Below are 72089 nucleotides of genomic sequence, written 5' to 3' on the forward strand. Positions count from 1 at the left end.
CTTAGCCTTCAAAGCTTGAGGGGGAGAAAAAAAACTAACCTGAATGTGAGTTTCTGGAGTTTTCCATGTATGCTTTTAAGGACCAGAGATTTGGTATACTCTAACCCTGGCTCCCAGTATTCCCAGACCAGCTCAGCCCAGGTTTTCTACGCCAAAGAAGCAGTTCTGGGGTCTCTTTTGAAGGAACCCTGACCTGAGGTTTGAGACCCTCTGAAAAATAAAACAAGTGACTATTGGATTTTTCACCAGCAGAGGGCACTGTATTTCAACAAACTATTTAAGCAGACTAATAATTAAAAAACACTTGCTGCAAACAACAGCAGAAAAGAAGCATGATTAAGTCTGCAAAAAATAATAATAATAAGCAATAAATTGAAATTATTAGTAAATCAAGGAAATTTTATTGTGGTAAATTATAATGACTTTACATATTCCTTGCCTTTCTGTGTGGGTTGTTTGGGACTCCAAAGGGAGTTCGCGAGCTCAGAGGATTCACTGGATGACCTGTCAACATTGCAACTAAAACCAACACCAAAATTAACGTAGGTCAAATAATGCATTTATAGGCTTCAAATATATCATATAGCTTTTATATTAAATTAGACATGGTTGCAGTACTTTAAGTATTTGGCCATTTATCAGAGATGAACCAACTGTAAATGTCATCTGACCGATAAAATAAACATATAGCGTCTATATTGCATAAGTCAAACAGCTGCGTGCTGCGGACTGAAGCCATACATTTATATTTATTACAAAAGCAGTATATGTTATGTCTGCCTGAGGTTAACTGAGGCTGGTGTAAATTTATGACCATGTCACTCATTTCTTTACCTTTCTATTAGCTTAAGTGATCTGCCTTAAGAAAATCGCTGACAGGTGATTGCCTCGGAGAATCATCAAATGAAATGTTACTGATAACAGTGATTTCTTTCCAGTTTATATTTATAAAGTTCACAAGGTGTTATTAATTGCATTCGTTTAGTAATTCTATTAAAATCAATCATAAATTCGTTTTATAAACTTAAAAATAGCTTATGTCAAGTATTACAGACACTCTTTTTATATCAGCTATCAAAACTCGCGTTATCTTTACGCCATGCCTACTGAAAGAACAACTTACCACAGCAGTTTTAATGCAGTTGTATTTTAAATAAAAAGAGAAAACAGAATACAAACGTGTTAAATAATTGGCTTCGCCATGGTGAAACTTTCCCCCCCTCTCAGTTCAGTTGTGTATTCGAGCTCCATGACAACATCGACGGAAACGGTCAAGGGACATTTTACACACACAAAGCAAGCTTGTTTTAAAGGGATAGTTCACCCAAAAAAATGAAAATTCTGTCACCATTTACACACCTTTCGCTTGCTCCAAACCTAAGTTCATTCTTGTTTTGAATACACATAAATATATTTTGAAGGAAGCTGTAGCTGTAACCTTTGACTTCCATAGCATTTATTTTACTTACTGTCAGCGGTAACAGGTTAGGCTAACTTATACGTTCAGAATATCTTCATAATAAAGTAATAAATAAAGATAATATAATATCTAATTAATATTGTAAACCCCTTACGACACAAATTATCTTCAAAGTTTCAGAAAAATGTAAAATTATACTCCCATAAGCTCCTATAAATGAAAATATAAAAATTCAACACCCTTTAAGTATATATACTGTATATATATATATATATATATATATATATATATATATATATATATATATATATATATATATATATATATATATATATGTATATGTATATGTATATATATATATATATATATATATATATATATATACAGTATATATACTTAAAGGGTGTTGAATTTTTATATTTTTATTTATAGGAGCTTATGGGAGTATATTTTTACATTTTTCTGAAACTTTGAAGATAATTTGGGTCGTAAGGGGTTTACAATATTAATTAGATATTATATTATCTTTATTTATTACTTTATTATGAAGATATTCTGAATGTATAAGTTAGCCTAACCTGTTACCGCTGACAGTAAGTAAAATAAATGCTATGGAAGTCAAAGGTTACAGCTACAGCTTCCTTCAAAATATTTTTTTTTTTTTTTTTTTTTTTTTTGTGGACACCAGGTCAGTTGTACAGTTGTACTTCCCGAGCATTATGCATATAATGCAAAAAAACATAGATGATTGCTGGTTTTCCCAGTGTTGGGTTGCGGCTGGAAGGGCATCCTCTGCGTAAAACATGTGCTGGATAAGTTGGCGGTTCATTCCGCTGTGGCGACCCCTGATTAATAAAGGGATTAAGATGAAAAGAAAATGAATAAATGAATAGCTGGTATAATCTTGAAACTTTTTTTCTAAATCACAAACATTAATTTTGAGGTTATTGTTCAATACATTGCACCTTGTTCATAACTTGTTTATCTTCATCTTCCTCCACATAATTTCCACATTTGAGATATTTCCATCTGCTATATGCTCAAGTACTTAAAGATCTGTATATTCTGCATATGTATGTTTAAGCAATGAATTAGTACATCAATATAGTTATTTTAATATTAAAAAGTTCGGCATTACTGGAGATTTAATTTCAGTAACAGATCTTGAACCCATTGTCCATCCACAGACATTTCAGTAACAGATTTGAGCATTGTCCATCCTAATGGACAGACATATTTGAAAAAATCCTTTAAAGCTTGCAATGTTACAAAAGATTTTAAACTTTAATTAATAAGTCATCCCTCTTTTTTACCATACAATCTATGAAATATTGGCAAACACTTCAATAAATCTGAATAAAAACATTGTTAATGTGGCTTATGTCTGTGTCTGGATCGTGATGCCATGCTGTTTTCAGTGTAGTGGATTTTTTTCAAATTACAACATGTCGAGCTTTACTGCCATTTGATTGGATAACAATCGCCCACTCTCATGGACTGCAGGCTTTAAATTAGATGAAATGCTCAGGAACCACAAAAACATAGACTGACCATTGTAATGTACACAGGGTCCAAAGAGGTTAACCACTCGAGGTTAAGTAAGTAGTTCATTTTTGGATTAACAAATCCCTTAACATGTTGACATTAACAGTACATTTAGCACTTAGGTGCGAGCAAGATGCAGATGCAATTTTTCAAATGCATGATAAATGTTAAAAGTTTGCCTCATTGAGTGCTCGAGTTTCCTTCGGGTTGGCAGGGTATTTATTTCCATCACCACAATGCATTTAATCAACATAAATATGTCCTATTCTAGCTTGGCTGAGAAAACGGCACTTGCTTTAATATTTAATTGTTGGCCTTACACCACACCCCTGTTAAAATGCTCTTTTGGTCGCTGAGGTAATTCATCCTTTCAAATTAAATGGCCCAATGACATCAGCATAAGGAGTAGATTATTTTCCTTTTCCTTCATTAACTTAATTATTTGCCTATCAGTAAACCCCCTTGAGTAATTCATATTTGAGAGGCTGTGGCCATAAATATCAGGCCCTGCGATTGTTTATAATGCGCTGTAGATTCATCCACGCTTTAATCACCATCTGCGTCAGCTAGGGGTTAAACAGGAGAGGAGAGAGAGAGAGAGAGAGAGAGACGATGAATATGTAGGATGGGGGTGATTTTCATTTAGAGTTTTTAAACCTTTCACTCATGAGTCAGACACAAACTGTTTGTTATGTAGCATTTTCTCATATCTAGCATTTTATCAACAAAGCAAAGAGTTCAATGGCAGTGTTGAAGGAATGGCTGAAACTCATTTTCAATTGTTTATTTCCTTATGCATCAAGTACATGTCTTTGAAGGCCACACGATCCTTCAAACAGAGTCCTGATATCAGTTGAATAAATTAGATATAATCTATAACAGTTAAATAACATTAAATACACTAACAGCAACAATATGACATAAACTAGCCTAATGGACTAACTAATGCGCCTTTCACAGTTTGCCCTTGTTTAATATTTGCAGAGGATTTACTAGTTCCTCAGGGTTTCTCAGTCAATGCTTACAGGGAGAAAGCTGACACACCGGTGACCTCCGGACAATTCTCTGTTAATTAGCATCCACTCTTGTCAACATACTATTAAACAAAATGTCTTCAAGAGACCAACGAGCACAAGTGTCAGTCGGTGACTTGAAGTGCAAAGGCCTCCTCATTTGGTTCAACAGCTTCTTTTTTTAAAAAACCAAAATGTCAATGTTAGAATATATAGCATGGCAATGCTATAAACAGCCAAACTGTCCTTCTTTCAGTATTTAATATTGATGCTGCTCTGCTTGAAGTTAGGAAATGGCTGAAGGTACATTTACAAGGCAATAAAACAGAAAAATATTTCCTTTACATTTTTGAAAACGTTCGCATACAGCCAGCAACATTGTCAAAATTGCTGCATTATGTACGCCAGGCCAGTAGTTGGCGATGTAACTAAGAAATTGTTGTTGCACGTATGAATGGGCTATATGCACAGCAAGTGTTCTTCAGCCAATGATGAACTTCCGGGGAAAGCTTAATGTGACTATTTTCAATTTCACAAGGTTCCTTTTACAGCATCGATGTTGTAATGTAATTAAAATAAATTCAATTAAATAGACTTAAGCATTCATTAAGTTGTTCAAAAGCGTAAAAAGAGACAAAGGACTGTTTAAACACAGGGGTCGTCATTATTAGCATGTTACCACAGAAATGGCATTAAAAATACTGGAGTAAAATAAATTTCAATATGTTAAAGATATGGCAGGGGAAATATAATGTAATGCGGTGCTTCTTGTTTGGTCTGAATCCCACTTTATATCATATCTCAGCCAGCCATCGCTGTTTTTTTAAAGAAATCTGATCTAAAACGCGGCAATATTGTATGTGCACATATAGCTGTGCATATAGCCCATTAACCGGAAGCACTGGGGCTGGCCGACCGAAATTAAAAGCCCATGTGCATATACCCTATTAAACATTTTAAAAATTCCAGCATGATATTTCAGTTTTTACTAGGGTTTATATAGAGTGAGGTAAAATGTAGTAGCTAAATATTTGACAACTGTTTTGTGAAAAAAAATGTAACAAAAAAATAATAAATCCTGGAATCATTGGAATTATACAAAAAAGTTAGTTTGAAATAGTGTACATTTGCAGTTTACAAGCAGCCTTCAAAAAATATTAAGTGCAAATAAACTCGAAGACCATTTTCATGAACTAAGACTTTTTTGACTATAAATGTCCTGTTAACATTCATAGACAACAGACAGTATCAATCAGCTGTACAGCCCCATTCGCACCAAGTGTAACAGTGATAATGGTATCTTTCTTAAAGGGATAGTTCACACAAAAATGAAAATTCAGTCATAATTTACTCAGCCTTTACTTGTTCCAATCCTTAATGAGTTTCTTTCTTCGATTGAACACAAAAGAAAATATTTTGAAGAAAGCTTAAAACATGTAACCATTGACTTCCATAGTATTTGTTTTCCCTTTATGGAAATCAATGTTTACAGGGTTTCAGCTTTCTTCCAAATATCTCCTTTTGTGTTCAACAGAAGAAAGAAACTCATAAAGGTTTAGAAGGAGAGTTCACTTTTGGGTGAACTATCATTTAATATCGGTCTAAATATACAATATAGTTGCAATTACAGATATGATAAACCAATAACAGGCAGTGAATATTCACATATGCTTTGAGAATGTTATTGTGTGTACTGAAGGTGTAGACACACATGTAGTTATCATTACAGCTATCATTCTTGGTTTGAACGAGTCCTAATAGGTCAGATTTGACATCAACAGATTTCAGTCTTGAGGTATTGGACTTTAAAGGATAGTTGCTGTCCAATTCATCAGTGGACACGCAGACTAAAGTTGCCTTTAATTCCTCATAACCCTAGCCTGATCTTTCGGTCTGCTCCGATTTCTTCCAGGTCATCGTCAGAGTAAGAGCCATGAGAGCTGTAGCTCAGTGCCGAGCTGTGCTGCAGGAAGTCTGAATTGCGAGGTAGACTCACACCTACATTAATAGATTGTCTGAACTCTTCCTCGTCTTCTTCGTCTTCCTCTTCTGGGTCCAGATCCTCATCTTCGTCATGTGCACTGCACCGGCTCAGGTCTTTGGGCTTGTTCCCTCTCTTGCCGGATTTACAGCCATCTGTTTCCAGTTGTGCAGCCTGCTCTTTAGCTTATTACGGCTGCGCTTCCACTTCATTCGCCGGTTCTGGAACCAAATCTTCACCTAGAAAATAATGTTTTGTTTTGTTTCACTGGTGTTCAAAATATTTCCCTTCATACTAGATTTCTGTATAATTTTCTTATTCTGTTTTTCACCCAAACTAATTTAATGAGAAAACAAATGGTTTAAGGTACTGCTTTAGTAGAAATTCATATCATTTAATTAGTATAGAAATGCATTATATTTAGAAAATGTATGAATGCAATTGGTCAAATGAATACTTTAGTTGTAATCAATTTATCTAACACATACAAATTCTTTTGAGAATATGTTGCTTTCTCCTTCTGTAAGCATTAGAGAATTTACATGATGTGATTAATATACATACCCCTGAATTATTAAACACATTTCTAAACATAATAGTTTTTATAACTCATTTCTAATAACAGATTTTTTTTTCTTGCTATGATGACAGTAAATAATATTTTACTAGATATTTTTCAAGACACTTCTATACAGCTTAAAGTGACATTTAATGGCTTAACTAGGTTAATTAGGTTATGTAGGCAGGTTAGGGTAATTGGGCAAGTTATTGTATAATGATGGCTTAGTCTGTAGACTATCGAAAACTTATATAGTTTAAAGGGGCTAATCATTTTGACCTTAAAATGGTTTTATAAAATCAAAAACTGTTTTTATTCTAGCTGAAATAAAACAAATAAGACTTTCTCCAGAAGAAAACATATGATCAGACATACTGTGAAAATGTCCTTGCTCTGTTAAAACATCTTTTGGGAAATATAAAAAAAAAAAAAAATTCATGGGGGCTAATAATTCTGACTTCACCTGTAGCTGTTTTTAATTTTTTTTATATAATAGTTTACATATTTTAAATATTATTATTAACCACTGTTGTCTAATGACTTGCCTATAATTAACCTAACTTACCTAGTTAGTCTAATTAACCTACACTGTAAAGTCTTAAAACCAATACTTAAATCTATATTTGCTCATTTGTGGTGTCATTAATAAGACACGGCTTTTACATTCTTTTAACATGTACATAAATGTACACTCTTTATGTTTCAAATCCACTCCTGGCTGTATCAGTAACAAATTTGGACAATTGAATAAATCTGGCATGTTCTTGGTCTGTGGATTCTCCTTTTTGTCAGTGGGTGTATTTAGGGGAATGTTCCAATGTTTTAATGACCAGTAATTTAATTATTTGCTTGGGCATATTAATAAACATTGTGCATTATAATACCCTTTTCTTTTTATTATTTTTTTCTTCTGTATTTGGTGCCACTTAAAATTTAATTTTGTGTATTTACACATGGGCAGGTATTTTTAATAGATAATTAGAAAAATGCATTACTACTATTTAATTTAGAACACAGTATTATACTGTGGGATTACGGTTCACTGCAGGAACCCTGCTGCCACTATTTTACTGTTAAATTACAGAAAAGCCGTAATTTGCAAAATGGTAATGAAACTGTAGGATTACGGTTCACTACTGGAAACCCTGCTGCCAGTAATTACTGTTAAATTACAGAAAAGTTGTAATTTGGAAAACAGGAATGGAATTGTAGGATTACGGTTCACTGCTGGAAAACGCTGTTGCCAGTATTTTACTGTTAAATTACAGAAAGCCGTAATTTGTAAAAACGGTATTGAAACTATTAGGATTATGTTTCACTGCTGAAACCCTGCTGCCAGTATTTTACTGTTAAATTACAGAAAAGTCGTAATTGGAAAACGGTAATGAAACTGTAGGATTACGGGTTCACTGCTGAAAACGCTGCTGCCAGTATTTTACTGTTAAATTACAGATAAGCTGTAATTTGGAAAACAGGAATGGAATTGTAGGATTACGGTTCACTGCTGGAAACGCTGTTGCCAGTATTTTACTGTTAAATTACAGAAAAGCCGTAATTTGTAAAACGGTATTGAAACTTTAGGATTATGTTTCACTGCTGGAAACCCTGCTGCCAGTATTTACCGTTAAATTACAGAAAAAGTCGTAATTTGAAAAACAGTAATGAAACTGTAGGATTGCGGTTCACTTCTGAAAACCTTGCTGCCAGTATTTTACTATTATATACAGAAAGCCATAATTTGGAATACGGTAATGAAACTGTAAGATTATGGTTCACTGCTGGAAACCCTGATGCCAGTATTTTACCATTAAATTACAGAAAAGCCATAACTTGGAAAATGGTAATGAAACTGTAGGATTACGGTTCACTGCTGGAAACCCTGCTGGCCAATATTTTACCATTAAATTACAGAAAAAGCCGTAATTTAGAAAAAAGTTATGAAACTGTAGGATTATGGTTCACTGTTGAAAACCCTGCTGCCAGTACTTTGCTGTTAAATTACGAGAACATTTTTACAGTCATTAAATTAAATTGGATACAAGTATCTTGCAGTATAACTAGTAAAACATCATGTACTGTCATCATGGCAAAGACAAAATAAATACGTTATTAGAAATTACTTATTAAAAATGTTATGTTTAAAAATAGGTTGAAATGTCTTAATGTGTTAATAAATGTCTTAAAATTCACAGAAGGGCTAATAAATTTGCCTTCAACCATACATAAAAATTTACAAAAGAGATACAAATTTAAACAAATTAGTTACTAATTTGTCAAATAGTTATTGTTATGAGAGTGCTGCTTTCTCCTGACCTGTGTCTCAGTCAGCATCAGAGATGTGGCCACTTCAAAGCGCTTGGGTCTTGATAGATACTTGTTGAGTTTGAATTGATTTCCAGCTCCAGGAGTTGCTGACTGGTGAAGGCTGTGCGTGGTCTCCGGCACTTTCCAATCAGTCCAGACTGAGGTGCCCCTGAAAAGACAGATAGATGATGAAGGAGCTGTGCCAAAAAACTCAAAGATATACGGTGATGACACCAAGCAGAGTAGCAAACAAGAACATAGTCACCTCTCCTTACAACCCCCCCCCCCCCCCCCCCCCCCCCCCTTCAATAGATAATGATAACGGCTTTACTTCAGTTTATTGTTGATGACAAGGCTGGGAGATATTGCTTTAGCGGGACAATAAAACACCAGAGAGCACTATTAACTTAATGAAAATTCAATAAATGCTACCAGATAACTTTATTGATGAAGCTTGGACCATTTTAAGTGTTTCTTTATAGTTTTTCCTTTGGATGAAGGCTGTTTTAATGGTGCTGTCATTTATGATGCTATGAAAAGATTGAAAATAAAAAAGCTTGCATTAAAGTTCCGTTAGCAGTAAATACTGATTCAATTATGCTGGATAATATTTATGGCATGTGAGTTCACTTTATTGTGCTTTTGCAAAAACAATTAAAAATATGTTACGTGCATAGGCCTGTTTATAATTTAAATGTGGCGAAATTCTGAACAACCAATATATTTGCAATAGCCTATGTAATATTTTAATTATGTTAAACTATTGGGTTTGTCCATATTTTAGCCAAATTTAAGTTGGAGCAACATTTGGGATTGTATAAAAGTTTATAATCTAAATATATTTGTAACGTTATAATAACTTCATATTGTGTTATACACGTGCAGCTAATGGTAATATTTTTTTATATCATAGCCTACCTAAATGTAATTTAAAAAGTATACATTAATTCAGCATATAAACAGTAGGCTAACATATATTTATAATATATTCGCAGGAGGGCCACATACCGCTGTAGTCTGCAAGGCGAGGGCATTAGAGTCGCCGCACGCATCCAGTGCTCAAGGCGGTAATGAACGGCCATGGCTGCCGCTTTCAGATGATCTGGGTACGACTGCGTGAAACGCGAGTACGCGAAGCTGGGATGCTGCGCTCCTAGTGCCGTGTGGAGTACATTGGCGATGGATACATTCCTGGCATAGACCCTTGAGAAAGTGAGGTAATCCTGGATGAGAAATATTTAACATGCCCGGTTTGGGTAGGACCCCTGTCTGGAGCTGAAACGTGCGAGGAGGAGAGGTTTTCTGTCCGTTTGCATATGTCGATATCAGCACCTTCATTGCACAGTCCCGGGGAATCACCGCGCACGATCCGCTGAGAGCTTTCCGACAGGAGAGCGTCTATCCGAAAGTTCTTCGACTTATCCATGGAGGCAAACTTTCAGAATCAAGTGCGTGTAGAAGTCAAATCTGTTTAAAATCTTTAATCGCTCAAATTTTCACTTAATTAGACCGATGACCTGACAGTCTGTATCGTCGTATTATTTAGGACAGTTATGGACTGTTGTATTACTCTGTGTATGTGCGTGCTTTCATTTCTACGTGCGTGATGCATCGATACGCTAGGAGCGCATGCAGACATCAGTTTTGACTGTCTCGCGCTTCAGCTCGCTCCTCCTAAACACTCCCTGATTGGTTGCATTGTCGCAATGCTTTCTAATTAATTCATTACACTCGCATATATTTAATCAAGCAATACCTTTCACACTTCTGACCATAATCGCTCGGTTTATAAACCATAACTATTTAAACAATTTAGCTACAAACTGGTTACACAAATGTGATTCTGTGCCACAAAACCATGCAGGCAAGGGTTAATTGTTTTAATTGAGATTCTTACACAATTTATAAGTTGAAAAAATAGGCTTCCATTGATGCATAGCTTATTAGAATATATGTGGCTGAGGTACAACCATTAAAAAAATGGGAATCTGATGGTTTAAAAAACTACACATAGTTTTTATTGGAAATTTACAAACAAAAATCTTTATGGAACATGATCTTTACTTAATATTCTAATGATTTTGGCGTAAAAGAAAAAAAGTCGAATATTTTTTACCCATACAATTTCAGTATACAAAAATGTAGGCTATATAAAGATTTGAGCCTATATATCAGGAATAAAATACGCAAAAATAATACACATTTCATATAGCATTTAAAAAAAAGTAATTAAGTAACACATTTGGTTACAGTGTATTAAGTGTTTTAAGATTGTAATACTAGCTTATTTTCCCCCAACACTTGCAAACAATGTTTTTTAGCTGTTGCTTTATCAAATTTTTTATCAAAAAATTTACAAAATAGTCTATTGACAATAATGATGTAATGCTAAAAAATAAATAAACAACATCTAACGATTATGTGGTAGATGGGCTACAAAATACGAATACAAAAAATATATTTGCATTAAATACTGGACAAATTTTGCAATAAACGTCTTTAAAAATCTATGATTGTTTTAAATTAATGGCTCACCTTCATTCAGGTTACAGATTTTTTTATTAAAAAACATATATTTTACTTGCCTAAATGTTATTTAATATTCTTCATAAGATACAGGTCTATGAGCCTACATTCAAAGAAGAGGAAAGTCATGTTTAAAATGTACAGTGTTATATAATAGACGAAAAATATTAAATACAATTTAAATACATTAATATATTTTTAATATAACAAAAATCTTTTTTTTTTCTAAGTGGTGCACTAGATACAGGTTTATTGCTAACTCACACTAACCTTGACAAAGGACACTGACAGACAGGTTGTCCTTTTCCACTGGTCGCGCTCGCAGGTGTGATGCCGCCGCGCGGTTCTCACACTCTGTTTCTTATCAGGTGCAAACATATATAGGCTATACTAATGCACACTAAAGGCAAATGCTGCAGTTGTAATAGGCTATTATGTTATTATTTTCTTTTGGGGGTATAACGACAGATTTCGAAATATCCGTTTATTTGCATGATGTACGCTAACAAAAGCGATTTTGAGAATAACAATATAAGCAATTGGACCGGCTAAGGAGAAACAAATTATAAGTGATCACTGGTTCAATACATAACTTTTAAAGTGATAGTTCACCCTAAAACGAAACTCACTGTTTACTCACCCTCAAGTGTTTTCAAACTATTATGACTTTCTTTTTTCTGTTGAACACTAAAGACGTTATTCTGAAAAATGCTAAAAGTTTTATAGGTTTCCAGCATTTTTTTCTAAATTTTTTCTTCCTCTTTAAACAGAAGAAAAAAAAGAAATAACTTTTGGGCGAATGCATTTGATAATGACAAACGTGTTTTCTTTTTATTTAATTAATTAAAAAATATATTTATTCAAATACGCTTTACAGGATTGAAAGAAACGTGGTTATTTAAAGAATTCTTTACTGAAAGGTGTTTGGTGAAAGAGGTCTCGTGACATTGCTGTGGAAGCAACCAAGAGCAATTTGTAAGTGTTACGACATGCTGACATCACAATTTATCAAATAAATAAAGCATTTTTTTAAAAATAAAACATTTAAAAATGATTAGAACACGACAAACGCGCTATAATAAAATAATAATAACGTGATTTTACGCAGTCGCTTGCAGAACGCAAACTTGATTGAGAATTAAGCCAGTATTCTTCAGCAGCTCAGAGTCATGCATTCACACCTGAGCTGCAGGATTGCTTTTTTGAAATGATCGACTTTTTTCTCTGAATGTTTTTTTCTCGTGGGAAGTGTGGGGATGCGCTCAGCACTGTCACTGTTCCCAGTCCAGACACGACCTTGACGTTATAATTAATCTCAGTTCATTAGAAAGATAAAGGTCAATTATTAGGCTTCTACCTGTCAATCATTAACTTTGTCTGGGTTTACAGACACAGCAGAGCAGATAATAAACAGATGTCTTTCTTTTCTTTCATTTCTGGAAGGAGAAATAAGCTGCATATATTTTGAATTAGTCAGATTTATTTTAGGAGAATACTAAATAAGAGGTATCAAATGATAATGTGTAATACACATTATTGTTACATATTATATAATTTTGTGTCAAATATCTACATTGTTAAATAATCTTAATTTTAAAGAATTATATAGAATTTTAATATAATTCTTCAGACTAAGAATTATTTACACATATTGTTGGGAAAATAGACAGGGTTTCTGTGGGGTCCTGAAAGTCTTAAATTTCAAAATCTAAATCTTAGGCCTTAAAAAGTCATAAATGTACCGAAATATTAAATAATTTTTTTAAACTTTTATTAAAAAAAAGATAATTTTTAACTCTATTTACCATAATGGCTTAAGTTCCTTACAATAACATTTGTTTAGAAGTGCTCCTTGTATTTACTCCTGAGGTCACCGACCTGGACAGATTGTTGTGCAAAGATTTAATTTATTATAGTTTTTAAGACATGTAAAACATTTGTTAATTTTTTTTTATTTTGAAGCAAGTTTATATTAAAAAAAATGTGTATAGATACAAGTTGAGCTTGCTTGTTTTTACACAATATTTTAAATATTTTGCTAAGAAATAATCTCTAAAATATATATATTTTTTATTATTCATTTATTATTGTAATATTAAATGTATTAAATTATATATATATATATATATATATATATATATATATATATATATATATATATATATATATATATTATTATTATTATTATTATTATTATTATTATTATATATTTTTTTTAAAGGGCAACAAAAAAATCTTTTCCAGCTGGTCAATTTGAAAAATTCTTTCGCATTTAGCCCTTCTAAAATTTAATTCATAATGGTCTTAAAAATGTCGTAAAAGGTCTTAAATTTAACTTGGTGAAACCTGCAGAAACCCTGATAAAGCTAAAGTGCACTTAATGGACCATTAATTAACATTACTTGTTATAGGACAAAAGTAGATTTATACATTTATTGATATTTAAATATAATAAAATATAATTTATTTAATTTTAATATCAGAAATGTACCACTAAAATGGGTCAAAAACAAACCATATCATTTTAGCGTTTGGATAAAATAAATTTAAGCTTTTAAAATTTAAATTTTATCTAGAAAGTATATTAAATGGAAGTATTGTGTCTACTTTAATGTTTCAAATAACAGACATATTTATGAATGGAAACATATCCTGACCTGTTGTTAATTACAGTTGAAATTAGAATTATTAGCCCCCCTGAATTGTTAGTCGCCGTTTATTTTTTCGCCCCAATTTCTGTTTAACGGATAGATTTTTTTCAACACATTTCTAAACATAATAGTTTTAATAACTCATCACTAATAACTGATTTATTTTATCTTTGCCATGATGACAGTAAATAATATTTGACTAGATATTTTTCAAGACACTTCTATACAGCTTAAAGTGACATTTAACGGCTTAACTAGGTTAATTAGGCAGGATAGGGTAATTAGGCAATTTATTGTATAACGATGGTTTGTTCTGCAGACAATTAAAAAATATAGCTTAACGGGGCTAATAATTTTGACCCTAAAATGGTGTTTAAAAAATCAAAAACTGCTTTTATTCTAGCCGAAATAAAACTTAGCCGAAATAAAGACTTTCTCCAGAAGAAAAAAATATTTCAGACATACTGTGAAAAATGTCCTTGCTCTGTTAAACATCATTTAAGAAATATTTTAAAAAATACTACAAAATGGGTAACACCTGGTTTAAGTGGCACAGTATAAAGATTTAAAATCAGACTATTAGTATTTTAATTCATTTATTTAGTATTTGGAGTTGCACTGTCATCAAATTATTCTTCTAAACATGCCTGAAGAAGTATTATTATTATATTATTATTATTATTATATATTTTTTATTATTATTATTTTTTTTGCATAGATGCAACTGTTACACGGAATGACATTTTAGTAAACAATATAGATACACATACAAACAGTCATGGTCAAAAGTATTGGTACCCTTGGTATAAAGTATATAAATAAGGAAATAACAAAATTACAAAAAAATCTAACATTTCATTAGAAAAAAAAACTGTTGAAAATATTGGAAATAAATATTTTGCTTCAACACAAACTGGCCAAAATTATCAGCATTCTTTAATTCTGTGGAACATTAAGAAGATTTTTTTAAATGCTGAAAACCTGTAACCATTGACTTCCAATGAGTCAGTGGTAACAAGTTTCCAGCTTTCTTGAAAATATCTTGTTGTGTTCAACAAAAAAAGTAACTCAAACAAAGTTTGAAACAAGCCAAGGGAGAGTAAATATTGAGAGCTTTTTCAGGTTTGAGTGATCTATCTCTAAAATAATAGCCTTAAAAGTTTGGAAAAACCTTAAATATCATAAAGTATATCTCGTAATAACTTAGTAAAATAACAGAAGTGACTAAATTGGTAATACAGATCTAGAAATAGAAGCCCTCTTTCTTAAAAAAAAAAAGGGAAAAAAGCAGCACAGATGCCTAACAAGCCTGTCAAAGGTGCAAAGTGCTCTCAGCATTCTGACTGTCCAGAAGGGAGCAACACTTGTATTCAAGAGACAGTAAAGAGCCAATGAATGGACAGCTATTCATACACAAATGCAACATGGTGGCCTTTGCGTAACTGTCTGACCTCTTGCTCTAGGTCAGACATACTATAAGTGCATGGCAGTCAGAGGCAATGCTAAGGAAATAACCTCTAATTTCCAATTCCGATGCTGCAAATTGAACTCTTTGTCCAGACTGAACCAAAACTTAAAGTTACATTGGTGGAATCCACTGAATAGTCAGTTTGTTGTTTTAATTTCCATTCTCAACCATCCTATTGTTGGCTCTTGGTGATTGACCAGAGGGAATTGAAAACTTCCTCAGTAACCAGTGCTGGGCGGTGTGGGTTAACCAGTTCAGGCCTGCCTTGAATTACTTGATTAATGACGGCTGTGTCACAGAGACATCAAGACAATGGCAAAGGCAAGAGGGGTGTGTTTCTGGATAATTACTGCTAAATCCTGCCATTGCGGAGTTAAAGCGTAACAGAAAGTTCAGCTCACACACACGTGTACGTACTGCACAAAGAGTAGGGCTGGATGGGTAATTAGTCCTGCAGAGCTTCTACAAACATCTGTTGCTCTGGTGGGGGAATAGGTGGCTACATCAGGAGCTGGTGGTGCATCGTGGGTGGCTTTTTTACTGAGACGTGACACATGTAGAGAGAAAGATTATAAAACACGACTCACTGAAGTGATGCCAATGATGAGTTTACACATACATAAATATAAATAAGTACAAAATCAGTGACCATAAAATAAAACCTGCTATACCAATGTATTGCTTTCAGAAAACCAACATTTTACATTTAAAAAATAAATAAATGTTTGTATTGATCACTGTATGACAGCATGCATTTAATAAGTATATAAAACAACAAATGAATATAAGTGTACAATATCAATTACTAACAACAGTTTGGCATTATACAATAAATAAAACAAATACATAAATAAATTAATAAATACATCCATTCATACATGCATACTTGTAGATATAACTTAGTTTCTGTTCAGCATTATAAATAAACAAACAAACAAACAAACAAAAATGACCATATATGTGTGTGTGTGTGCGTGCGTGCGTGCGTGCGTGTGTGCGTGCGTGTGTGCCATTTTACAAACAAAAACTAACACATGAGGGAATAAATAAATGAGTAAATAAATAAATGTTCAGTTCTAATAACTGTATGACATTTTGATAAAAACAAACAAGTAAAAAAAAGTGGTTCCAAAAAACATTTCATAACAAAAACTAAAATAAACTTAAATAATCTAAAATAATAAATAAACAAACAAAGATTAAATAAATAACGAAATAAATAAATGTTCAGTACAAATTATTTATATATATCAAATTGTACATGCACATTATAAATAATTAAATAAATATAAATGTACAATCCCTATAATTATGAATAATATATTTGCATCAGTTAATCAATCAATAAATCAATATAAACAAACAAGCAAACAAACAAATAAATAAATATGTTCTAATAACTGTATGACATTTAAATAAAAACAAACAGACAAACTAGTAAAACAAAATGTGCAGTTCCAAAAACTGTAACATTTTGATAAAAAAATTAAATAAACTTAAATAGTCTAAAAATAAATAAATTAAATGTTCAGTACAAATTACTTCACTCATTATATATTGTATAAACAATTAAATAAATAGAAATGTACAATCCCTATTATAATTAATAAAATATTTGCATTATACAATTAATTAATAAATCAATATAAACAAACAAATAAATACATATGCAGTTCTAATAACTGCATGATATTTTGATAAAATAAACAAAGTAATAAATACTCAAGGGCAACAGTGGCGCAGCTAGTACTGTCGCCTCACAGCAATAAGGTCACTGGTTCGAGCCTCGGCTGGGTTAGTTGGCGTTTCTGTCCGGAGTTTGCGAGTTCTCCCCATGTTTGTGTGGGTTTCCTCCTGGTGCTCCGGTTTCCCCTACAGTCCAAAGACATGTGGTACAGGTGAATTGGGTAGGCTAAATTGTCTATAGTGTATGAGTGTGTATGAATGTTTCCCAGAGATGGGTTGCAGCTAAAAGGGCATCCGTTGCATAAAACATGTGCTGGATAAGTTGGCGGTTCATTCAGCTGTGGTGACCCCAGATTAATAAAAGGACTAAGCCAAAAGGAAAATGAATGAATGAATGAATAAATACTCAAATGACAATTATAACATTATACACTTTATTAAAAATACAGAAAAAAATGTATTAGATTAAAGACCATTTATGACATTATACAAAGTAAAAGTGCAACACACATGACTATTTGAATTTTACATGTAATACAAACACATAAATGCATGACTGCAGCGCATTGCAGTCTCCTTCCAGAGGAACGAGCTGATGTGCTTTAGACAAATATCAAAAAGTTTAATCAGACCGTTCCTTTTGCAGCCATTATTGCTCCCTGGCCACTACAATAATTTATGGCATATCACTCCAGATTTCTGAACCACAGTGTAATAACTCCCAAAGTATAGCCGTATTTTTATTTGTCAGTGTGGAATTTAATTAGCAAAGCCTAAAAGAAATCAAACAGCATGAACAGATGCCAAGACTGGATTGCTATGGCCTTTGTGCACAGGTACACGTGTGTATGTGTGTGTGTGTGTGTGTGTGTGTTTGGAGATATATAACAGGACAGGCATGATGATGTATAACTGCTACATCTAATCAGCCTCTGTGTTTATCTTCTCAGTCAACTCACAGAAAAAGAGAGAGACCATGAGTGAAAAATATTCGGTCTCATTTTGCGTTTACTAGGTAACCACTAGGTACTTACACCAAAAGAAAAACAGTACAATGTACTAATTGTGTTCATTATTTTATTGCACAAAACGTATGGTGCTATTGAGCTGGAATACATGTAAGGTTAGGGACAGGTTTGGTAGTATGGGTAGGTTTAAGGGTGTGTTAATGTTTAAGGGATGGGTCATATAACAGTGTAATTACAAATGTATAATAATTACACATCACAGTGTAATTATAAATGTAATTTCAGAAATTAATTACAAATGCAAATTGCATGCAGATCATTTAAAAAATATAAGTACAATATAAAAATATGTTTGTACAAAATAAGTGTATTCTACCAAATTATTAATTTAAATGTAAGTACATAGTAATTAAATCACTTAATTTAAAGGGTCGACCAAATATTCAATATGTTATGTCTAAAAATGCAGGATGGAGAGAGCATACAGTGGAGGGGTTGTGGATCTCAAAGTGCTTTTCAAGAAATTCTCCAACTGCCACACTGCCAAAGTCCAGCACCTTACAGCCCTCCTCCTGTCCCGTTGAGCTGATCTGGAGGTGCGGGTATTTGGCTGTCAAAAGGAATTGAAATGTGATCATCTGTTCAGTTCAATACAAGTTGCTAAAAATGACTAATAACAATAAGGACAAAAATATCTTTTTGAAAATGTATCTGCTTTTTAAATTATTTTTCAAAATAATTAAATTAAATAAAATAGAATAGATAACAACAGAACAGAAAACACTACTCTCAGTCACTTTGTTCATAAAAATACTAATTATTATGCAATTAAGATATTAAAAAGTAATACAAAAATAACTGTCAACAAGTTCCTGAGGTCTCTTACAGTAGATTTTGTAAAATGGTGCTTTACCAAGTATGTATTTGAAAGTCAAAATTACATTAAAAAAAAAAAAAAACTGCACCAATGTACAGTCAGTAGTGAAGAACTTTAGAATCGAAACCACTAAAATTGGCAAACACCTAATTTAGTGCATTTATTTCTGCAGACATTTATATATTTGGCAGATGCTTTTATCCAAAGAGGCATCAATTAGCTTTTTTTATTATATAGGTTTGGTAACACTTTACTTGAATGGGGTGTTCATAAGACTGTCATGACACTTTTACAATCATGACATGACACATGCCAAGAATAAGAATGGAATTTCATACTATTGACAACTGTCATTAAGTGTCATTCACTCAGCTGTCATTTCAAATTTAGATTACATTTTTTTGAGAAAGGTGACATGGTGGCTCATTGGTTAGCACTGTCGCTGTGTAAAACATATGCTGAATAAGTTGGCGGTTCAATCCGCTGTGGAGACACCTGATGAATAAAGGGAGAGAGACAACTTGACATTACCAAGACCACATAACTTGTTGTAAAACTGTCATAAATCATGAGGCCATTTATAATCGTGTCATGAATTTGTCGTTAGAATTTCTCATTAAATGTCAATAATCTGTCAAATAATTTATATATTTTGATAACAGTGTCATTAATATTTAATAGCATTTAATGTCACAAATTCAACATGTACCTCCGTAGTTGAAAAATATTAGTTCAAGAAAAATATTAATGATGCTGTTAGAAAAATTATGACAGATTTATAATGACCTCTTGACAATCATTTATGACAAGTTAAGTTGTAACGACAAAGACAAAGACAGGTTATGATGTATTTGTTTGTCAAATTGTCATCGCAAAGACATCTTAAACAATGTCACCTTCGCATTTAAAATAACTCAGCTAATGACACTTAATGACAGTTGTCAAAAGCATGCATAAAATATCATCCAAATTCATGACATGTGTCTCTCATGATTATAAAGGTTTCATGTCTTACAAACACTCACTTCAAGCACAGTGTTACCATTTTATAGCAATTGGTTACAAAAATAAAAGCACTAAAAACTATTTTCTTCACATTTATGCAAAGTAATCCTATGCAATTATATAAACAGTAATTGTAAGGAGATCGGATATTATTATTACAAAAACATAGAAAATCATTACAGTAGGTACTCACACAGCCCACACAGAAGTACAGCACATCTGCTCTCTCCATCAGTACCAAACGCACAGCTGGCCTCAGCCTTGTACACTAGAGCCTGCTGAGGTCTAAACTCTACCATAACCCTGCGCTCTTCTCCAGGCTTTAGCTGTCCAGTTTCAGGAGACAGCTGGAACGGAGGATCCACAAACCACCTGAATACTGTCTGTAGCTTACTAGTGGAAAAAACATGCATATAGTCTGATGTTTCAACATACATTTCTTTAGATGGCAGCTGTATGTTCAACCATTCAATACATCTTTACCTGGAATTCTGAAAGAGGAAGCTGGTTTGGGAGCAGTGTTGAACAGCACAGGGTGGAAGAATCACTGTGTCTGGAACATCCAGTGCATGGTGGGGAATCACAGATCGCAGACACACCTGGAATGTGCCTTCTTTACACTCAAACTCTATTGCGTCCACACATTCACACTGGAAAGAGGTATATCCGTTTATGTGTCAACTGAGATACATTTATGCATCAACTGATGTGGAGACTGAATTCAACTGATTATAGATTTTATGTAATATCATGTATCTTTCATTATTTGATTAGAATCTTGTTTAAAGAGACAGTTTATGCAAAAATAAAGGTTTGCTGTCAATTCAACTTTCTAATGCACAGACTAAGTGTCTCTCTTTTTTTAAAGGTATCAATGTATCACCATCAGTCAATTTTTATGTTCATATGTTTTTGTTTTTGAATCCTCAGAGTGCTGGTAGGATCCCAGTTCAGTTTAAAATCTTTTTAATATTCTACAGGAAAACTAATCTTGGATTGTCTTTGAAATCATATTTGAGTAAATTTTCCCCTTAAAAAATCCATTATCCATAATCCACTATAATAATATGATCATTGAATGCTTTAAAATATATAACGGATAAGAAACACTGAAGAACTTTACCTTCTCAAGAGGGTGAAAAGTAACCGGAAGAGAGAAAGATGTTCCTGGGCTCAGACGGATGGTCTGAGGAAATGGTGTGCTGAAGAACTTGGATGAAGGCGGTCTGAAATTGAGAATATGTATTGAATCTATCAGTATACTGTAAAGTTTATAGTTAAAAATGTTTTTTTAAGAAATAAAAATAATTATTCAGCAAGTAGATATTAAAATGATAAAATAGTGACAGTAGAAATGTATTTATTTAAATTATAACTAAATATTGCCAAAGTCCCTTTAAGGCAAGTCATTTCACTCAGCGGCCATCTTTGAAATGCCTCTCAGGCAGTATGCTCGGGCATTCTGTTTGAATGGAGAAACATCAAATTCTCCAAAACTACTTGCCAAGCTTATCATTAAATTTCATATTATGAAACAACAATTACATTAAGCAACAACTGTCTCTTTAGGTTCATTTCTAATTGTTTGAGTCAAACAAAATCTGCAGGCTTCATTTGCCATATTGACTTTTACACTTTTTCCCAATCAAAACTATACAAGTGACACCTCTTGTGTTAGACTATCCACCATTGTTTCAGACTCTCTTCCTCCATCTTGCAAACTATCTGCACTTGATACGAACAGTGCCACTGATACACTGCTCCACACTAGCATCATGTCTAGACAGACTATGTCCTCTTACATCCAGGCCAGCCTGTGCCAGTCCTCCTGCACCCTGGCTCTCTGATGTTCTCTGTGAGAATTTGGCGAAAAACAAAAAATCCTGAACAGCTCATAACATACCAAACTCTTCTGTCCTCTTTCTCGCCTGAGGTTACTTCTGCAAAGCAGACATACTTCCGTCAGAAAATCAACAGTGCCACCAATCCTCGCTTACGTTTTAAAAAATTTTCCTCACTCCTCTATCCTCTTCCACCTGCATACTCCACACTCACAACTGATGACTTTGCTACATTCTTTTGGACCAAAACTGCAAAAATCAGTGCTCAATTTGCTGCACCTACAACAAACACGCAAGATACACCACCAACACCACACACATTCACCTCTTTTTCTCAGCTCTCTGAGTCTGAGGTGTCCAATCTCGTGCTATCTAGCCATGCAACCACCTGTCCGCTTGATCCCATTCCCTCTCATCTCTTGCAAGCTATCTCTCCTGCAGTCATACCAACACTGACTCACATAATTAACTCATCTCTTGACTCTGTTTTATTCCCCACTTCATTTAAGCAGGCTAGGGTAACCCTACTTCTAAAGAAACCCAACCTGGATCAAACGCTACTTGAAAACTACCGACCGGTATCCCTGCTTCCATTCATGGCCAAGATTCTGGAGAAAGTAGTGTTCAATCAAGTCCTGGACTTTCTTACTCAAAACAACCTCATAGACAACAAGCAATCTGGCTTTAAGAAAGGCCACTCAACTGAGACTGCCCTGCTCACGGTCGTGGAGGAATTCAGACTGGCTAAAGCAGACTCTAAATCATCTGTCCTCATCTTGCTGCATTTATCAGCTGCTTTTGACACTGTAAACCACCAGATCCTGCTATCTACGCTTGAGTCACTCGGCATTGCAGGCACTGTTATTCAATGGTTCAGATCTTACCTCTCAGACAGGTCATTCAGGGTGTCTTGGAGGGGAGAGGTGTCCAACCTACAGCATCTAAACACTGGGGTACCTCAGGGCTCTGTTCTTGGGCCACTTCTCTTCTCCATCTACATGACATCTTTAGGACCAATCATCCAGAAACATGGATTTTCCTACCACTGCTATGCTGATGATACCCAGCTATACCTCACTTTACACCCTGATGATCCCTCGGTTCCAGCTCGCATCTCAGCCTGCCTGTCAGACATTTCACACTGGATGAAAGATCATCTTCAGCTTAACCTCACGAAAACGGAAATGCTTGAAGTTTCTGCTAACCCGACTCTACACCATAACCTTTCAATCCAGATGGATGGGGCAACCATTACTGCATCCAAAATGGTAAAAAGCCTTGGAGTAACGATTGATGACCAACTAAACTTCTCTGACCACATTTCTAGAACTGCTTGATCTTGCAGATTCGCACTCTATAACATCAGAAAGGTCCGACCCTTCCTATCTAAACATGCAGCTCAACTCATTGTTTAAGCTCTTGTTCTCTCCAAACTGGATTATTGCAACTCTCTACTAGCCGGGCTTCCAGCTAACTCTATCAAACCTCTTCAGCTGCTTCAGAACGCAGCAGGTCTTTGATGAACCGAAAAGAGCACATGTCACTCCGCTACTCACCAGTTTGCACTGGCTGCCAGTTGCTGCTCGCATCAAATTCAAAGCTCTGATGTTTGCTTACAAAGCGACCTCTGGCTTTGCTCCTTCTTATCTGCTCTCACTTCTGCAGATTTATGTGCCCTCCAGAAACTTGCATGAATGAACGTCGCCTCGTGGTTCCATCCCTAAGAGGGAAGAAATCACTTTCCCGAACTCTCGCATTCAATCTGCCCAGTTGGTGGAATGAACTCCCTAACTGCATCAGAACAGCAGAGTCACTTGCTGTCTTCAAGAAACGACTAAAAACTCAACTATTTAGTCTCCACTTTCCTTCCTAATCTGTAACTGCCTCTCTGGCTATACCACTAACTGTACTCTCTCTCTCAAAAAAAAAAATTACATTACTAATGCTTTGCTCCTTAGACTTTACACACCTGAAACTTGCCTATAGCACTTATTCACTGCTGCTCTTATAGTTGTGTAAATTGCTTCCTTGTCCTCATTTGTAAGTCGCTTTGGATAAAAGCGTCTGCTAAATGACTAAATGTAAATGTAAATGTATTCAATATACTTTGATATTGCTCTTTTGAACTTTCAACTCATCAATGAATCCTAAATTATAAATTTATACTATTGTAGTTTCCAAAAAAATGCAAAGCAAAACAAACAGTAAAGTAACACTGATTTGTGGTAACAAAGGAAAATTTTTCCTGAGCACAAAATCAGCATATACATTTCTGGAGAGAGCAAGATATGTCAAGATATGTTTGTTTTCACAAATCTGCCAGAGGGCGCTGTGTATGCTTTTTTCAGATCTCAAATTTCATTAAGTGCCATTCGCACCTGCTGTTCTAGCGTAAGTCCACCAGATGCCGCTGTCAACTGACTGACTGACTGATCTCTCCCACCCTCCCCTTTCCCTAAACCCAACCAATAGTGTTTTAAAAAGCACTGATTGACCCGCACACCCACTTCTCTAATCCCAACCGCAGTATTTTCAAAAGCAATCCAGAAAAAGAAAAGCCCTCACCTGATTTTTACCACGTTTTTAGATTTTACCACATTCTGACCTTGTTATTGACTTGTTTCTTTTATTTTTGTTTGAGTTTCTCAATTTTGCTGAGCACTGTTGAATTCCGGTAATCATTGAGTAAACAGATTTTTCTTAAAACTATAGACATCAATGGATAGCAGTGTAAAACATGTCTCAAAATATCTTCCTTTGTTTTCAACTGTAAAAAAACCATTAGGTCTGAAACCACTCATGATGAGTACATTTTTATTTTCGGGTGAAATATCCCTTTAAACATCATAAAAGATAATAAAGTACTTTTAAAAATAAATAGGAGCAGGGGCGTCACGGTGGCACAGAGAGTAGCACAATCGCCTCACAGCAAGAAGGTCACTGGTTCGAGCCTCGGCTGGGTCAGTTGGCATTTCTGTGTGGAGTTTGCATTTTCTCCCCATGTTTGCGTGAGTTTCCTCCGGGTGCTCCGGTTTCCCCCACAGTCCAAAAACATGTGGTATAGATGAATTGGGTAAGCTAAATTGTCCGTAGTGTATGTCTGTGAATGAGTGTGTATGGACGTTTCTCAGTGATGGGTTGCAACTGGAAGGGCATCTGCTGTGTAAAACATAATGCTGGATAAGTTGGCAGTTCATTCCGCTGTGGTAACCTCAGATTAATAAAGGGACTAAGCCGAAAAGAAAATGAATGAATGAAATACCATCAGTTGTATTAATAGTAAACTGTGAAGATAAGTAATTGTGTCTACTGTAATATTTTAATTTTTTATATATTTATTAAACCTCAATATTAAAAAAAAGTACTATAAAGCTTAGCCTTCAAAGCTTGAGGGGGAGAAAAAAACTAACCTGAATGTGAGTTTCTGGAGTTTTCCATGTATGCTTTTAAGGACCAGAGATTTGGTATACTCTAACCCTGGCTCCCAGTATTCCCAGACCAGCTCAGCCCAGGTTTCTACGCCAAAGAAGCAGTTCTGGGGTCTCTTTTGAAGGAACCCTGACCTGAGGTTTGAGACCCTCTGAAAAATAAAACAAGTGACTATTGGATTTTTTCACCAGCAGAGGGCACTGTATTTCAACAAACTATTTAAGCAGACTAATAATTAAAAAACACTTGCTGCAAACAACAGCAGAAAAGAAGCATGATTAAGTCTGCAAAAAATAATAATAATAAGCAATAAATTGAAATTATTAGTAAATCAAGGAAATTTTATTGTGGTAAATTATAATGACTTTACATATTCCTTGCCTTTCTGTGTGGGTTGTTTGGGACTCCAAAGGGAGTTCGCGAGCTCAGAGGATTCACTGGATGACCTGTCAACATTGCAACTAAAACCAACACCAAAATTAACGTAGGTCAAATAATGCATTTATAGGCTTCAAATATATCATATAGCTTTTATATTAAATTAGACATGGTTGCAGTACTTTAAGTATTTGGCCATTTATCAGAGATGAACCAACTGTAAATGTCATCTGACCGATAAAATAAACATATAGCGTCTATATTGCATAAGTCAAACAGCTGCGTGCTGCGGACTGAAGCCATACATTTATATTTATTACAAAAGCAGTATATGTTATGTCTGCCTGAGGTTAACTGAGGCTGGTGTAAATTTATGACCATGTCACTCATTTCTTTACCTTTCTATTAGCTTAAGTGATCTGCCTTAAGAAAATCGCTGACAGGTGATTGCCTCGGAGAATCATCAAATGAAATGTTACTGATAACAGTGATTTCTTTCCAGTTTATATTTATAAAGTTCACAAGGTGTTATTAATTGCATTCGTTTAGTAATTCTATTAAAATCAATCATAAATTCGTTTTATAAACTTAAAAATAGCTTATGTCAAGTATTACAGACACTCTTTTTATATCAGCTATCAAAACTCGCGTTATCTTTACGCCATGCCTACTGAAAGAACAACTTACCACAGCAGTTTTAATGCAGTTGTATTTTAAATAAAAAGAGAAAACAGAATACAAACGTGTTAAATAATTGGCTTCGCCATGGTGAAACTTTCCCCCCTCTCAGTTCAGTTGTGTATTCGAGCTCCATGACAACATCGACGGAAACGGTCAAGGGACATTTTACACACACAAAGCAAGCTTGTTTTAAAGGGATAGTTCACCCAAAAAAATGAAAATTCTGTCACCATTTACACACCTTTCGCTTGCTCCAAACCTAAGTTCATTCTTGTTTTGAATACACATAAATATATTTTGAAGGAAGCTGTAGCTGTAACCTTTGACTTCCATAGCATTTATTTTACTTACTGTCAGCGGTAACAGGTTAGGCTAACTTATACGTTCAGAATATCTTCATAATAAAGTAATAAATAAAGATAATATAATATCTAATTAATATTGTAAACCCCTTACGACACAAATTATCTTCAAAGTTTCAGAAAAATGTAAAATTATACTCCCATAAGCTCCTATAAATGAAAATATAAAAATTCAACACCCTTTAAGTATATATACTGTATATATATATATATATATATATATATATATATATATATATATATATATATATATATATATATATATATATATATATATGTATATGTATATATATATATATATATATATATATATATATATATATACAGTATATATACTTAAAGGGTGTTGAATTTTTATATTTTCATTTATAGGAGCTTATGGGAGTATACTTTTACATTTTTCTGAAACTTTGAAGATAATTTGGGTCGTAAGGGGTTTACAATATTAATTAGATATTATATTATCTTTATTTATTACTTTATTATGAAGATATTCTGAATGTATAAGTTAGCCTAACCTGTTACCGCTGACAGTAAGTAAAATAAATGCTATGGAAGTCAAAGGTTACAGCTACAGCTTCCTTCAAAATATTTTTTTTTTTTTTTTTTTTTTTTTTTGTGGACACCAGGTCAGTTGTACAGTTGTACTTCCCGAGCATTATGCATATAATGCAAAAAAACATAGATGATTGCTGGTTTTCCCAGTGTTGGGTTGCGGCTGGAAGGGCATCCTCTGCGTAAAACATGTGCTGGATAAGTTGGCGGTTCATTCCGCTGTGGCGACCCCTGATTAATAAAGGGATTAAGATGAAAAGAAAATGAATAAATGAATAGCTGGTATAATCTTGAAACTTTTTTCTAAATCACAAACATTAATTTTGAGGTTATTGTTCAATACATTGCACCTTGTTCATAACTTGTTTATCTTCATCTTCCTCCACATAATTTCCACATTTGAGATATTTCCATCTGCTATATGCTCAAGTACTTAAAGATCTGTATATTCTGCATATGTATGTTTAAGCAATGAATTAGTACATCAATATAGTTATTTTAATATTAAAAAGTTCGGCATTACTGGAGATTTAATTTCAGTAACAGATCTTGAACCCATTGTCCATCCACAGACATTTCAGTAACAGATTTGAGCATTGTCCATCCTAATGGACAGACATATTTGAAAAAATCCTTTAAAGCTTGCAATGTTACAAAAGATTTTAAACTTTAATTAATAAGTCATCCCTCTTTTTTACCATACAATCTATGAAATATTGGCAAACACTTCAATAAATCTGAATAAAAACATTGTTAATGTGGCTTATGTCTGTGTCTGGATCGTGATGCCATGCTGTTTTCAGTGTAGTGGATTTTTTTCAAATTACAACATGTCGAGCTTTACTGCCATTTGATTGGATAACAATCGCCCACTCTCATGGACTGCAGGCTTTAAATTAGATGAAATGCTCAGGAACCACAAAAACATAGACTGACCATTGTAATGTACACAGGGTCCAAAGAGGTTAACCACTCGAGGTTAAGTAAGTAGTTCATTTTTGGATTAACAAATCCCTTAACATGTTGACATTAACAGTACATTTAGCACTTAGGTGCGAGCAAGATGCAGATGCAATTTTTCAAATGCATGATAAATGTTAAAAGTTTGCCTCATTGAGTGCTCGAGTTTCCTTCGGGTTGGCAGGGTATTTATTTCCATCACCACAATGCATTTAATCAACATAAATATGTCCTATTCTAGCTTGGCTGAGAAAACGGCACTTGCTTTAATATTTAATTGTTGGCCTTACACCACACCCCTGTTAAAATGCTCTTTTGGTCGCTGAGGTAATTCATCCTTTCAAATTAAATGGCCCAATGACATCAGCATAAGGAGTAGATTATTTTCCTTTTCCTTCATTAACTTAATTATTTGCCTATCAGTAAACCCCCTTGAGTAATTCATATTTGAGAGGCTGTGGCCATAAATATCAGGCCCTGCGATTGTTTATAATGCGCTGTAGATTCATCCACGCTTTAATCACCATCTGCGTCAGCTAGGGGTTAAACAGGAGAGGAGAGAGAGAGAGAGAGAGAGAGACGATGAATATGTAGGATGGGGGTGATTTTCATTTAGAGTTTTAAACCTTTCACTCATGAGTCAGACACAAACTGTTTGTTATGTAGCATTTTCTCATATCTAGCATTTTATCAACAAAGCAAAGAGTTCAATGGCAGTGTTGAAGGAATGGCTGAAACTCATTTTCAATTGTTTATTTCCTTATGCATCAAGTACATGTCTTTGAAGGCCACACGATCCTTCAAACAGAGTCCTGATATCAGTTGAATAAATTAGATATAATCTATAACAGTTAAATAACATTAAATACACTAACAGCAACAATATGACATAAACTAGCCTAATGGACTAACTAATGCGCCTTTCACAGTTTGCCCTTGTTTAATATTTGCAGAGGATTTACTAGTTCCTCAGGGTTTCTCAGTCAATGCTTACAGGGAGAAAGCTGACACCGGTGACCTCCGGACAATTCTCTGTTAATTAGCATCCACTCTTGTCAACATACTATTAAACAAAATGTCTTCAAGAGACCAACGAGCACAAGTGTCAGTCGGTGACTTGAAGTGCAAAGGCCTCCTCATTTGGTTCAACAGCTTCTTTTTTTAAAAAACCAAAATGTCAATGTTAGAATATATAGCATGGCAATGCTATAAACAGCCAAACTGTCCTTCTTTCAGTATTTAATATTGATGCTGCTCTGCTTGAAGTTAGGAAATGGCTGAAGGTACATTTACAAGGCAATAAAACAGAAAAATATTTCCTTTACATTTTTGAAAACGTTCGCATACAGCCAGCAACATTGTCAAAATTGCTGCATTATGTACGCCAGGCCAGTAGTTGGCGATGTAACTAAGAAATTGTTGTTGCACGTATGAATGGGCTATATGCACAGCAAGTGTTCTTCAGCCAATGATGAACTTCCGGGGAAAGCTTAATGTGACTATTTTCAATTTCACAAGGTTCCTTTTACAGCATCGATGTTGTAATGTAATTAAAATAAATTCAATTAAATAGACTTAAGCATTCATTAAGTTGTTCAAGCGTAAAAAGAGACAAAGGACTGTTTAAACACAGGGGTCGTCATTATTAGCATGTTACCACAGAAATGGCATTAAAAATACTGGAGTAAAATAAATTTCAATATTTTAAAGATATGGCAGGGGAAATATAATGTAATGCGGTGCTTCTTGTTTGGTCTGAATCCCACTTTATATCATATCTCAGCCAGCCATCGCTGTTTTTTTAAAGAAATCTGATCTAAAACGCGGCAATATTGTATGTGCACATATAGCTGTGCATATAGCCCATTAACCGGAAGCACTGGGGCTGGCCGACCGAAATTAAAAGCCCATGTGCATATACCCTATTAAACATTTTAAAAATTCCAGCATGATATTTCAGTTTTTACTAGGGTTTATATAGAGTGAGGTAAAATGTAGTAGCTAAATATTTGACAACTGTTTTGTGAAAAAAATGTAACAAAAAAATAATAAATCCTGGAATCATTGGAATTATACAAAAAAGTTAGTTTGAAATAGTGTACATTTGCAGTTTACAAGCAGCCTTCAAAAAATATTAAGTGCAAATAAACTCGAAGACCATTTTCATGAACTAAGACTTTTTTTGACTATAAATGTCCTGTTAACATTCATAGACAACAGACAGTATCAATCAGCTGTACAGCCCCATTCGCACCAAGTGTAACAGTGATAATGGTATCTTTCTTAAAGGGATAGTTCACACAAAAATGAAAATTCAGTCATAATTTACTCAGCCTTTACTTGTTCCAATCCTTAATGAGTTTCTTTCTTCGATTGAACACAAAAGAAAATATTTTGAAGAAAGCTTAAAACATGTAACCATTGACTTCCATAGTATTTGTTTTCCCTTTATGGAAATCAATGTTTACAGGGTTTCAGCTTTCTTCCAAATATCTCCTTTTGTGTTCAACAGAAGAAAGAAACTCATAAAGGTTTAGAAGGAGAGTTCACTTTTGGGTGAACTATCATTTTAATATCGGTCTAAATATACAATATAGTTGCAATTACAGATATGATAAACCAATAACAGGCAGTGAATATTCACATATGCTTTGAGAATGTTATTGTGTGTACTGAAGGTGTAGACACACATGTAGTTATCATTACAGCTATCATTCTTGGTTTGAACGAGTCCTAATAGGTCAGATTTGACATCAACAGATTTCAGTCTTGAGGTATTGGACTTTAAAGGATAGTTTGCTGTCCAATTCATCAGTGGACACGCAGACTAAAGTTGCCTTTAATTCCTCATAACCCTAGCCTGATCTTTCGGTCTGCTCCGATTTCTTCCAGGTCATCGTCAGAGTAAGAGCCATGAGAGCTGTAGCTCAGTGCCGAGCTGTGCTGCAGGAAGTCTGAATTGCGAGGTAGACTCACACCTACATTAATAGATTGTCTGAACTCTTCCTCGTCTTCTTCGTCTTCCTCTTCTGGGTCCAGATCCTCATCTTCGTCATGTGCACTGCACCGGCTCAGGTCTTTGGGCTTGTTCCCTCTCTTGCCGGATTTACAGCCATCTGTTTCCAGTTGTGCAGCCTGCTCTTTAGCTTTACGGCTGCGCTTCCACTTCATTCGCCGGTTCTGGAACCAAATCTTCACCTAGAAAATAATGTTTTGTTTTGTTTCACTGGTGTTCAAAATATTTCCCTTCATACTAGATTTCTGTATAATTTTCTTATTCTGTTTTTCACCCAAACTAATTTAATGAGAAAACAAATGGTTTAAGGTACTGCTTTAGTAGAAATTCATATCATTTAATTAGTATAGAAATGCATTATATTTAGAAAATGTATGAATGCAATTGTTCAAATGAATACTTTAGTTGTAATCAATTTATCTAACACATACAAATTCTTTTGAGAATATGTTGCTTTCTCCTTCTGTAAGCATTAGAGAATTTACATGATGTGATTAATATACATACCCCTGAATTATTAAACACATTTCTAAACATAATAGTTTTTATAACTCATTTCTAATAACAGATTTTTTTTTCTTTGCTATGATGACAGTAAATAATATTTTACTAGATATTTTTCAAGACACTTCTATACAGCTTAAAGTGACATTTAAAGGCTTAACTAGGTTAATTAGGTTAACTAGGCAGGTTAGGGTAATTGGGCAAGTTATTGTATAATGATGGCTTAGTCTGTAGACTATCGAAAACTTATATAGTTTAAAGGGGCTAATCATTTTGACCTTAAAATGGTTTTATAAAATCAAAAACTGTTTTTATTCTAGCTGAAATAAAACAAATAAGACTTTCTCCAGAAGAAAACATATGATCAGACATACTGTGAAAATGTCCTTGCTCTGTTAAACATCTTTTGGGAAATATAAAAAAAAAAAAAAATTCAATGGGGGGCTAATAATTCTGACTTCACCTGTAGCTGTTTTTAATTTTTTTTTATATAATAGTTTACATATTTTAAATATTATTATTAACCACTGTTGTCTAATGACTTGCCTATAATTAACCTAACTTACCTAGTTAGTCTAATTAACCTACACTGTAAAGTCTTAAACCAATACTTAAATCTATATTTGCTCATTTGTGGTGTCATTAATAAGACACGGCTTTTACATTCTTTTAACATGTAATAAATGTACACTCTTTATGTTTCAAAATCCACTCCTGGCTGTATCAGTAACAAATTTGGACAATTGAATAAATCTGGCATGTTCTTGGTCTGTGGATTCTCCTTTTTGTCAGTGGGTGTATTTAGGGGAATGTTCCAATGTTTTAATGACCAGTAATTTAATTATTTGCTTGGGCATATTAATAAACATTGTGCATTATAATACCCTTTTCTTTTTATTATTTTTTTCTTCTGTATTTGGTGCCACTTAAAATTTAATTTTGTGTATTTACACATGGGCAGGTATTTTTAATAGATAATTAGAAAAATGCATTACTACTATTTAATTTAGAACACAGTATTATACTGTGGGATTACGGTTCACTGCAGGAAACCCTGCTGCCACTATTTTACTGTTAAATTACAGAAAAGCCGTAATTTGCAAAATGGTAATGAAACTGTAGGATTACGGTTCACTACTGGAAACCCTGCTGCCAGTAATTTACTGTTAAATTACAGAAAAGTTGTAATTTGGAAAACAGGAATGGAATTGTAGGATTACGGTTCACTGCTGGAAACGCTGTTGCCAGTATTTTACTGTTAAATTACAGAAAAGCCGTAATTTGTAAAACGGTATTGAAACTTTAGGATTATGTTTCACTGCTGGAAACCCTGCTGCCAGTATTTTACTGTTAAATTACAGAAAAGTCGTAATTTGGAAAACGGTAATGAAACTGTAGGATTACGGTTCACTGCTGAAAACGCTGCTGCCAGTATTTTACTGTTAAATTACAGATAAGCTGTAATTTGGAAAACAGGAATGGAATTGTAGGATTACGGTTCACTGCTGGAAACGCTGTTGCCAGTATTTTACTGTTAAATTACAGAAAAGCCGTAATTTGTAAAACGGTATTGAAACTTTAGGATTATGTTTCACTGCTGGAAACCCTGCTGCCAGTATTTTACCGTTAAATTACAGAAAAGTCGTAATTTGAAAAACAGTAATGAAACTGTAGGATTGCGGTTCACTTCTGAAAACCTTGCTGCCAGTATTTTACTATTATAATACAGAAAAGCCATAATTTGGAATACGGTAATGAAACTGTAAGATTATGGTTCACTGCTGGAAACCCTGATGCCAGTATTTTACCATTAAATTACAGAAAAGCCATAACTTGGAAAATGGTAATGAAACTGTAGGATTACGGTTCACTGCTGGAAACCCTGCTGCCAATATTTTACCATTAAATTACAGAAAAGCCGTAATTTAGAAAAAAGTTATGAAACTGTAGGATTATGGTTCACTGTTGAAAACCCTGCTGCCAGTACTTTGCTGTTAAATTACGAGAACATTTTTTACAGTCATTAAATTAAATTGGATACAAGTATCTTGCAGTATAACTAGTAAAACATCATGTACTGTCATCATGGCAAAGACAAAATAAATACGTTATTAGAAATTACTTATTAAAAATGTTATGTTTAAAAATAGGTTGAAATGTCTTAATGTGTTAATAAATGTCTTAAAATTCACAGAAGGGCTAATAAATTTGCCTTCAACCATACATAAAAATTTACAAAAGAGATACAAATTTAAACAAATTAGTTACTAATTTGTCAAATAGTTATTGTTATGAGAGTGCTGCTTTCTCCTGACCTGTGTCTCAGTCAGCATCAGAGATGTGGCCACTTCAAAGCGCTTGGGTCTTGATAGATACTTGTTGAGTTTGAATTGATTTTCCAGCTCCAGGAGTTGCTGACTGGTGAAGGCTGTGCGTGGTCTCCGGCACTTTCCAATCAGTCCAGACTGAGGTGCCCCTGAAAAGACAGATAGATGATGAAGGAGCTGTGCCAAAAAACTCAAAGATATACGGTGATGACACCAAGCAGAGTAGCAAACAAGAACATAGTCACCTCTCCTTACAACCCCCCCCCCCCCCCCCCCCCCCCCCCTTCATAGATAATGATAACGGCTTTACTTCAGTTTATTGTTGATGACAAGGCTGGGAGATATTGCTTTAGCGGGACAATAAAACACCAGAGAGCACTATTAACTTAATGAAAATTCAATAAATGCTACCAGATAACTTTATTGATGAAGCTTGGACCATTTTAAGTGTTTCTTTATAGTTTTCCTTTGGATGAAGGCTGTTTTAATGGTGCTGTCATTTATGATGCTATGAAAAGATTGAAAATAAAAAAGCTTGCATTAAAGTTCCGTTAGCAGTAAATACTGATTCAATTATGCTGGATAATATTTATGGCATGTGAGTTCACTTTATTGTGCTTTTGCAAAAACATTAAAAATATGTTACGTGCATAGGCCTGTTTATAATTTAAATGTGGCGAAATTCTGAACAAACCAATATATTTGCAATAGCCTATGTAATATTTTAATTATGTTAAACTATTGGGTTTGTCCATATTTTAGCCAAATTTAAGTTGGAGCAACATTTGGGATTGTATAAAAGTTTATAAATCTAAATATATTTGTAACGTTATAATAACTTCATATTGTGTTATACACGTGCAGCTAAATGGTAATATTTTTTTATATCATAGCCTACCTAAATGTAATTTAAAAAGTATACATTAATTCACATATAAACAGTAGGCTAACATATATTTATAATATCTTCGCAGGAGGGCCACATACCGCTGTAGTCTGCAAGGCGAGGCATTAAGAGTCCCGCACGCAGCCAGTGCTCAAGCGGTAATGAACCGGCCATGGCTGCCGCTTTCAGATGATCTGGGTACGACTGCGTGAAACCGGAGTACGCGAAGCTGGGATGCTGCGCTCCTAGTGCCGTGATGGAGTACATTGGCGATGGATACATTCCTGGCATAGACCCTTGAGAAAGTGAGGTTAATCCTGGATGAGAAATATTTAACATGCCCGGTTTGGGTAGGACCCCTGTCTGGAGCTGAAACGTGCGAGGAGGAGAGTTTTCTGTCCGTTTGCATATGTCGATATCAGCACCTTCATTGCACAGTCCCGGGGAATCACCGCGCACGATCCGCTGAGAGCTTTCCGACAGGAGAGCGTCTATCCGAAAGTTCTTCGACTTATCCATGGAGGCAAACTTTCAGAATCAAGTGCGTGTAGAAGTCAAATCTGTTTAAAATCTTTAATCGCTCAAATTTTCACTTAATTAGACCGATGACCTGACAGTCTGTATCGTCGTATTATTTAGGACAGTTATGGACTGTTGTATTACTCTGTGTATGTGCGTGCTTTCATTTCTACGTGCGTGATGCATCGATACGCTAGGAGCGCATGCAGACATCAGTTTTGACTGTCTCGCGCTTCAGCTCGCTCCTCCTAAACACTCCCTGATTGGTTGCATTGTCGCAATGCTTTCTAATTAATTCATTACACTCGCATATATTTAATCAAGCAATACCTTTCACACTTCTGACCATAATCGCTCGGTTTATAAACCATAACTATTTAAACAATTTAGCTACAAACTGGTTACACAAATGTGATTCTGTGCCACAAAACCATGCAGGCAAGGGTTAATTGTTTTAATTGAGATTCTTACACAATTTATAAGTTGAAAAAATAGGCTTCCATTGATGCATAGCTTATTAGAATATATGTGGCTGAGGTACAACCATTAAAAAAATGGGAATCTGATGGTTTAAAAAACTACACATAGTTTTTATTGGAAATTTACAAACAAAAACATCTTTATGGAACATGATCTTTACTTAATATTCTAATGATTTTGGCGTAAAAGAAAAAAAGTCGAATATTTTTTACCCATACAATTTCAGTATACAAAAATGTAGGCTATATAAAGAATTTGAGCCTATATATCAGGAATAAAATACGCAAAAATAATACACATTTTCATAGCATTTAAAAAAAAGTAATTAAGTAACACATTTGGTTACAGTGTATTAAGTGTTTTAAGATTGTAATACTAGCTTATTTTCCCCCAACACTTGCAAACAATGTTTTTTAGCTGTTGCTTTATCAAATTTTTTTATCAAAAAATTTACAAAATAGTCTATTGACAATAATGATGTAATGCTAAAAAATAAATAAACAACATCTAACGATTATGTGGTAGATGGGCTACAAAATACGAATACAAAAAATATATTTGCATTAAATACTGGACAAATTTTGCAATAAACGTCTTTAAAAATCTATGATTGTTTTAAATTAATGGCTCACCTTCATTCAGGTTACAGATTTTTTTATTAAAAAACATATATTTTACTTGCCTAAATGTTATTTAATATTCTTCATAAGATACAGGTCTATGAGCCTACATTCAAAGAAGAGGAAAGTCATGTTTAAAATGTACAGTGTTATATAATAGACGAAAAATATTAAATACAATTTAAATACATTAATATATATTTTAATATAACAAAAATCTTTTTTTTTTCTAAGTGGTGCACTAGATACAGGTTTATTGCTAACTCACACTAACCTTGACAAAGGACACTGACAGACAGGTTGTCCTTTTCCACTGGTCGCGCTCGCAGGTGTGATGCCGCCGCGCGGTTCTCACACTCTGTTTCTTATCAGGTGCAAACATATATAGGCTATACTAATGCACACTAAAGGCAAATGCTGCAGTTGTAATAGGCTATTATGTTATTATTTTCTTTTGGGGGTATAACGACAGATTTCGAAATATCCGTTTATTTGCATGATGTACGCTAACAAAAGCGATTTTGAGAATAACAATATAAGCAATTGGACCGGCTAAGGAGAAACAAATTATAAGTGATCACTGGTTCAATACATAACTTTTAAAGTGATAGTTCACCCTAAAACGAAACTCACTGTTTACTCACCCTCAAGTGTTTTCAAACTATTATGACTTTCTTTTTTCTGTTGAACACTAAAGACGTTATTCTGAAAAATGCTAAAAGTTTTATAGGTTTCCAGCATTTTTTTCTAAATTTTTTCTTCCTCTTTAAACAGAAGAAAAAAAAGAAATAACTTTTGGGCGAATGCATTTGATAATGACAAACGTGTTTTCTTTTTATTTAATTAATTAAAAAAATATATTTATTCAAATACGCTTTACAGGATTGAAAGAAACGTGGTTATTTAAAGAATTCTTTACTGAAAGGTGTTTGGTGAAAGAGGTCTCGTGACATTGCTGTGGAAGCAACCAAGAGCAATTTGTAAGTGTTACGACATGCTGACATCACAATTTATCAAATAAATAAAGCATTTTTTTAAAAATAAAACATTTAAAAATGATTAGAACACGACAAACGCGCTATAATAAAATAATAATAACGTGATTTTACGCAGTCGCTTGCAGAACGCAAACTTGATTGAGAATTAAGCCAGTATTCTTCAGCAGCTCAGAGTCATGCATTCACACCTGAGCTGCAGGATTGCTTTTTTGAAATGATCGACTTTTTTCTCTGAATGTTTTTTTCTCGTGGGAAGTGTGGGGATGCGCTCAGCACTGTCACTGTTCCCAGTCCAGACACGACCTTGACGTTATAATTAATCTCAGTTCATTAGAAAGATAAAGGTCAATTATTAGGCTTCTACCTGTCAATCATTAACTTTGTCTGGGTTTACAGACACAGCAGAGCAGATAATAAACAGATGTCTTTCTTTTCTTTCATTTCTGGAAGGAGAAATAAGCTGCATATATTTTGAATTAGTCAGATTTATTTTAGGAGAATACTAAATAAGAGGTATCAAATGATAATGTGTAATACACATTATTGTTACATATTATATAATTTTGTGTCAAATATCTACATTGTTAAATAATCTTAATTTTAAAGAATTATATAGAATTTTAATATAATTCTTCAGACTAAGAATTATTTACACATATTGTTGGGAAAATAGACAGGGTTTCTGTGGGGTCCTGAAAGTCTTAAATTTCAAAATCTAAATCTTAGGCCTTAAAAAGTCATAAATGTACCGAAATATTAAATAATTTTTTTAAACTTTTATTAAAAAAAAGATAATTTTTAACTCTATTTACCATAATGGCTTAAGTTCCTTACAATAACATTTGTTTAGAAGTGCTCCTTGTATTTACTCCTGAGGTCACCGACCTGGACAGATTGTTGTGCAAAGATTTAATTTATTATAGTTTTTAAGACATGTAAAACATTTGTTAATTTTTTTTTTATTTTGAAGCAAGTTTATATTAAAAAAAATGTGTATAGATACAAGTTGAGCTTGCTTGTTTTTACACAATATTTTAAATATTTTGCTAAGAAATAATATCTAAAATATATATATTTTTTATTATTCATTTATTATTGTAATATTAAATGTATTAAATTATATATATATATATATATATATATATATATATATATATATATATATATATATATATATATATATATATATATTATTATTATTATTATTATTATTATTATTATTATATATTTTTTTTAAAGGGCAACAAAAAAATCTTTTCCAGCTGGTCAATTTGAAAAATTCTTTCGCATTTAGCCCTTCTAAAATTTAATTCATAATGGTCTTAAAAATGTCGTAAAAGGTCTTAAATTTAACTTGGTGAAACCTGCAGAAACCCTGATAAAGCTAAAGTGCACTTAATGGACCATTAATTAACATTACTTGTTATAGGACAAAAGTAGATTTATACATTTATTGATATTTAAATATAATAAAATATAATTTATTTAATTTTAATATCAGAAATGTACCACTAAAATGGGTCAAAAACAAACCATATCATTTTAGCGTTTGGATAAAATAAATTTAAGCTTTTAAAATTTAAATTTTATCTAGAAAGTATATTAAATGGAAGTATTGTGTCTACTTTAATGTTTCAAATAACAGACATATTTATGAATGGAAACATATCCTGACCTGTTGTTAATTACAGTTGAAATTAGAATTATTAGCCCCCCTGAATTGTTAGTCGCCGTTTATTTTTTCGCCCCAATTTCTGTTTAACGGATAGATTTTTTTCAACACATTTCTAAACATAATAGTTTTAATAACTCATCACTAATAACTGATTTATTTTATCTTTGCCATGATGACAGTAAATAATATTTGACTAGATATTTTTCAAGACACTTCTATACAGCTTAAAGTGACATTTAACGGCTTAACTAGGTTAATTAGGCAGGATAGGGTAATTAGGCAATTTATTGTATAACGATGGTTTGTTCTGCAGACAATTAAAAAATATAGCTTAACGGGGCTAATAATTTTGACCCTAAAATGGTGTTTAAAAAATCAAAAACTGCTTTTATTCTAGCCGAAATAAAACTTAGCCGAAATAAAGACTTTCTCCAGAAGAAAAAAATATTTCAGACATACTGTGAAAAATGTCCTTGCTCTGTTAAACATCATTTAAGAAATATTTTAAAAAATACTACAAAATGGGTAACACCTGGTTTAAGTGGCACAGTATAAAGATTTAAAATCAGACTATTAGTATTTTAATTCATTTATTTAGTATTTGGAGTTGCACTGTCATCAAATTATTCTTCTAAACATGCCTGAAGAAGTATTATTATTATTATTATTATTATTATTATATATTTTTTATTATTATTATTTTTTTTTGCATAGATGCAACTGTTACACGGAATGACATTTTAGTAAACAATATAGATACACATACAAACAGTCATGGTCAAAAGTATTGGTACCCTTGGTATAAAGTATATAAATAAGGAAATAACAAAATTACAAAAAAATCTAACATTTCATTAGAAAAAAAAACTGTTGAAAATATTGGAAATAAATATTTTGCTTCAACACAAACTGGCCAAAATTATCAGCATTCTTTAATTCTGTGGAACATTAAGAAGATTTTTTTTAAATGCTGAAAACCTGTAACCATTGACTTCCAATGAGTCAGTGGTAACAAGTTTCCAGCTTTCTTGAAAATATCTTGTTGTGTTCAACAAAAAAAGTAACTCAAACAAAGTTTGAAACAAGCCAAGGGAGAGTAAATATTGAGAGCTTTTTCAGGTTTGAGTGATCTATCTCTAAAATAATAGCCTTAAAAGTTTGGAAAAACCTTAAATATCATAAAGTATATCTCGTAATAACTTAGTAAAATAACAGAAGTGACTAAATTGGTAATACAGATCTAGAAATAGAAGCCCTCTTTCTTAAAAAAAAAAAGGGAAAAAAGCAGCACAGATGCCTAACAAGCCTGTCAAAGGTGCAAAGTGCTCTCAGCATTCTGACTGTCCAGAAGGGAGCAACACTTGTATTCAAGAGACAGTAAAGAGCCAATGAATGGACAGCTATTCATACACAAATGCAACATGGTGGCCTTTGCGTAACTGTCTGACCTCTTGCTCTAGGTCAGACATACTATAAGTGCATGGCAGTCAGAGGCAATGCTAAGGAAATAACCTCTAATTTCCAATTCCGATGCTGCAAATTGAACTCTTTGTCCAGACTGAACCAAAACTTAAAGTTACATTGGTGGAATCCACTGAATAGTCAGTTTGTTGTTTTAATTTCCATTCTCAACCATCCTATTGTTGGCTCTTGGTGATTGACCAGAGGGAATTGAAAACTTCCTCAGTAACCAGTGCTGGGCGGTGTGGGTTAACCAGTTCAGGCCTGCCTTGAATTACTTGATTAATGACGGCTGTGTCACAGAGACATCAAGACAATGGCAAAGGCAAGAGGGGTGTGTTTCTGGATAATTACTGCTAAATCCTGCCATTGCGGAGTTAAAGCGTAACAGAAAGTTCAGCTCACACACACGTGTACGTACTGCACAAAGAGTAGGGCTGGATGGGTAATTAGTCCTGCAGAGCTTCTACAAACATCTGTTGCTCTGGTGGGGGAATAGGTGGCTACATCAGGAGCTGGTGGTGCATCGTGGGTGGCTTTTTTACTGAGACGTGACACATGTAGAGAGAAAGATTATAAAACACGACTCACTGAAGTGATGCCAATGATGAGTTTACACATACATAAATATAAATAAGTACAAAATCAGTGACCATAAAATAAAACCTGCTATACCAATGTATTGCTTTCAGAAAACCAACATTTTACATTTAAAAAATAAATAAATGTTTGTATTGATCACTGTATGACAGCATGCATTTAATAAGTATATAAAACAACAAATGAATATAAGTGTACAATATCAATTACTAACAACAGTTTGGCATTATACAATAAATAAAACAAATACATAAATAAATTAATAAATACATCCATTCATACATGCATACTTGTAGATATAACTTAGTTTCTGTTCAGCATTATAAATAAACAAACAAACAAACAAACAAAAATGACCATATATGTGTGTGTGTGTGTGCGTGCGTGCGTGCGTGCGTGTGTGCGTGCGTGTGTGCCATTTTACAAACAAAAACTAACACATGAGGGAATAAATAAATGAGTAAATAAATAAATGTTCAGTTCTAATAACTGTATGACATTTTGATAAAAACAAACAAGTAAAAAAAAGTGGTTCCAAAAAACATTTCATAACAAAAACTAAAATAAACTTAAATAATCTAAAATAATAAATAAACAAACAAAGATTAAATAAATAACGAAATAAATAAATGTTCAGTACAAATTATTTATATATATATCAAATTGTACATGCACATTATATAAATAATTAAATAAATATAAATGTACAATCCCTATAATTATGAATAATATATTTGCATCAGTTAATCAATCAATAAATCAATATAAACAAACAAGCAAACAAACAAATAAATAAATATGTTCTAATAACTGTATGACATTTAAATAAAAACAAACAGACAAACTAGTAAAACAAAATGTGCAGTTCCAAAAACTGTAACATTTTGATAAAAAAATTAAATAAACTTAAATAGTCTAAAAATAAATAAATTAAATGTTCAGTACAAATTACTTCACTCATTATATATTGTATAAACAATTAAATAAATAGAAATGTACAATCCCTATTATAATTAATAAAATATTTGCATTATACAATTAATTAATAAATCAATATAAACAAACAAATAAATACATATGCAGTTCTAATAACTGCATGATATTTTGATAAAATAAACAAAGTAATAAATACTCAAGGGCAACAGTGGCGCAGCAGGTAGTACTGTCGCCTCACAGCAATAAGGTCACTGGTTCGAGCCTCGGCTGGGTTAGTTGGCGTTTCTGTCCGGAGTTTGCGAGTTCTCCCCATGTTTGTGTGGGTTTCCTCCTGGTGCTCCGGTTTCCCCTACAGTCCAAAGACATGTGGTACAGGTGAATTGGGTAGGCTAAATTGTCTATAGTGTATGAGTGTGTATGAATGTTTCCCAGAGATGGGTTGCAGCTAAAAGGGCATCCGTTGCATAAAACATGTGCTGGATAAGTTGGCGGTTCATTCAGCTGTGGTGACCCCAGATTAATAAAAGGACTAAGCCAAAAGGAAAATGAATGAATGAATGAATAAATACTCAAATGACAATTATAACATTATACACTTTATTAAAAATACAGAAAAAAATGTATTAGATTAAAGACCATTTATGACATTATACAAAGTAAAAGTGCAACACACATGACTATTTGAATTTTACATGTAATACAAACACATAAATGCATGACTGCAGCGCATTGCAGTCTCCTTCCAGAGGAACGAGCTGATGTGCTTTAGACAAATATCAAAAAGTTTAATCAGACCGTTCCTTTTGCAGCCATTATTGCTCCCTGGCCACTACAATAATTTATGGCATATCACTCCAGATTTCTGAACCACAGTGTAATAACTCCCAAAGTATAGCCGTATTTTTATTTGTCAGTGTGGAATTTAATTAGCAAAGCCTAAAAGAAATCAAACAGCATGAACAGATGCCAAGACTGGATTGCTATGGCCTTTGTGCACAGGTACACGTGTGTATGTGTGTGTGTGTGTGTGTGTGTGTGTGTGTTTGGAGATATATAACAGGACAGGCATGATGATGGATAACTGCTACATCTAATCAGCCTCTGTGTTTATCTTCTCAGTCAACTCACAGATTCATGTGTGTGTGTGTGCGTCTGTCAGAGGTGAGCAAATTAAATATGACAGTTCAATTAGCTCTGCTTGTCCAAATGCTTGCACCTAATCCTGCCGTAGGATAAGCAGATCCTCCCACCAATAGTCTATATGTGTTTTAATCAGACCGTCCTGGCTGTGGCAGGAATGAAGGAAACGGCTATAGCTTAGATGCATGATTTAAGCCCATTTCACCTTTATGAATGGTGCAGGTGTCCCTTACTGCTCACTTGTTAAGTAATGTTTTCTTAAAAAGACTAGGACGAGATTTGTACTTCAAGAGGACAGATTTACACCACAAAAGGAAAAAACTTAATTCCAGTCCAAAGCTTTACATATTTTTCCTACAATATGTACACCCTGTGATGCCTTGTGTGAATTATTAGGAGTAACTTCTGTTAAACAATCATTGATTTATATATACATTTTTAAAAAAGTTCACTTTTTAAACCAAAATATTGAAATAAATGGACTTTCCCTTGATATTCAAATTTTTTGGCACATACTGTACCTGTAGAAAAGTCAAAATCTAGGACACCTTATGATTCGGATGCCTGTAGATCCATCTTAGCAGTGATTACTTAAAATGATAATTTTCTTTATGACTGTATCAGTCTCTCAGATCATTCTGGAGAAGTTTAGGGATTTATTAATTTCTTTCATTTACATTTACATTTACATTTAGTCATTTAGCAGACGCTTTTATCCAAAGCGACTTACAAATGAGGACAAGGAAGCAATTTACACAACTATAAGAGCAGCAGTGAACAAGTGCTATAGACAAGTTTCAGGTGTGTAAAGTCTAAGAAGCTAAGCATTAGTAAAAAAAATTATTTTTTCTTTTTTCTTTTTTCTTTTTTTTTTTTTCTTTCACAGCCCTCGCCACAGAATTTCAGTCAGGATAAGTTCTGGACACACTTCAAATTTTTTACTTCCTTCTTTAGCTGTTCTGTTTTTGATTTGATTTTGTATTTGGGATCATGGTCTTGTTGCAGGACCAAATTTTGGCTGAGCTTTAGCTGTGGGACAGGCATTGTATTCACACACTTGAAGCTCCAGACCAATGTACTGTTAAATCTTCTGATGATTAGTTAAGGTATTTAATTAGCAGTGCCTCACTAATAATTTTTGTTAATGCTGTGTTGTTGATCATTTAAGGTTTTATGTTCTGAATTTTAAGTCCTGCCAAAGATCTGACCATTTTTTATGTCCTGAAATGAAATTGTAATTTCATAGGGTGACCTAACTTTTTTCACATGACTCCTCATATATATATATATATATATATATATATATATATATATATATATATATATATATATATATATGTACACAGACCATAATTGTGTTAGGATTTGGGAGTGCTAACAGATATAAGGCTTCATGTGCAGCTCTATTGTAAGTATTTTCAAGCAGGCAGAGGTTAAAACAGGACTAAACAGGAGCATATGTGATATTCCAATAGAGTAATTCAATAAACAGGCAATGTAGAGACAGGTAGCAAACAATCATAAAAAAGTGAAAACAGTCCAGGGATCAACAAACACACAAGGTCAGGCAAAATAAAACAGAGAAATGCTGGGTAAAGGCTGAATTATACTTCTGCATCAATTGATCATCATAATCCACAGTGCATGCCTTGCACGCAGCCGTGCATTAATACTTTTGCATTCTGTTTGTGTTGCTCTGCAACAACACTTCCAAAACGCTAGCAGGCACTGGGACTTCTCTGTATTGAGTTTCTTTGTGGGTGTTTTGTTTACACCAGATATGTGTGCAATGCTAACTAACTGTACAAGTAGCTCAAACTCACTCGTTCAAGATAGAAATAGTGGACTTACAACACATCTAAACACAAAACAAGAATATCCATCAGGAGCTGCTCCATGGGACTCGACACTTTTTAAAAACTCACGCCACTGGGGTCGCTCCTTTCCTACAGCTTTCAGCCCCGCCCACAATCATCACAGCTACCAAGCCAACCAATAACATCTTGCAGTTACATTTTTTTGCGAGTTAGAGTCCATGTCAGGCTACGACGAAGAGAACGCGACTGCACGATGGTACCACCAGACCATCCATGCTCATTATAAGTATAAGTGTTTAAGTTGGCCTTACGTTCAGAACAGGGAAAACAAGACTGAGCCAAGACTGAATGTGTGAGGGGTGCTTATAAGTTAGTAAGTAATCATGTGCAGGTTTAATCAAGTCCAGACCATGAGTTTCAGATGTGCAGGTATAACGAGAGTAATACCTGAGAGTAATTGTGGGAGGTGTAATCTAGTTGGCTGACTATTATTCCAGATTAAGCTGTCTGGGAACGTTATATAGACCGTTATATTTCCTAAGTAGGAAGGTTAAATGTATACACTACCTGACAAAAGTCTTGTTGCCTATTCAAGTTTTAGTAACAACAAATAATAACTTGACTTCAAGTTTATCATTTGGTGTCAGAAGTGGCTTATATAAAAGGCAAAGGCCTCTAGATTACGCTTATTGTACCAAAATAAAATACAATCATACTTTGATTTTTAATTATTTATTTGGGCACTAAGGTCTGGCTTAGACAAAAGTCTTTTCACTTAACAGAAATAATCTACAGTATATAAAAAATATATTTAAAAAATATTTCCACAAAAATATTACAGATGTATGCTGAATATTGCTGTACTCAGGTAACAGAGAACTCAAAAAATCTTTGGCCACAGATATGCACGTGATACCACTGACACACTAAAATAGCAAGCATAATATTATTTTCATGCCAGATAAAAAATTTACCTCAAAGCCAAACATATCCCTAACTCACTTTTCACAATATGCAGTGTGGCTTTATTATTTGAAGTGATTTGAATGAAAGTTCACGAATAATGTGCAACCCATAATTTGAAAGGCAGCAGATATAATTTGATAAAGGTGGATATGGTTTACACACTGTTAGCCATTGAAACAAATACCATTTGCAGTAACAGCCTATATGAACCCTTTATGCCCTGATTATGTCTGTGCTTTTATATCATAAACCTGTCATTCATAAATTACAGCATCTGATTTCCATCAGGAATTCATTAAAATATTCTCTCAGATAATGACATGCGCACATTAAATCTCTGTGTTTGTCTGGAAGCTTGTCGTTAAAGTTTAATATTTGCTTTGCAAATCTATGCCAATTTGCAGAGTGACTCCATGAGCTGCTTATGTGTATTTAAATGGGTGATGATCTATGGAGGATCAAGTCAAGGGCCACAAAAAGGGTCCAGAAAGCATATTCTCAAATAGAAACTAATCTTACCTCACTGGTGAATACAGTAATTTAGCATATTGGCTATTTCTGAAACTTGGGTAACAAATATATTCATTATGGTAACAAATATATTCACTACAAATTATAGCCTAAAGTGAATTGGTCACGTATAAGTATGGTTTCATAAGGTAATGTTAGTCAATATATTTACTATCATGAACTAAGAATGAACATTTACAACATTTAATGCTTTATTAAAATCCAAATTTGTGCTTGTTAACAACAGTTAATGCACTCGCAATTAACATGATTTAACAATAAACGACTGTTTTTCATTAACTAATGTTAACGTAGATGAAAATAATGCTGTAATAAATGTATTGTTCATAATTTATTTCATGTTAGCAAATACATTAAATAACATTAATGGTGTCACTATATTGATGGCCCGTTTGTTGAATTAAGATACATTGCATTTACATTCTAAGTAATTGTCATTAGATTATAAGTAGACTGTTAGGTTGGGGTTTGGGTTGGGGTTAGGGTTAGTGTAAGTTGACTTGCACTAAGATGTACTTGCTAGGTTTCTTAAAGTCAGTTAAATGTCTGCAGAAAGAGCAGTATCAACAGATATTAAACAGACAGTCTACTAATACTCAAATGGACCATCAAAATAAAGTGTTACCACATTAACTAATAGAATCTTATTGTAAAGTGTTAACAGTGAATTTGTATATACTTAAAAAATGAAACAGTAAATATTCCAAATAAGCATCATGAGTTAAAGGGTGCAAGAAAATCTGATCTTTTTTACAAACTGTTCACATGACCAGTGTCAAAATAGAGATCCATGTTTTTAATTAATATAAACTATTAATTGATTGAATATAGAGAAATTGTATTATTTCCTGACATATATGGTTGTCAGAACATGAGATGAATTATATAAGGATGTTAGATTTTTGTCATATTGCCCAGCCTAATTCAGACTATGAATATACTTCAAGCATTAAAGCCACAGTTCACAAGCAAACATTACAATTTTACATATTAGGGTTACGTTACATTTGATGATTTCATCCTTACGAAAACATACAATTTTTAAAGGAGAAGTTCACACCAACTTCACTCCTAAACCCAGTTGTGATTGACGAGTGAGCAAATCATGCTAACACATCAAACAAAGCTGCACATTCAAGTCGCTTCTGGTGACCTTTGATTTACTTGACAGTGGAGTTTTACCATTTTTTAATCCATTCAGCCAATCTCTGGATCTGCCTAGAGCACTTTTAACTTAGCTTAGCATAAATCGTTAAATTGGATTTGACCATTAGCAACTCACTTAAAAATAGTTTAATACATTTCGGACTTAAAGCTGGATTCTTCTGTAGTTGCATTGTGTACAATAACTAATAGAAAAGGAAAAGCTATTATTTTCTAGGCCAGTATGTTTACCAATTATACTCTTATTCTGGCATAATTATGAAGGATCTTTGCTGCTGTACCGTGGCTGGAGCAGGCGCAATGACAGCGCTGTTACCTATTTACTTAGCTAGGGACTTTTTCAGGCATTGTGTATTATCATTATACAGTATGCTAAGAGACAAAGTCCCCTTAAGGCAAGTCATATCAATCTGTGGGCATCTTTGAAACGCATTTTGTCTAGTCTATGCCCCTCTCCTGAAGAACTGTCAGTCTATAGCGATCAATAGCCACGTTTCCACTATCGCGCCTAAAGCGAGCGAGCCAGGGCAAGCCAAGGCCAGTCGCGTTTCCACTATCACTTCCGGGGCGTAATCGGGCCAAAGCGGGGCTTCCTTGGGGCCAGCGTCCGGCCTTTTTCGGCCCGCCGAATACCTTGGGCCAAGAAGGGCCAACTGGGGCTTCGGGGCGGGGTTACGTACAAAGGCGGAGTTTTCCTGTCAGGTAAAGAGGAGACAAGATGCTTTCTTCATTTACATTTGTTTTGCTATCGCGCTAGCCTTGCAGCCAAAATCTGTGTTCGAAGTAAATGTCGCCGAACTCGAATGTCCTTATCCAGGGATCGCTGTCTGGCCTTACACCAACAGACCACAAACAGTTAAAAAAGCAATCGCTTCAGTGTTCTCCATCCGATAGTGGAAATGCGGCTATTGATTAGCTCCTGTACTAGAAGGCGGGGCTTCATTCGCCATATAGGGGATGTGGGCATGACGTCACCGCTCTAGCATCACGGTGGCTGACGGATTCAATTGCCGTACTCTAAGGCTACTTTACATTTGCTGCGTTTGAAACTTCTTCGCGAGATTCGCCGTATGCTTAATTTGTGTTCGAATATGCCTGCTTACCTATTTCATGGTAGGCGAGAACAATACCCAAAGAAAAGTCTACATTTCAAACTTCAGTAACCATAAAAAAGAACGTCAGATGGACACCTTTCTATCCTGGGAGACCACCACAGCGTACGGCATGATACCCCCATTCAAATACGAGTGATATGTCTTGTGTGTTCTATACTCTTTGGCTAAGCTAAAGAGGATCCCAGGATCCCAGACATAGAAATCAGCTGAATATATTCAAAAAGTTCCTTTAAGATTGTGTACAAGTCAACATGCAAACAAAAATGACACCTCATATGTTTCAGGTTTTTAGAACTACAGTATCTGTGTAAAGCAGCATGTTGCCACCACTCCACATCTACTGTAGCTGCAGCTTATTTAGAAAATGGTCTCGGTTGTGTACAGCAGTCCGGACCGGTGGGGCCTAAAAGAGGAATTAGCAATCCGTTAGCTGGCCGTTCTGTCAGAGGTTCTGACAAGCTGAAAGGAGTAGCTGTCAAAAGCTAATTTATCTCCTATGGAGCCCAACATGAAATTTCATTCGCTAATTAGAAACCCCCCACCCTTTCTGTCCCAGTCACCTCTCCTCGATCCCTCCGCCTCCCCGTCATCGTCCCGAGGGCGCAACATCACAGTGACAATGCGGCATTATGGAAATAAATAGTTCCATTATGCCGCATTGTGTAGTGGAATTGGGCTCACGGCACTGCTTTAGTGATGGAGGAGGGCTCTACTTTGATTAAGATGGATGATTTATTGAGAAACGGTCACAGCACATTCAGAGTCAAATCTGGGAAGGTCATACATTGGATTTCTCTCACATTTGTAGAAGCATGCATGCTAAATGCCACCATGATGCTTAAGATTTCAGCTTTTTGTTCGGATTTGAGCTTTGAGATGAACTGTAGTATCAGAATCAAAAATTATTTTTAAAGTATAAAGCTATTGTTGTGCTTATAGTACAATAATATAATATAATAAAATATAATATAATATAATATAATATAATATAATATAATATAATATAATATAATATAATATAATATAATATAATATAATACACATAATTTGATATAAGCACAGTGAAAGGAAAATTAACTTAGAAATTAAATTTAGAAATTAGAAAGTAAACAATGAAAACAATGGGTTTCCATTATTTTGTCCTATGAATATTTTATATATTAATATATCGGACATTAGTATTTAAATAATACATTTTATAAACTACAAATATATCCTTACGTTTTTTTCCACATGTGCATAACTATGTTTATATTTCATAATATTATGTGTATATAATAATGCGATTAATAATATAATATAATATAATATAATATAATATAATATAATATAATATAATATAATATAATATAATATAATATAATATAATATAATATAATATAATATAATATAATATAATATAACATAAAATGTATTTCCAATACTGGGTTGCAGCTGGAAAGGCATTAGCTGCATAAAACATAATCTGAAATAGTTGGTGGTTCATTTCGCTGAGGCAACCTCTGATAAATCAGAGATTAGGTCGAAGAAAAATGAATAATATAATATAATATAATATAATATAATATAATATAATATAATATAATATAATATAATATAATATAATATAATATAATATAATATAATATAATATAATATAATATAATATAATATACATAATTTGATGAATATATAAGCCCAGTGAAAGGAAACTAAGAAATTAAATTTGGAAAGTTAACAACGAAAACAATGGGTTTCCATTATTTTTTCCTATTAATATTTATATATTAATATATAGGATATTAGCATTTAAATAATAAATGTATAATAGAATAGAATAGAATAGAATAGAATAGAATAGAATAGAATAGAATATGTATTCAGCAAGAAGGTCACTGCTTTGAGCCTCGGCTGGGTCAGTTGACGTTTCTGTGTGGAGTTTGCATGTTCTCACTGCATTCGCGTGGGTTTCCTCTGGGTGCTCCGGTTTCCCCCACAGTCCAAAGACATGTGGTACAGGTGAATTGGGTGTAGGCTAAATTGTCCATAGTGTATGAGTGTGAGCGAGTCTGTATGGATGTTTCCCAGAGATGGGTTGCAAACAAATGCTGGTTAATTCCGCTGTGGCGACCCTGGATTAATAAAGGGAAAAGCCGAAAAGAAAATGAATGAATGAATGTATTCCCAATACAGAGTTGCGGCTGGAAGGGTGCTGGAAGGGTGCTGGAAGGGCATTCGCTGCATAAAACATATTCTGGAATAGTTGGCAGTTTATTCTGCTGTGGCGACCTTTGATAAATCAGAGATTAAGCTGAAGGAAAATTAATAATATAATATAATATAATATAATATAATATAATATAATATAATATAATATAATATAATATAATACAATATAATATAATATAATATAATATAATTTGATGAATATATAAGCTCAGTGAAAAGAAACTTAACAAAGAAATTTAATTTGGAAATTTCCTATGAATATTTTTATGAATTAATATATAGGACATTAGCATTTAAATAATAAATATTATAAACCACGAATTTATCCTTTCGCTTTTTTTCACATGTGCCTAACAATATTTATATTTTATAATATTATGTGTGCCTCTCAATTAGTATTCCTGTGAATTACCCACTTAGCATGAAGGATAGCTAATGCCACCTCTGAAAACAGGCTGGAGTGTTTAACAGCTCATTATTTTTATAGAAGCATGGGACACTGCAATCACAAAGGTTGTACAGCCACTTAAACAAATGCACCCCGCGCTGTCTTTTTCAAGCACAGTCAACAGATGTCACTCGGTTTGCTTTCTACTGAATGGGACTTGAGGTCAATCAGGCAGATAAGAGATTACTGTTTGTGAATCTCTCAATTATCGTCTCACTGACTGATCCCAGAGGGACAAGAGGGAGGAGGAGGAGATGAAGGGGGAGACACCTACTAAATAAGCCCCAAAAAGCCTTTATTCAATGGAAGAAGCCATTTATCAGGCTGCTTAACCCTTCAGTGCTGTGGTGTGGTTGCAGGTTTGGACACTCACTGCAATTGGACTAATTAAAACACTGCAGCACCGCAAAACGGTACATCTGGTCATGCATTAGTTAAACGTCCTGCTGTTCGGTGATTAATACATCTTTTGCAAGCACTGATTAATGTTTAGTGGAATGCCTTTAACTAATTCAAAAACATTTTGGATAAAGCAGGTGCAGTGCAACATTTAATTGGAGCTCACTTTACTACACATGCCAATAAAATACAGAGACACTGATTTACATTTAAGCGTGAAGCATTAGACACCAAAGATGCTTGTGCAATAATGCTGTAGATACTATTCAGCTTTTTGCACATTTGCTTCATTATACACTCAGCGGCCTCTTTATTAGGTACACCTTACTAGTACCGGATTGTGCCCCTTTTTGACTTCAGAACTGCCTTAATCCTTTGTAGCATCTATTCAACAAGGTACTGGAAATACTCCTCAGAGATTTTGCTCCATATTGACATGATAGCATCACGCAGTTGGTGCAGATTTGTCGGCTGCACATCCATGATGCGAATCTCCCATTCCACCAGATCTCAAAGGTGCTCTATTGGATTGAGTTCTGGTGACTGTGGAGGCCATTTGAGAACAGTGAACTCATGGTCATATTCAAGAAACCAGTCTGAGATGAATCACACTTTATGACATGGAGCGTTATCCTGCTGGAAGTAGCCATCAGAAGATGGGTACACTGTAGTCATAAAGGGATGGACATGGTAAGCAACAATACTCAGGTAGGCTGTGGCATTGACACGATGCTCAATTGGGCCCAAAGTGTGCCAAGAAAATATCCCCCACACCAAATCACAACCAACAGCCTGAACTATTGATACAAGGCAGGATGGATCCATGCTTTCATGTCGTTCACAGCAAATTCTGACCCTACCATCCAAATGTCGCAGTTGAAATCAAGACTCAGCAGACCAGGCAACGTTTTTCCAATCTTCTACTGTCCACTTTTTGTGAGCCTGTGTGAATTGTAGCCTCAGTTTCCTGTTGTTAGCTGACAGCAGTGGCACCTGACCTGGTGTGGTCTTCTGCTGCTGTAGCCTATCTGCCTCAAGGTTGGACGTGTTGTGCGTTCAGAGATGCTCTTCTGCATACCTCGGTTGTAATGAGTGGTTATTTGAGTTACTGTTGCCTTTCTATCAGCTGGAACCAGTCTGGCCATCCTTCTCTGACCTCTGGCATTTGCGCCCACATAACTGCTGCTTACTAGATATTTTCTCTTTTTCGGACCATTCTCTGTAGACCCTAGAGATGATTGTGCGTAAAGATCCCAGCAGATCAGCAGTTTCTGAAATACTCAGACCAGCCCATCTGGCACCTACAACCATGCCACGTTCAAAGTCACTTAAATCACCTTTCTTCTCCATTCTGATGCTCGGTTTGAACTGCAGCAGATCGTCTTGACCATGTCTACATGCCCAAATGCATTGATTTGCTGCCATGTGATTGGCTGATTAGAAACAGTTGGACACTAAAAGTGGTGGTAGCCATATTACCTTAGTATTTTTGATAGCTTTCAAAGAATAAAGCCTAATGCAACAGTGCTTTATTCGAGAACAACTATACATTATCCCTTACTTAAAAATATATTTGTCATGCACTACCTTTTAATATGTTTAAATGTATTCATATTATCACAATAAGGACAAAATTGAGCAATAAGTTGCATAAAAAAAGAATTATGAGCATACGCTTGTGTTAAAAATCTAGCATGTTAACCTCATGCATCATAAACAAAATTATAATTTATTATAATTTTTATGTTAATATATATATATATATATATATATATATATATATATATATATATATATATATATATATATATATATATATATATATATATATATATATATATATAAATAAAACATACTGTGAGCCAGTGTGTCTGTGCCGAGGGAGCCCTCGGTCAGGGGAAAAAAAAAATTGGCAATGGGTACAAAAAAATTGGCAATTGGCAATACACACATATATATACACACATATATATATACACACACATATATATATATATATATATGCCAACTTTTAATTCCTTTTCCCCTATAGACCATTTTCAGGAATGTAAACAATAACAATGGTTCTAATGTATTTCCTGTTTTACATTTATAATTTCTATAGTTCCCGAGAATCCAAAAAGGTCCAGTTATTGATAAATAATGTTATAATAGCTATTTTAACATGAAAATAGGATTGAATTGCCTCTTGTTACAATTAAAAAATAGTATCATAACAAGCAGGAAATGTTCAAGGGCCAATGACATGACCACATTGAAATGGTCTATAGGTAGGCTGATCAACAGTCAGATTCTTTTAAATTGCGAAATAATTTTTAGGAAAATATATTTTGATTGTTATAGTTATAGCTATCACTCGTTTTGTGAATAGCACTTTACGATACATTTCAAATACACATTTTATTAGTATATGAGAATCAAACCCATGACCTTGGCCTTACTGGCAAGATGAACGTTGAGTTACAGGAAATTAAAGGGATAGTTTACCCAAAACTGAAAATTCTGTCATCTTTACTCAACCTTCACTTTTTCCAAACCTATTGGAGTTTCTTTCTTCTGTTGAGCACAAAAGAAGATATTTAGAAAAATGCTGAAAACTTGTTAACATTGACTTGCATATAGAAAACACAAATTCTATGGAAGTCAATGGTTACAGGTTTTCACAATTCTTTGAGTTCAGCAGAAGAAAGTAACTCATGATGATGACGACTTGAGGGTAAGTAAATAGTGCGTAAAATTTCATTTTTGAGCAAATTATCCATTTAATTTAGCATTTATTCAGTATATAACACAAAATAACAATTTCATAAAATAAAAGGTAAACAGTCCTTTGTTTGATTAATATACAAGCACAGTATCAACTGTTTTTTCTTTCTTTCTTCTTTACGAACAAAGAAAACTTGAATGGGGATTAATTTCCATTCACCCAAGTTTATTCAGCAGCAGTTAGATCATCTTTTGAATAAAGAATAAAATGACAATGAATGTTCTATGAAATCATATGGCCGCGCCCAGAAATATAATCTTGTGCACTTGTGTCTGTGAGTTTGATTGTTTGGGTGTTTGCATTGGTAAAGGGCCATACTGCAGTGTGATTCTTCAATGGGGTTCAGAAGTCCTCAATGGACAAGCATCAAAGGACATGCTGTAATTCGTCTTTCCAAATGGCTGACATTTTAACACCTGGTATTGTTTACAGGTCACCGAAAACAAATCACAGAGAACTTTAAGTGCGTATGAGGAATTAAAGGCTCTCAGCATGACTAACGTTATAGAATATATAATCTGTCTTTTATTATATGAAGTGTCAGTAATAGAGACCAGGAGATTACGATTCAGAATTGGACTGAAACACACTTTGATTTGGGATTCAATTGCTTTTCATGTTTGTTCTGCCTGTATAAGATTGTTTCTGTTTCTTTAAAGGGATAGTTCACCCAAAAATGAGCATTTTGTCATCTTTTATTCACCCTTCACTTGTTTCTAATCTATTTGCGTTTCTTTTTTCTGATAAACACACACAAAAAAAAGATATTTTGAAAAAAAAAAAAAACGGTTAATTGTACTCATTGACTTCCACAGTATTTTGCATTTTATTTATATTTTATTTTATTCTTTTTCTACTATGGAAGTCAATGGATCCCAGAAACCAGCATTCTTCAAAATATCTTCTTGTTTGTTCAACAGAAGAAAGAAACTCAAAGATTTAAAACCACACACTGTGAAAAAAATTATTAATTGGATTTACTGCATTTTATTAAGATATTAAGGTAAGGCGTCAGCATTCACAGCTGGCAGCAATTACAATCATTTTTGCATACAGATGCCAGCCGTGCATGCAGAAACACCTTTTTTAGTTGAAGAGCCAAACTAAGCTGTCAGCTAAGGTGCAACCGCTTGTGGCAAAGGAACATAGCATTTCTGTTCCCACCTTTGGGGAACAAGGGTCACGTAGTAACAGTTTCATTCCCCAGCTGGATGGAAACTTCAGTGCTAAACTTCCACTATGGGGAAATGTATGGAAAACGCCACAGCGATTGAACCTTACGTCACTGGTGAGATGTTTGCCAGGCTCTCAACATGAGGGCACCATTATCACCAGAGACGCAGCTCTCCAACGTGCCCCGTGGCCCTAACTTACCTTACTTACCTGTAAAGCATTTAAAGGCTTATTTATATTTTTGGGGAGTCGTAAAAAATACACCTAGTTAGGTTTCTAGGAATTTTTAAATATGACAGTACGTTGGGAAAGCGTGCAGTTCTAATAGGGAGGATGCTGCAGAGGCCACATGCTGCTCAAATGGGGAGACCTGGTGACAAGAAGACATATGGACTAACCCTAAGAAGGGGGAGTACACATATGAAGGATGGTTATCAGGGAAGGAAGACACGGGCCCACCTATAGTGGAGAACTTTACCATGCTGAGTGAAGCATATGGGATCGCAAGTGGGGATCGGGCATAGCAGGCACCTATACCCAGAACGCGGCTGACCAAGTGGCCATGCCAACAACATAATGGGTCAGGCACCTGACTCCTCCACTGAGTCGGGTGCTGGGGGCCTAGGAAGAACTCTGCAGGGTTCGCCAAGTGGGGAACTCAACTGAACAGAGTGAAAAAAGCGCACGTATCTCTGTGTTAGAGAGAAAGGCGAGGCAAGCATGTTACAACACCAAACCGAATTTCCTCATTCACCGGAGTTCACCAGCAAACATGAGAAAATCTCGCAAATGTATTAGGTGTCACCCAGCCCGCAGCTCTACAGATATTTGTTAGAGAGGTGCTACGTGCAAACCGGCAAGAAGAAGCGACGCTCCTAGTGGAATGCACTCCACCTTAAAAATCCAGCTTAAACCAGCCTAGGCTAGTTGGCTGGTTTTAGCTGGTTGACCACTCTAGTTTTAGAGGGGTTTTGGCCATTTCCAGGCTGGTTTCCAGCCATTTCCAGCCTGGTCTTAGCTGGTCAGGCTGGAAAATGACCAGCTAAATCCAGCTAAAACCAACTTGACCAGTCTGGTTTAAGCTGGACATAGCTGGTTTTGGCTGGTCATTTTCCAGCCTGACCAGCTAAGACCACGCTGGAAAAGACCAAAACCCCACTAAAGCCAGGCTGGTCAACCAGCTAATACCAGCCAACCAGCATAGGGTGGTTTAAGCAGTTTTTTTCAGTATGGCTCTCACTCCCGGGGGGCACAACTTGTCCTAGCTCTGATAAGCAAGTGACATGGGATCCACTATCCAGTGGGCCAATCTATGTTTGGATATGACAGGGTGGATTAAATCACCTCGCGCATCTGAGGAACTGGATGATAAGGTTATGCCTCCCCACGGTGCCACCATCCACCGTGTCATGATGAGCGGAAATGGCAGTAATGTAAACCTTCAGTGTGGAGGGTAGCAGCCTCTGCTCCAACCTATCCTGAAGGACAGAAAGCACAACGCCTATCTAGCAAGTCCGGGGGTCTTCTCTGAGAGAAGCGCACCATTCAGTAAATAGACTCCACTTCAGGGCACAGGCATGCCTCGTATAGGGTGCTCTAGACTAAGTGATGGTGTTAACGACCGCAAACAGTAGAACCAGTAGGTTACCTAAGTCTTCCTTACTTCGTCTATGGACCACACGTGAAGGTTCCAGAGATCTGGGCATGGTTGCCAGATGGTGCCCTGTCCCTGAGAGAAAAAAATCCTCCTGAAAAGGATCTGCCGGGGGGTGGGGTGGGAGTTCTGATGCAGACGATTAGAGGGGGGTGAGGGGGGGGGGGGGGGGCGGCGAGTTCTGATGTCCAGGTCCAGTTGGGCCAGAGGTACGCAACTAGCCAGATCTGCAAATGCTTCCCCTTCAGCTCTGCAGAGCAAGATACACTGCCACCAGCTCCAGGCAATTGATATGTCAATGCAACTGGATTCCTTTCCACAGACTCGCAGCTGCATGCCCGCAAAACATGGCCCCCCAGCCTGTGCTGGAAGGATCCACCAAGACAACAACATGCTTGGACTCTTTTTCTAGAGGCACTCTAGCCTGTAGAAATGCAGAGTCCATCCAGGGGCTGAGAGCGTGGCGACACAGCGGATTGACAGTGACCCGGTGTGTGCCCATGTGCCATGCGCATTTGGGGACCCAATCATGAAGCCAGTGTGGATGTGGTCTCATATGAAGCAACTCGAGTGGCGTGACAGCTGCTGCAGATGCCATATGCCCCAGGAGTCTCTGAAATAATTTCAGAGAGACCACAATATTCCTTTCGAACTCCTTCAGACAGGTCAGCATCAGCTCGGCGCGCTCTCCTCTCTCTTAATTGCATCCTTCGCCAGAAGACAGGGACGGACACAGGGCTAACCCTGGTGAAATACACACCCGTGAATTTGGGAGGCAGTTTGGTGAACTGAATCGCATAGCTGAGTCTGATTGCACCAATGAGCCATTGTGACCGGCTGGCCAGCACTAACCAGGCTGGCAGATCTTGTGCAAGTGGCATCATAGGCATGATCATTGATGCACCAGCGGTGGGGCAGTGCAAGAGGCAAGAGATTCACTTGTAAGAGATTCAGATTTGTGAATTCAAAACACAATTCATTCATTCATTCATTTTCTTTTCAGCTTGGTTCCTTTATTAATCTGGGGTCGCCATAGCGAAATGAACCGCCAACTTATCCAGCATATGTTTTACGCAGCAGATGCCCTTCCAGCTGCAACCCATCACTGGGAATCACCCATACACATTCAATTTGTGAATTCAAAACATGATTAAAAAGTACACAAATTCAATTTGTAGATTCAAAATAATGCTAATTCAATTTATTTGGCGAAAATATTTACTTGTGAATTCACAAATTGTTTAGAAATTGACCAACTGGATTTTGTAAATGTTAATTGTGTTGTGCATGTATGAATTTTAATTTGTAAAGGTATTATTTTTGAGGATTCAGTCATTTTCAGCTTAATTTGTTTGTTTAAATTCAGCCCCAAATAGTTTGCGACCACTTACCTTAAAAAATTGCAAATCCAATGAACCATTTTTTTTTAATGCATGAGAGAACATAAATAATTTTTTTAAAATAAAAAATACAATTTTTTGGTGAATTGTCCCTTTAACTAAACTCCATCACTAAACTTCCTTAGATTCCTTGAAATGAAGTATCTTGAATGCTCAATGATTCCAGCTGGACTAAACTCCGTATTCAAACTTGTGAACTTGACTATGAGAACTAACTGTACATTAAATGCAGAAACATTTGACAAATTTGGTCGTTACATAATATTACAAATTTTCTAATAAGATAGCATAGCAAATTCCTGGCACTTTAACTCTGCCCGTCCATTTAATCAACATAAGGGCTTGTCCGTGTCACTGTTTCAGGAAAATGAATAAGGTTTACGGTAAAAGGACTCTAGAAGGTGTGTGCGTGTGACAGCAAGTGAGAGATAGAGAGAATGTTGGGAAAGATTCCCACTTTAGCTGAATTATTTCAAAAACTCACACAGATGGAGGGAACAGAAGCGTGTGTGTGTGTGTGTGCGTGTATTTGCGTTTATGCCCAACCCCTTTTAGTCTATTGACATGATAATGGGTACAAATTGATGAAGACTTTTCACTCTCGCAGTGTGGAAGTATACACAAATGTTCCACCACCCACTAGCAGGAATAAATCACCATCGTGTGCCTCCTCCTGGGTCTGCTATTGTAGAGGCTGCTTTAATCAACTAATTCCCCCTCTGCCACTGACACCCCTAAACTCTTGCTGCGTCTCCTGTTTAGTCTCATGTCTCTCACAGCCACATAATCCCATCAGTCTTAATCTGTTTTAACGAGGCCTTAATCCACCAATTAGACCCTATCAAACCTGCACGTTAAACCAGGGCCGATAAATTACCACTGTGCTTTAAATGTTGCAGGATTAAACCATTTTGCAAATGTAGTAAATACCTTTAAGAGAAAGAAGAAATGGATAATAAAAATCATAATCCTAATTACACTGTAAACCATGGCCATGAACTGTTTTTTTTTTTTTTTGTATTTTATAATTAATGTTTTTTGGTATTCTTTATGCTTTTTATTGCATTATGTGACCTTGTTCTTTCCTCCCTCTTTTGATGTAAAAAATTTGAAAAAGTGACTTTTAATCTCATTTATAATAGTTTGAAGTAATACATTCTCAGAAAAAAGTACACGTTTGTACAAATAATGTTCCTTGAGGAACAGTTTTGTACCTTTGTAAAAGTTGTACCTTATATGGTACAGAAAAAACCTCTTATGATACTGTTCTGTAGCTTTTATGGTACAATTGAAATGAAGGTACACAATTGTTCTCATAAAAAAGGTACATAAGTATTGGACAACCCCTTTATTACAATAAATATGAAAATAAATTTGACTGAAAAGGCAAAGTGATTTATGGATAATTTTCATATTAAAACATAAATCATAATTTAAAAGCATGTGTTTAAAGAAACTCATAAACATTAATGATTAAGTTCTATAATACAAAACTGGTCAAACAAAACTATAGGTGTTGTAAATTTAACATTTCAGGCATTTTTAATAAACATTTGGTAAGCATTCCCAGATAAATACATTTTCATTATTGATAGCTGCACCTTTTGGCATTTGCTTTCCACTACACACGTGAGGTGGCAAAAGTCCTGCATATGCAAAGTGTGCATGCAGACATTTTAGTATTGTAAAACTTATCAAACATTGTGCATATCTCATTACAATAGTTTTGCATAATTCTATTTCTATTTTAAAATTACGTAAATTAAATGACATTTTTAAGTGATTACAAAGGCATTGTGTGAAAATTGGAGGAAAAAAAAGTTTCAATTGTACATGGGAGAATGTGTTTCTGTAACATTATTGTGAAAAGTGTTGTGAAATTTTATCAAAAAATAGATCTTTTGATTAATGTTCAAGTATTTTTATTCTTTATTGTAAATTAAAAATGTGCATTTACACAAAAATAAACTTTTTTAATAATTATGTTTATTAGATTTTCACAATAATACAGCCATAACAAAACATCTTCAAAAGACACGCAAAGTAACAACACAAAACAACGGAGAGAAGAAAAAAAAAGAAAAAAAAGGAAAAGAAAAAAAAGCTCAGATTACATATAAAACAGGCCTTTAAAAAAATTTAAAAATCAGAAAAAGGGCTAAAAACATTGCTTATTTTTCAGATAATAATAGTGACAAAATTCCTTTTCGCATGATAGGGCAAAGACTAGGTTCCAAATAATACAAATATGGAGTCCAAACTTTGAAAAGATGTTCTTTTTTTATGTAAAACATGGGTAAAATGTTCCAGTGGAATTAACTAAAAAATTTGCTTGTGCCAACCTTTAAGTGATGGAGATTTATCACTAATCCAATTAAGTAAAATATTTAGAGTAAACTTTAAAAAAAACGTTGTTTAAAAATGTATTTGATATTTTATATTTACTGAAAATAAACACATTTTACACATTTTAGACACATTTTAGATATAGCAAATTGCCTTTTAATAGTTCTTGAAAGTACACATTTGACACTGTTAAGGTACAAATCATCTTGTCACTTTAGTGGTACCTTTATGGATCAGATGTGTACCTTTGATGAAGGTACAATATTGTATCTGCATGTTTTAAAAACCAAAGCTACATTTTGGTTTCCCATGGTACAAATAATGTCCTTAAAGGTATAAACTGCAATGGTACAAATTTGTTTCTTTGTCTTAAGGTGGAATTCTGTTCCATAAAAAGGAACTGCCCCAGTGACAAGGGTTTGTAACTTTTTTGGTACAACATTGCACCATTTTTTTCTGAGAGTGTATAATTTTGAGGTTTCTTTCTGTTAATTCTTATCTGCTTACTATTTTACAGGCTTTTTAATGTTTATTTTTTTAAACAATACATTGTTTCAAAGAACTAAAATGTCAATAAAAGAAACTCTACTAAACTGCAAAGTTGAATTTTCAACATCAACGTTCATGGCAAAAAAACTGAATCACGAAATATGAAATCTGAAATATGATTATTATTTTTTTTTTTAACCAATTAAAACTATAAGAATAGCATCCTCTAAGTATACCTCTGTTTTGTAAAGTTTATCATTAATTTTGTTGTGTTTTGTGTTATTTATGTACACTAGGCATGGGCCGGTGTAAGATTCTGACGGTATGATAACCTTGAAAAAAACATCACACTATCACGGTATTGTGATTACTGCTCTAAAATATGTTCTTTTTAAATGTCTGGGTAAAAAACAATGACTTTTTTCCCCTTTGAGCACAATATATTTTATTTTGAGAAACATTTATTATATTATGTCAGGCTAAATAATTCAAATGAATCATTGACTTCTGCTGTCTTCATTAGTTTCAAAAACACAGATTAATTTACAATTTAAAAGAGCACCTTTGGATAACTTTTCTGCTGGAGATACTGTTGTCCAAAAAAAAACAAAAAATCAAAACAAAACAAAAAAATCGTATAAAATCGTAGGAAAAATATAGCAGAAAATTTTGGTGGTTTTAAAACCCTGAAACGGTTATCATCCCATGCCTAATGTGCACTGTAAAAAATGGCAACCAAAACATCATACAGCAATTTTTTTAACCCTATATTATCTAGATATGTATAAAATGTGTAAAATGTACAGTAAAAAAAACCAGCAGTCTAATTTTACAGGTAAAAAAAATCTACATTTTAAGGTAAACTTCCATATTTCAATCATTTCTACAGTGTTAATATGCCAATATTTTGAATTACTAACATTCACACATTGTACCTTTGTTACACAGACAAAAACAAAACCTAAATGAAGCGATGATGAGACACATCATGAACCAATGCTCATCACAAACAAATTTTCCACAAGCAGAAAAACACAAAGATAGTGCTCAGTGTCATTAACACAACTAAACACCATGGTAACACACATGAAACCAAAGTATTGCAATGAACAATATCAATATCAGACGTAAAATTAAATGTTACTGATGTGAATAAAATGAAAATGAATTATAGTAATGATTCTGAGTCAATTTACAGTTATACACTATATTTAAAACTAATTTAAAAATACTATTTAGCAGGTTTTAGGATATTTGCTGTAGATGTTTTATTTCTTTTTTTAACCAATAAAATCACCATTGTTTTTATTATAAAAGTATGTAACACCTAACAGATCTGCAAATATGGCCTTTAATGACATTTATATGGCCTTTTATTTTACAAAACTAGACGATTTTACAAGCTTAAAATAAGATTACTTAAAGGAGAAAAGGAAATAATAGAATCAAGAAATTATTATAAATTTTTTTCATTTATATAGCACTTTTCTGGGTACTCGACTGTACTGTAAGTACTTTAATAATTAGATCTACTCTTTGTGAATGATATTTAATATTAATCGGAATCATCAGATCATTTAAAATGTAAGCTGATTATGTGCTTTTCAAAAATGTAATGTAATCTAATTACATTGTGTGGTTTCTTGACGGATGTTTAAAAACTTAAATATGCTATTTTTAATGAGCTTTTTTTATACAAAAAATAGAAAAAAGAAATAATAGAATCAATAAATGATGAATAATTAAGTATATTGACGATATGTAATCCTGTAATCATTGGAAATGTAACTAAGCTGATTATGAGCTTTTTGAAAATGTAATCTAATTACTAAGTACTTATTTCATAATCCAGATTATGCAGTATTACCAATCACTGATTCTAAGTAACTATGTATCTATCAATAGTGCTTTTTAATAAGATTTAATGTTAAAACATGAACATAAGAACATTTTGTTTGTAATATTTAGTGAACCATTACAGAACATTAGCCTAAATACTAGTGGGTATTTGACAGTAGATAACAGTAATGATTAACTAAGTTTGGCACTCCTTGCAAAGCAAGGTTACATAACAGAAAGCAACAAGATGACAGATGGCTTTTTTAAAAATGTAACTAAAACGAGGATATTTACTATGGTTTAGCAGTTCGGATAACAGATTCAGGTCAAAACCTGCATCTAAGATTGAAATGCACACTGACAGTGTAATTTTAGGCCTACTTAGCTGTCCACATACCAGTGCACTTATGTTTTTGTTTTTTTGCAGATAAATGATGTGTGTAAAATGTATTATATTAAATATACTACTCTGACTATTTAATATTCTAATTGTGTAAGTGAATAAGGAGAGTGGAGTGTGTTAATGAATGAAATCAATAATTAACTGCATTGATCCATGTCAGTATTGATTATCCCAAAACGCTTTGCTTTTTCCAATCTGCTTCCTCAGTAAAAATCAAGCTTTCAGAAGGAGCTCAAAGTGTTTACATGGAGATGAAATACTCACCTTCAGGAGTGAAGTGACTGGAAAACGGTCACAAATAAATGGAATCAATGTAATCAGCTAACAGCTGAACGCCATTGCCAGCTTCACACCATTTGTGTTTTAGTTGCTCCCAGGGGCTTCATCCAAATCTTGAAAGGGAAATATTCTTAATTAGATTACATAACAAATATAATCACGCGGCATGTTTCATTGTATTGGAAATAAGAGACATTTTCGCTACTCTGAAATTTCTGTCATTTATAACAGTTTTACTTCTGTTTGCTGTTACAGTATATATCACACTCATGCGGTAACTAAAAACTACTAAAGTCAGTTATAGCAAATAGTGTAGCATTTTTGAACCATACTATAGTAAAGTACTTAATTAATAAGATGTGGTAATGCATTAGTTGTTCTATAAGTCCATAATGGTTATAGGAACCAGTGGTGTAAAGTAACAAATTACAAATATCCAATATGCTCTTTCAGATCTCAAAACTCAGGGCTTCTGGTAGTATAGAATAGCAAAATCGAGTAAAGGAGGTCAAGTCTTCTCATATATGGCTTCTAAACTCTGGAATAGCCTTCCTGATAATGTCTGAGGCTCAGACACACTCTCGCAGTTCAAAACTAGATTAGAAACCTATCTTTTTAGTAAAGCATAAACTCAGTGCATCACTTAGCTGTATGATACATGAATGTGCACCACGTTTTGCACCAGGTTTTTCGCATCTCGTTTATATACACTATGAACAGCCGCTACGTTAACCATTCTCTTTATTCTCTATTTCTACCTGGGGATACTCATCCCGAGGCCCCCAGAGACTATGCAGTGATCCCAAGGTTTCCGCAATCCCAGATCAGGCTGTATCCTGAGCAGCTGCTTTGGTGGTCATGGAGGAGTAGAGAGCATGTGTCTGATTCAACTGAGCCTGGTTTCTCTCTAGGTTTTTTATCCTTCACATTCGCCAATTGGTGAAGTTTTTTCCTCGCCGCTGTCGCCACTAGCTTGCATGGTTCGGGACTTGAAAGATAGATAGAAAAGATGCATCATACAGTACAACCTCAAGACAAGTCACAAAATCGTTACATGCAATGACCGGAGACTGTTTAGACTGCACGGATGCCTGCTGTATAATGACTGAAATCACCAAATAGCCCTAAACAATAACTAAATGCGCTACAGAATGTTACATTTTTACACACATGCACAAACTGCATGCAAATGCATCAACCTTTCACAGTGTAATACTCACTACTCTTAATTACTTTTAAAGAGCACCTATTTTACCCCTTTTTCAAGCTTTTATATAAGTCATTTGTGTCTCCATAATGTGTCTGTAAAGTTTCAGCTTAAAACACCCATCAGATTATGTATTATACCTTTTTATATCTGGAAAATTTGAGCTTTTATGACATTGTAGCAGTTTTTGTTGCATGTGCCTTTAATGTAAATGAGCTGGTTCTCCGCGTCAGAGCCATAGCCTTTACGTAGATAAACAGCACAGTGACAGACAAAAATGAAGCAGATCTCTCTTCCTACAGTAAGCACTTTTCCAAATGATTATTTGATGTATTTGTTGTGGAGTTGATTCAAGCCTTACTGAGTCACACACAGCACATTTAGCTTTGCATTGATTTTGCACGGCAAATGTGACAGAATGCACATTATTATACACTACTTTATGGATATCCGTTATGCTCAAGTTCAAAATAAACCTTATTTAAGTCCACAAACCAGGATTGAAATATCTTCTTTTAATAATTGTACTGATATACGCCTATGGTGATGAATTACGTGGAATTTTTTTTTTGTATTTATTACAAACATGCAATATTTTAATAATGATGTAAATTTGTAAAACTCATTCTTGAGGTGCAGATGATCACAGAGAACTAAACAGATCTTTTAATCTCAGTTACTTTGCGCACGTCCTGTCTTGTGGATATGATTATACGCATTACTATGGAGATATGCTAATACATGTCTGTCAATCAATTTGGTTGGAGGGGAAACTGCACTCCTACAGGCCTCAAAATGGGAGGGATTTGGATCCTATTTTAACATCAGGGAATTAAAAAAAGGTTTATTGTTTTTCTATCACCCCAATATGGCTGTGGACACGCTATACCCACACACAGTTCTGTCCAAACAGCTTACAAAAGATGATTTTCATCATAGGTGCTGTTTCAAGTGTTTACTTTTTACTCGTATTTTGAGTAATATTTACAACAGATACTTTTACTCTACTTGCACTACATTTTCGGTTAAGTAATTGTACTATAATAATATAAACAGTAGAGTACACTTTACTGTAGTATGGTTCACAAATACTGTAGTATTTACTCCGATATACTATAGTATTGTTTCATGGCAAGTAACCACACAGAAGAAAGTATCATGGTCAAAAGTGTGCAAAACGTTTAATGCAATGTATCAAAATATAAGTTTTATACATTTATTATTATGAAGTTTAATGCATGAAAGACATTTAAACCCACAGCATGAGACCCATGTTTGCTGGCAAAAACTGTGCCAATCCTTAATCAAAGTAATTCATTCCTTTGCATGTGTGTGCGTGTGTGTGTGTGTGTGTGGGGGGGGGGTTACAGGGTTAAGGTCAGTCTAGTGATTAATTAGGACATGGAAAGAAGTACAACGTCACTTTGAGCTTGCTGACCTTGATGGCTGTAAATCTGTTGGCCAGCATATTTCTTTGTGATGGTCTGAGACCTGTTGGCCACTGCTTAGCAGATATTTTGCCTAATTTCATCTGATGCACATTTTAGTATATGCAGCTAATTTACATTTTGACAAGCCGATGTGTCAGTTTTGACCATGATTTGTGGCATGCAGTGCAATGCTATATTTATGCATTAACTCGATATCCATAGTGGATCTTTCTTTCTTTCTTTCTTTCTTTCTTTCGTTCTTTCTTTCTTTCTTTCTATTTCAAACATTTTAGCTACCATGCATTTTTCACTTTAAACTTTATTTATTGTTTTAATTTAACTTTTTAAAAGTTATTTTAAATCATTTAAATTGTCTTACTAAAACTAAAGGCATTGTCAGCATTCTTTCTTTTCCCTGAACAATACAATTTCATGAAAACCCCTGCAAAGGAGTTTCTGAGAAAAAGATTTAATTTGAATTGTAATGTTTGGCAATTCTGCAATTATGAAACTGTTGAACATCTTTTTCTTCATTGGAATCTGGTTAATCATTTCTGGTCTGATGTGGAAAACTGGATAAAACAATATATTTCAATGTTTCCTTCTATTTGTTGAGACATTGTGAAATTAGGAGTACATTAGGATGACTTAACTGCAAATTGTTATGGTTATATTAAAAAGATACGGTTTTACTTAACCCCTTACAGAGTTTCTGTTTGGTGTCTGCACGGTGTGTTGCTCTTTTTTGTTAAGTTATTTTATACATTTTTTGTTTGTTTATTTTTATGTTTGTTTGTTTGTTTGTTTTGTGTAATTTTATGACTTTATATTAGATTTACAGTATATCTGACATGTCTCAGTCAGTTTGTGCAAGATTATGTTTGGATTGAATTTGGCCTAAATTGTTATGTTTTTGAAAGGCAAAAAAAAAAAAAAAAAAAAAAAAAAAAACATTTCATGAAAACAAAGTTGTACTGTCCCCTAGTGGTGTTTTTACCACTATGCACAATGGAACAGATTTCTGGGTCATAAAAATAAAACAGACACTTCAGCATTGTGCTTTTTTAGTGAATAAACAGCTTTACCATCTCAGGTCGTGTTTCTATAGTTTGCCATTGCGAAATCAGTTAGCAACACACAGCACTTACTGGCTGAACCAATCAAATTTATTTTTATTAAGAGTAATAATTTCATTATTATAACAGTATTAGTTTGAAAACATATAAAAAACCAAGAGTTATCTGCCCCATCTGTTCAACTGAACATTTAAATTTTTATTATTTTTTTAATGGAAAGAATTTAATCTATAAAATTGGTTTTGATCTTTTTGGTCCAACTGAACATTCATTCATTCATTCATTCATTCCTTCATTCATTCATTCATTCATTCATTCATTTATTTATTTATTTATTCATTTATTTATTTATTTATTTATTTATTTATTATTTTTTATTTTTAATGGAAAGAATTTAATCTATAAAATTGGTTTTGATCTTTTTGGTAAATGCATTTCTAATTACACAATCACCTGGGAGTTTAGTATCAATATGTCTGATTTAAAGTTTAAGTGCAAAAGTTGGTTTCTTTCTGCTACATTCACTGCAAATAACGCTTTTTGGCAGACTGCCAATTATTAGCAGGCCCGTAGCCAGTGGGGTTCGTGTGGTTCAAAAGACCAACAAACCCATAGACAAAGGTGCAGAATTTGTCCCATACATGAGCTGAGCTTATTTGTCCTATTTTCACTGCTAAGCCATCGTAAATTGTGAAAACAACAAAGGCTTTAAGACCAAGCAATCTGATGTAAGTGAAGTCATCTTTCATTGTTGACCTACTGTATTGTTGTTTGTATTTTACAAGGAACTTTTATTCTAAATTATTGGACCTTATAGAAAAAGAAAAAAGATAGGATTTCAATTGTAATTAGCCTATTGTTGCTGTCCATGAATTTTCAAATGTACTTTTTGCAAGAGAGGCTATGAAAATCGTTAAGCTCTACATTATTATTATTATTATTATTATTATTATTATTATTATTATTATTATTATTATTATTATTATTATCATCATTATTATTATCATCATCATTATTATTATTATTATTATTATTATTATTATTATTATTATTATTATTATTATCATCATCATTATTATTATTATTATTATTATTATTATTATTATTATTATATTATTATTATTATCATTATTATTATTATTATTATCATTATTATTATTATTATTATTATTATTATTATTATTATTATTATTATGTTTTAATTGTTCAATATTCAAATGTCCAGATTCTGAGAAAAGTTGAATGTGCTACTCAGTTTGTTTTTGCCTAAAAAGCTAATTGACAATAGGCTACAGTTTTTAATTAAAATCTTAACAGATTACATTTTTTTCTAATGATATATGATGTTATAAATTTGTATTTTTAAAAATAAGTATATATCTTTTTCATATTTATTCTAAACCTTTAAGAAATATTTTAGTATATCAAAAAGTGTGGAGCTAATCCAGCTAAAAATAGTGCCTAAAATGTCCCAATGCAGTATTTAAACATCATAATAAAATAGAATGTATTAAATGAATAACTGCAATAATGTCCTGCTTTTTAGAAAAAAAGAACCACCCCTTTCACCAGGCTAGCTACGTCCTTTATTAGACTACTAAATCGTATTTATTCTGTAAATAATTAAATTATCCGCTTAAAGTGCCATTATCAGTTAACAGACGGTTTAACGGTGTTGACCAGTCATTAATTAGCTTCTGTGATATCGGAGAGAGATGGTTATTTTATTCATTTAGACAAATTAACATGTAGAAAACGTATTATTGAATTGAAAACTATAACCATTAGCCATCCATTAAATTTAATTAAACATTTATAGTATATAAAATAGCCATCTGTTTGTCAAATTGCTGAATAGAAAGATTATTCTGAATGTGGTTCAGCCTACTATATTTACCGTTTACCACCACTAGAAGCCAGCATAAACACGTAATCCATCTTTGGAGTTCTGCAGGTTCTGTTTTGAAACTGGTAGTAGACATATTCATAGGAGAACAAAACTACAGTACTTTAGAAGTCAACGGCTATAAGATTCCAACGAACACCACTATATCGTCTCTCTCTCTCTCTCTCTCTCTCTCTCTCTCTCTCTCTCTCTCTCTCTCTCTCTCTCTCTCTCTCTCTCTCTCTCTCTCTGTGTGTGTGTGTGTGACATATCAGGACACAAATGTGTATAATGTCAGGGGTATTACACAGGTATTGTTACAATAAGGAGGCTGTGCATTATGAGTATATTGAGCATATTTGGTTGTTTTTTCTTCCTTCTTTAGAGGATTTTGTTTAGAGATATTGTTGGGGTAGAGCAATAGTACAGAATAAAAACAATGGAATCCTATGGAATGCCCACAAGTCACACACAAGCAGAGATAAACCAACCACACATACACACACCAGGTGCGCAGACAGGGGGGTTTGAGTGGTTCAAAAAACCCACCCCTCCCTACTAACAAAAAACAGAATTTGGTTGTTATGAGCTCTTTTGTCCCGTTTTTGACAGGATGCCATGATAAATTGTGAAAATAACCAATAGAAGAAGGCCTTAAGTCAAATTTATTCATTCATTGATTTTCTTGTTGGCTTAGTCCCTTTATTAAGCCAGGGTCCCACGCGAACGCAGGGAGAACTTGCAAACTCCACAGAGAAACGTCAACTGACCCAGCTGAGGCTTGAACCAGCGACCTTCTTGCTGTGAGGCAACAGCACTACCTACTGCGCCAGGCTACAGTTTTTAATTTAAAACAAGTTTTAACAGATTTCTGTTGTTGTTTTTGTTTTGTTTTTTAAATGATGGATGATAATAAATTTGTATTTTAAAAATAAGCTTTTTTTTATGTTTCTTTGTTCAAAATTTGCAATTAGAAATTCTAATCTTACATTATTTAGAAAACTTTTTTTACTACTACTACTATTACTGTGTTTACTATGTAACTTAATGTTACTTAATGTAAACTTTATAAATGCTCTGGCAATACATTTGTAACATTTGTCATGCCAATTAATCAATAAATGAATTGAATTGAATTGAGAGAGAGATAGATAGCTAGAGGATACACTGTAAAAAATAAATGTTATTTTACAGGTAATTGTCTGCATTTTTTACATAATTTTCTAGTTTTTACATTCATTATACAGTGAAATACCTGTTGTTTTACAGATATGTTCTGTAATAAAAAAAATTCTAACATTAAATTTACAGTTATTGCTTGTATTTTGGTATTTTGTTATTTTTCTGTTTTTTAATGGAAATATTCTGTATTTTCAGAGAGTAACACATAATTTTATGTTAATATTTACAGATTATTCCTGTAAAAATAGGGAAACAAAAATTCAGTCAAATTCTTTTTCGCGAAGATTGTAATCATATGAAGATTAATGTGAGGTTAATAATGTCAAATAATAGCCTGTTGTTTGTAGGCTGCAAATAATGCATGCACTGTAAACTATAAAATGTTTATTTTACCAGTCTAACAATGTTGCTATTCTAATTGTTACAATCACCACTGATCAGGGGCAGACTTAGTGATTCTAAGCAATTCCAGCCATATACAGTAGGGTCCAAGTCCTGAAATGTACCATGTCAATTTTTATTTATTTTTTTATTTATGTTGCTGTTTATAAATATATATAAATATCACTCAATCTTCGTTTCGTCGTTTTAAATTAATGCAATCTCTACATTTTAAATGATTAGTTTTATTAAAATGAATTTACAACTAAAAACACTTCTTTTTTTTAAATATAAACTTTACTGCTGGACTGTTTCACGGATTGGCCAGGCTCTTCCATCAGTATCACGCAAGAGCATCCTCACCTGAGTACTAATCACGCACAGCTGCACCCAATCACTCCAACTCACTATAAAAGCACACACCTCACTTCACTCATTGTCCAGTCTCGTTCCAATGAAGCGGACTCATAGCGAATTCCTACTGGTAGTCACTATCTACCTGACTCATCTCTTGTACTTACCTGATCTCTGTTTCCTTCCAGTCTGTCCAGTGTACCCG

The 72089-nt window shown here is 34.0% G+C and overlaps 3 protein-coding genes and 1 pseudogene across 3 annotated transcripts in view; all 4 read right to left on the minus strand.

The window, feature by feature from the left end:
• The window catches only part of LOC130234582 (cilia- and flagella-associated protein 65-like), a 5371-nt gene extending 5037 nt beyond the window's left edge, over window positions 1-334 (minus strand). The window contains exons 1-2 of the mRNA XM_056464819.1: window positions 305-334; window positions 40-146 (exon numbers count right to left, since the gene is read on the minus strand). Coding sequence (XP_056320794.1) covers window positions 40-146; window positions 305-334 — 137 coding nt within the window. The remainder of the gene's footprint in view (window positions 1-39; window positions 147-304) is intronic.
• Window positions 335-5818: 5484 nt separating this feature from the next.
• Window positions 5819-10415, minus strand: LOC130235234 (motor neuron and pancreas homeobox 1-like; annotated as a pseudogene).
• An 8121-nt stretch (window positions 10416-18536) lies between these two features.
• On the minus strand, window positions 18537-25549 carry LOC130234584 (cilia- and flagella-associated protein 65-like). Its single transcript, XM_056464820.1, has 6 exons — window positions 25520-25549; window positions 25255-25424; window positions 21127-21229; window positions 20487-20653; window positions 20197-20396; window positions 18537-18731 (listed from the first exon to the last, which is right to left on the minus strand). The coding sequence occupies exons 1-6, from the start codon at window positions 25547-25549 to the stop codon at window positions 18565-18567; spliced, it is 837 nt and encodes a 278-aa protein (XP_056320795.1). The 3' UTR covers window positions 18537-18564.
• A 3380-nt stretch (window positions 25550-28929) lies between these two features.
• On the minus strand, window positions 28930-35628 carry mnx2a (motor neuron and pancreas homeobox 2a). The gene is made up of 3 exons (XM_056465054.1): window positions 35044-35628; window positions 34045-34205; window positions 28930-31407 (listed from the first exon to the last, which is right to left on the minus strand). Exons 1-3 carry the CDS (start codon window positions 35459-35461, stop codon window positions 31057-31059), a joined length of 930 nt encoding a protein of 309 aa, XP_056321029.1. The 5' UTR covers window positions 35462-35628; the 3' UTR covers window positions 28930-31056.
• Between the last annotated feature and the right edge of the window lie 36461 nt (window positions 35629-72089).

Source organism: Danio aesculapii, chromosome 9 (genome assembly GCF_903798145.1).
Source record: "Danio aesculapii chromosome 9, fDanAes4.1, whole genome shotgun sequence".
NCBI lineage: Eukaryota > Metazoa > Chordata > Actinopteri > Cypriniformes > Danionidae > Danio > Danio aesculapii.

What these genes read in the sequence shown, in the direction of transcription:
- LOC130234584 (XM_056464820.1), bottom strand. Translation starts at nt 25,549, where the DNA reads ATGCTTCTTTTCTGCTGTTGTTTGCAGCAA. An exon ending in CTTTTCACCCTCTTGAGAAG is followed by an intron (nt 20,654 to 21,126) that starts GTAAAGTTCTTC and finishes ACCTCTTTCCAG; the next exon opens with TGTGAATGTGTGGACGCAAT. An exon ending in TGTACTTCTGTGTGGGCTGT is followed by an intron (nt 18,732 to 20,196) that starts GTGAGTACCTAC and finishes TCCTTTTGACAG; the next exon opens with CCAAATACCCGCACCTCCAG.
- mnx2a (XM_056465054.1), bottom strand. Translation starts at nt 35,461, where the DNA reads ATGGATAAGTCGAAGAACTTTCGGATAGACGCTCTCCTGTCGGAAAGC. An exon ending in TCGCCTTGCAGACTACAGCG is followed by an intron (nt 34,206 to 35,043) that starts GTATGTGGCCCT and finishes CTGTCTTTTCAG; the next exon opens with GGGCACCTCAGTCTGGACTG. An exon ending in TGATGCTGACTGAGACACAG is followed by an intron (nt 31,408 to 34,044) that starts GTCAGGAGAAAG and finishes ATTATTTTCTAG; the next exon opens with GTGAAGATTTGGTTCCAGAA.